The following is a 71,083-nucleotide window of genomic DNA, read 5'->3' on the forward strand; positions in this document are numbered from 1 at the left end:
ACTGAAAAAGATGCATGAGAGGTGGGAGAAGAGGGTGAACAAGTGAACAAGTGAACAAGAAAAGACAGAGAGGTGGGTTTTCTTTGAAGGAACCCTGTCTCATCCTCCAAACAGAGTCCTGTTGAGATAGCAGACAACAGACACACGTTTGGATAGGGAGGGTTTGCCTCTCTGCTCTCATTTAGACTGATTTGATTTAGCTCCACAGGATCTAATTAAGCTCAGACCCAAACCTCTTTGGATTTTCAGCAGTCATATTGTGAATGTCAGGCTTTGAGAAATGGCCACGAGCAATCAAACCTGCGTATGTGTGTTTTTATGAACACACATCACAGTGATATAATAATAGCTGTCGATGGATATATGGCAATAAAAACTGACAATTGTTATGCATGAGGGATCGTATAAATTTTAATGACAACAAATGCAATGCAATGTAGTAAAAATAACAACCAAAACAGTAACAATAATGGCTCCAGCAAGTTAACTTGCACAGAAAAAAGTGAAAAGTGGAGTGAAAAAAAAAAAATCACTGCCTGAGGTTCATCCCATGGTGATTGTCACAGTGCCTCCCTTTTCCTCTAATTAGCTGTAGATGCTTTGCTTGAATTCAGTGTATAATCCCCTGGATGAAGTGCAGTCAGCATCTTTTCTTTTCCTAAAAGCACGAGAGGTGCAGTATCATCAACTCCATCTTCGCTCCAACACTGCCTCTGGATGATTTAATAAGGTTAAAAGACTAGTCAGCAATTACCCCCTGCTCAGTGAAGGAAAACTCTGAAACACAATTGCATTACAGCTGTAGATAAATGCCAGGCCCCACATCCACAAAGAAAGTGGCTATCTCCACCTTTTGCAATCCAGGCACAAATGAGCTTTTTAGTTAGAAAAGTACTGATGAGTTGTTTCACTTTTGATTCTCTGTGTTTGTGTCTCTATAATGCACAATCAGAGTGCTCAGGGTGAGACAGTCCAGAGAGTGTCATAGAGTGACATTTATTGCTTCTGCTGTGGGGAAGCAGGTAAGCAGAGCACACCATCTACAAAGTAGTCCCCTTTGACACCACCACTCCACAAATCAGGGCTGAAGGGCAGGCCAGAGTGGGGGCACTGACACAGAGGTCCTTTAGAGTTCCAGCATGCCCCAGGAATGTGGTAGAGCAAAGGCAGCTGCGGCAGAACAACCAGACATCTGGGATTTGTCTGGCACCATGTTTGATTTTACTGTCCTCACCATACGACAACTCAAAGGAAGAGATACGTCTGGTCAGCGCCTGTCCCACTACACAAACTTGCTTCCCAGTGATGAAAGTTTTTAACTGGGTTATCCACTTTACAGCGAGAGGCTTGAAAACTGCTCGTGGGGGGTATGAGCTCCAGTGAAATTAGTCCTCCTTGTTGCACTTATTAGATAATACTTCCTGTATTAGTAGGGCAGCAGTGATAGCAGGCAGATTTACAGCTCTCTGTGGCAGGCAGCTCACTTTAACATGAGCTGTGTTAACTCTGGTCATTAAACAGAGGATGTCATCACTCCACGCCACCGCTGCATGTTAGATGTCACACACATCCTCCATAGGCCAGCCTCTGTCCACTTCCATCCACAACATCCTCTAAATCTGTCATTGCCACCTGGACATTTGACCACACCGCCCTGCCACAGCTTTGTACATACATGTTTAGTGAGACACGCAGGTGTTTTTGTGTGCATGAGTGGTGCGCAGAGTCTTACACACACCCAGTGACCCACTTGCTGTGTGTGTGGACGGATGTGTGGGACAGCGGCCGGCCCATCCACACGGGGTGAGGTGGAGGCGTGACGCTCATTACGGACCCAACTCTGTACACAGGCCAGATAAGCAGAACAGGACAAGATAAGGACGTGTGGCTGGCTGCAGCAAAGTGCAGCCAGATATTCTGATGCCACCACCAGATGAAACACCATCCAGTCCTTCTCTAAACATTTACTCTATTGTTCATCCACGAATGCATTATTTTTTTTTTTTTATCCTTGCAGAGTAAGCAACTAGAAAGTTGCTGAATTAGCAGGCTTTGCTAGGAATATTTTACTGTGATAAAAAAAATTAAAAAGACAATTTCATTTAAATGTACAAAATTAAGTATTTTGCATATGATGGTGATGTTAGTAGGGAGCATTCTGAAGTTTGGGGCGGATCTTTAGATTAGATGGGTTTCAACCTCATGCTTAAGGCTCCCTCCAAAGTTGTTTCTAAGCATTGCATGCAATGTGTTTTTCAGAAATATCATATGCTTTAACTTAAATCACAGTTTGATCAAACAAGGAACATTTCAGTAATGAAAGGGTCTGATTTTCCTTAAGTTTTGCCAATTAAATTTGCATTTAATAAAACCTGCATTAAAAAAAAATTAGGTCCCTTAAATGTAAAGATTCTTTTAGCTAATACAATTATTATTATAATGTGTGATGAAATAAAGGTATCACATTTTACCAAACATAAATTTTTCAAAATATATTTGAATATTATGCATTCTTAACTGAGTTTGTATATTATTGTCCAGCTCATGTTACTGTAAATATTGCATGACCAAAATGGACTTCTATAAAGTCTAAAAATGTGTTGAAATGCATTGATAATAATCATTTCTCTAACTGGATAAAAGACCGTGGAGGATTTGCCTGGGTTGACTTGCAAAATGACCCGTGCCAGCACTTGCTATTATACTACATTAGTCATCGACTCCTGGGACCGTGCAGACCTTATGGTTATTCTTCTTTAAGTGGAGTATCATCTAATTCAAAACATTCATAAATGTGTGTATCTGGCTGCCGGTGCCAGCTTCTGTTTACATGTCTGTGTACCACTTGTGAAGTGTATATGCGAGTATGTGCACTGCTGTGTGTGTTTTGTGTGCCACACTGTATTGTGAACCAATATTCAATCACCATGTGTGAAGGTCATAATTCAGTTGCTTCACAGTGATGCAGATACTATTTACTGTACCCAAAGTGGTGCCATTAGACATCATGTCTGTTGAAAATTAGCCATTCCCTCTCATCCAATACACTGCACCTCTCATCATCAACAGCACAATCATTCTCGGTGATAGTAAAGCACAGGGGAGGAAAGAGGAGTCGGCCCTCCAAGATGGATGTGTGTTATTGTTTGTGGGATGACAGTGTGTTTCAATCAGGTCCTCTGAGCTCTAATCCCAGGTAGAGCTCTTAAAGTTGCTGAGTCAGTTACTGCTTCATCGATCCATCACAGTGGGTTAGTAGTGGGCAGGTGTACTCCCCAGCTCCCAGGAGACCGAGGAAACACCTGCCCTGCACTGCTCGGGACTTCATCATCCCGCCATTCCTTTGTCTTGTTCTGCTGGGAGCTCAACGTCGGGCCACAGAAAACTGTGAAAGCAGCACTTTTGTGGTCGTTTGTTGCCCGTACACAAGAATTAGGGGAAAGGAGATATGGTTTTCCCTTGCCTCCCGCACCTGTCCCCTCCTTTATTTCTCACCCAGGGAGAAGGGGCATGCACTAAATGGACCGCACACAACTGCCTTGGAGCTGCACAGATCACAGCCAGCTTATACCATTTAAACAGAGAGAAGTCACGCAGGGTAGTGCAGAAGGAGACACTACCCACATCTTCATTTTATTATACAGTCCCTGAGTTATCAAAATGAATACTCTTTTCCAGTAGCTATAGAGGACAATGAATTTGGAAGTGCATTGAGAGAAAGCATAGTGGTTATTATTACATCTGAGAGAAGTGCGCCAGCGAGGGGTGAGAGTCTATGTTTCTCCTGCCGCAGGCAGTCAATTAGTGCCAGAGGGAAACACAGCACTCCTCTGTTGCTCTCTGCTAAGGAGCTGTAAATAAAGGTTTTTATTGCACCACACTATCTATGCCTCTTCTCTGGACATCAATAGGCCAATGCAATGGACTGTTTCCTAGCATAATCACTTTCTTACTTCTTTTTTTTTTCACTAAAAGGGATAGGGCTGACCAACTCAAAAACTCTCACATTCTTGGATCAATCTGTATTTTCTGTCCTGGTCTTTACAGAAATGTTTTGAATCCTATCACTCCATTCTTCATTTAAACAGGACTGGCAAAGTCAAAAGTCTTTTTATTGAAAACCTAAGATTTAAAAAGCCTTTGTTAGACCTGTCTGACAGTATCAATGCAGAGTATAATGGTCCCAATGTATCAAACTAGAGCAGTCAGGTAGTATAAAAAAGTGAATTTAGTGTAGACTACTCATGTTCATGGATACATGAAATGTATTTCAACCCTTAAATGGTTCAAGCAAAACATATAGCTGGGGTTAGATTCAATCTTCATTCCTGTAGAAAATGTTTTTCAGCAGTAGTTGTAAAAATCCTAAACTGAAATAAGGTGATTTGTGTAATACAAAACAACAGAGAAATCACATACCTCCATAACTCATCCTATTTTTATACCAAGACATCACAGGGTATCTTTTCACTCTGAACGACATCAATTTTAACCATTTATTATTTGTACTGGTGTCATAAGTTCTGTGGCGTTCATGTGCAGAAAAATACTGTGTGGGCTATTTATGTTTTTGCAGACAGTACTCACTAATTCAGGATGTCACTTCCTGAAACGTTTGTTGTAATAAATTATCTACTAACAGATGTTGTCTTTATGACCTAAAGAGCCATTTATACATGAATAAATATATACTGTCTGAATGTTAAATCCTCTCCTAATAATATTGCTACATATTTATATTCTCCCAGAACATTAGTTGAGGGCTTATAAGGTTATTATTTGTTTTCAAGGCAAATTTATGCCTTATGATGGATCTAATTCAGTGAAGTGTCTTCTTTAATCTTCTACAGCAAAGGCACACACATTTCAGTGACAGAAAGAACCAAAATCCAAGGCCACAGTAACCAACTTTAGCTCCTGTAAATTGAATGCTGATTCTATTTATATTTGGTGTGATTTACACCCAGTTTCCTCCATGCAAGTGAACAGGAAACAGATGCTAGGAATTGTTCTGTTCCTGAATTCCTTAGAGAGAGATTCTAGTCAACACCAACATGTGAGATTGGCTTTGTACTTGCATGCAAAAAGGTAGTAGACGGTGACTAAATTGACTCCCTGGTTTCCCTGCTCTGAATGTCCATTTCCTCACAGTTTCCACTTGCGTACGTCCGTCTGCCCAAACCCAGGTTATGGCAGGCAGGCTTCCCTAATGGAGCCATGGAGCCAAGTCTACGCTTTCTCAGGACAAGGTCAACCGTAATGCCTCAGGCACCAACAGCAGTGGGAGGTAGCATTTGCGGAGAACATTAAGTTCATAACAAAATTTCAGTGATAAATGATAAGACTTGTGCAGCTATTAAAAAAAAAGAAAGCAAGAAAGAAAAAAGAAGCAAATCCATTTGCAATATCTTATCCCCTGTAAATGTGCTAAAAGATAGTGAGCAGTGCTCTAAATGAATCATTTTGCTACAGTCTCCCTAAAGTATGCTTTTGCTATGCAACAGCTAATAGGTGAATAATAAAAATGTGTTCTCCATAATTGCATTAATTATGCAAACAAATAGAAACAAACAACAATAATTAAGGTGTTAAGATTATTGCAGATGATCAAGCACCCAGACATGTGACACAAGGGGAAAATAGTAATTTAGCATCGAGGAATATTGTTTGACATTTACAAGGTGAGATGATTTGAAAATAAAAGGCTCTTCTTTTCATGGACCATGGCGCCATCTAGAGGACGCTGAAAAAAAAAACTCAGGCACAACGTGACCATCATTTGAGAGGTTTTAATCTTGGTGGGTCTATTTGCTATGTGAACATTCAGATAGGCAAAGGTGGGTTCACTGAGTCCTAGTAAAAGTCACTTTCATATTTCTCAGGCTCCGCGTGTGTGTGTGTGTGTGTGTGTGTGTGTGTGCGTGCAGGCACACGGGTGTGATGAATTGTGTGGAGCATTATAATATGGTGCCACTTACTGTTGGATCACATCCCATATGACAGAAATAAGAACACAATCAGTGCAGATTTCCCGTTGATATGATCAAATTAAAATGAGACAAAGGTCAGCTGTACAGTTTAATAATGCATACAATAAGTGAGCGTGTGTGTGTGCACAACGTGCGCTCCCATATTCTCTGCCACCTGATGAGAATGAAGGGGAAAAGGTGACAGTCGTGTCATCCCTCACCTCACATATGATTTGAAACCACTGGCCCCTCCCTCACCCGAGATTTACTGTACATTAAATTTTTGCTGACGTGGTTCTCCTCGGCCGCTCCTTAGATATATGGCAAACCATAATTTGGAGGTGTAAAATGGGTATAAAACCTGTATTAATTATTTAATTGTGGTTCTACAGTAAGTGCTGTCTTTTAGCCCAGACGAGGATGTCATCCCCCTCTATTTCAGTGGGTCATTATATCACTCATTTGTCAGAAAGTAAATTACAATCAAGGCCAGGATTGTACAGTTACATGGTAAATCAGGGAAAACCAAGACTGTTTTATTGGTGTCATTAACTAATAATTTTATTCATTTTTTACTTTATTTGATGTAAATTAGATGCTAATTGCATTTAAATCTAATTTCTCTTGCAGCGCATTGATGGCCCGGCCTATAGCTGCATTAAAGACCACAAACTGCAGTGATAAAACAAAAGCTGGAGATTTTTTTTTCACCTTGTTTCTTGAAATGACACGAAAGTGAAAAGCAGCCACCACGACCACATCCACTGGAAATGTCCATGAAGGATAGCAGCGTGTGGGACTTGTGATATATCTTTGTGTCGCAGGGCAGTTAGGTACAAAGACTGAGGGGTGTGATCAACAACCAAACAAACACACTGTCCTGGAGTGAGGGCGAGGAAGTGTACACAGAGCATCCATCACACCACATGTGAGCAGCTGATACTGGTCTGTTTAGTCTCACTAACCCACTACACTCAGCTAATCCCCTACTTGCAGATCTCAGATGTAGTTTTCAAATTTATCAGCCGTGCAGCAGCAGTTGTGTGTTCAGTGCGGTCGGCAAAGACATAACAAAGCTTAACAAGTAACACAAAAAAGCAGCTGTTTTTCTAACTAACAAGCTTCATTCTATCTGCTTGAAGTGGTGAACAGCACAGACCCTGATGGAAGCCACAGCTCGAATTAATAGGAGAGAACCTTTCATTAATTAACACCAGCTTATCTGTTATATAATGTCAAAATGACTATTGTGATCCCTTATCAATGAGACATGAAAGCCTCAGTGATAAGACTTTTATTGTTGCATCCGGTCAAGCTAATTTTATCTGTTGTTGGGTAGTTTTTCTTACTCAAGCCTCAATATTTTACAAGCTCATCATATTGCATATTAATAAGAAATGATTATAATACAATAGTAGTGTAATATGGCATTAAATTAAAGTAAAAATATGTCCAAAATGTACAGAATCTCAGTATGTGGTAGTTTCAGTATATTTAAGAGACTGACGTGAATTTGACAAATTCTCCACTTAGTGAAGAACTAATTATAGTCCATAAGTATATTTTAATATTGAAATATACTATACAGTGATAGCATTAACTATAATAGAAATATGTGATTAAAATATAAGTGATATCAGTAACAAAGCTCTAATGTCATGTGATTTAAGAAATATCAATATCTTAATCCAGCAAGTACAGAAAACAAAAGAAAAGAAAGATTCTGATGTGTGCTGCATTGTAACTCTTGCTTGCTCCAATTCAAACAGGAAAAGATAAATAAAAACTTTAAAAAGCATGGCATTTGGACAGTGTTATAGACCATCTGCTCTACTTCAACAGTCGTGGATGGTGCAGGATTCACAGTCGTCTTGCTAAACAGGCATCTGCTGCAAACAGAAAATGTATTTAACCTTTATTGTCAGCAGCACCATTACCACACTGAAACTGTCCAACGGGGCCCAGTTGTCACAGCAATTTTTATATGTTCACACACACACACACAGCAAGAACTTTTTAATAGAGCTGTCAGCAAAGACATGAGGCAACTTTTATGTGGCTCCAAAAAAGCAGGATCACTGTCACGAATTCTGACACTCTGTACATATTTAATACATCCCATACATTTTTCTCAAACATTAAGAAGAAAAGCAAAACATCTACTGATCTACTGTCTTGAAGCATACATAGGCCAGTAACTGCAGTAGGATAAAAGAAGCAAAACGTGGACTGGCTCTTGAATTTGAACTATGGACCGCTCATAAATACTCATCATTAACAGTGTCAGTAAAGCATTACCCTTTTTTATTGGGGCTGTATTTTCCTCACATACTACAGTAAAGTTAATGACAGACATTGTCTAAACCATAAAACCGTCATATATTTGGAGATGCTGATCAGCTTCAGCAAGGCTTAGTAGCATCTGGCTCGTAGATCATACTTACCCAATCAAGTGTCCTCATCACAGAGATCAAACTTGAACTGAAAACAGATTTATGTCTCGTTTCCACACTTGCAATTGAAGATAAATTGATTGTTTTCATGCAGACATTTCTGCAAATTCTTTAAAAGTATACTATTAAAAAAAATGAAAATTAGAACATTGTAAACATAAGTGCTGTTAAAAAATACTAAAATATCTTATAAAACAGTCCGTAGACTACTGAATATGTATTTCTGGTACATTTATTAGATTAACTAGGTATTAACTAGTTATTGCATCCATTGCATGGTCACTTTTTCAGGTCGTTAAAGTATGCTGTGCTTGTTGTGTAAACAAATTTAGGTTGGGTTTACTGTAATGCAGATTTACTGCCTCTTGTCTGCTTACTGAAATTAGCTCACTTGTTATACTGTATATGATAATAATGTCAATTCTAGGCATTTTTTGATGCAAACACAATACAAATGTTATATTGTAAGGAGTCTGGTTTGAGGTCCTGACACGTGAGTTTTATTTATTTATTTATTGGCTTGTTTTGTACATAAAGTACCCTTTAGTGATATTACACAAAACTATTTATAGCCTATATCACATGAGCACTTGTTTCACTGAGATTAATCAAAGGCAAACCTATACTGGGAGTCCAGTAGGTAAATAAAGACACTAGTCAAAGATATGTCCTACAGACTAGGATTCATTAGCATCACAACCATGAAACATGGAGTACAGAGGGCTTGATGGATGGATAGATGGATAGATGGATGGATAGACGGATGGATGGATGGATGAATAGTTAGCCAGCAGATGGCGCAAAGAAACACTGTTGCAGGAAATGAGAGAGCAGGAATAGACAAAGGTAATGAGGTAATTTTAATCAGATAATATATATAAATCTTTGTATAAACACGTGTATACATGAGTCATGGACGCTATAGTGAGTGTAATTTAAATTCTGATGATTATCATCCACGATGGACTGACGACCAGCAGCAGCCACACCGATTGGGTCACGTGATCTGTTCAGACCTGCGTCCCTGGGCATCTGCAAAATGGAGGTGAGGTTCTGACAAATGTTGCTAATAAAATACGACTGTGCGTAAAATCCAGGGAGACTGGAGTTACTCTGTAACACATATATGTGACATTGCTCAGAGAGCGCGCTGACATGTATCGTAACATGCGGCTTCTTTGTTGCTTTAACGCTGCTCTCTGTAACTAGTACTGTAGCTAAGCTAATGGTGGTCAAACTAGGCTGAGCGTACTGCTCCCCGGCGCTAGAGCTGGTGAGCACCCGGCTGTGTTGGGGTTAGCTGTTACATGAAAAGCTCTCTGGAGTTTTTAAAACAAGGACAGTCATTAGAGCAGGTGTGTTTTGCTTATTTATTTATTTTAGTTTTTGCTAGCGTTCCTGCGTCTTTCTTAAAGCGAGCTAACGCTAGCTGCCATAGCTAATGCAGCTCAGGTTAATTCAGTCTCTATTGTGGATTTCGGACACATTCGTGCAACCTGTCATATAATATAATTTAGTACGTCTTTTTTGTTGTTGTTTTTTTATGTGCTGTTTATGAACTGAGTGTGTCGCTATCGAGTTAATGTCACGGCCTATTATTAAGGGTTGACACTACAGCAGCATCGACGATTTTTTTTCTCACTAATAAATGTCCAAATAAAGCAGTTAATTTAATTTTTTTCCAAATTTAATATTTTAATATACTTTTTTTTTTTTTTGTCTAAATCTGTGCTAATTTGAATAATATTTTGCACCGGAACATAATTTGGGGCATTAGTTAAAAATATATATTACATTTTGTTAGTAAATTAGGTTTAAAAGTTTTAAGTAGTGGGCCTTGGCGCCACATTTTAACAAGCATATTTATAGAAATAAATTGTTCCCAGACATGATGCCTGAACATGCATCTCTGTTTAAAAAAAAAACAAAACTGTAGTACATAGCTGTATGTAAGTGCTGACGTTAAAATTTCAGTCTGAGTATGAAAAAACTACCTGTTTTGAGAAAGTGGCACATAAAGATATTGTTTGTAGAATGTCATATATTCTATCTGACATTTAGGTTAAAAAAAACAATATCATACCCCAAGTAATTACATAAGTCTATGTAGTTGTTTATATGTATTTCAATTTTCCCGGTATGTTGCATTTAATTATGTCTGCTATAATTATTAGCATAAATGTCCAAAAGACAAAATGTTACAAAAGAAAAACAGAAATATGTTTTTGGATGTTTTCTGTCCACTGTTCTAAAAGGGGACATGTTATGGAAGCAAAAAAAAGTGCATGAAACACTGTTTTTGTTTGTAATGTCTCATCTTAAGACTATTAGTGTAATGTAACAGATACTTATGTGTAGTGTCATTTCACAGCTGCAGAAAAATGGTAATGTTCGGTTTGTACCACTGGTTCTCTGATGCCTTGTTAATAGCTGCGGTGGTGTGTTTGCTTTGTTTTTATAGGACCGTGGCGCTAAAGAGCCCGAACAGCTCAGAAAGCTGTTCATTGGAGGTCTGAGCTTTGAAACTACGGAGGAGAGTTTACGGGCCCATTTTGAACAATGGGGTACCCTTACAGATTGTGTGGTTAGTATTTTTATCATAATCGGTGGAAAAATAGTTTTAAGTAACAATGACAATATGTGAACCTAATTACGCAGCACTTGAACCTTACATGTTACGCTTGTTTTGTGTCTAGGTAATGAGGGATCCCAACAGCAAGCGGTCAAGAGGGTTTGGCTTTGTAACATACTCTTCTGTGAGGGAAGTCGATGAGGCAATGAAAGCGAGACCTCATAAAGTAGATGGCCGAGTTGTTGAGCCTAAGAGGGCCGTGTCCAGAGAGGTAAAATGAAGAAAGAAATGAATAATCCCAGACCAGAGTGCAGTTATGTTATTGTTTGGTGTGTATTTACTGATGCACTGTGTTTAAGGATTCCAATAAACCGGGTGCCCATCTGACAGTGAAGAAGATCTTTGTTGGTGGCATCAAAGAAGATACTGAGGAGTACCACATTCGGGAGTATTTTGAGAAATATGGAAAGATCGAATGCATTGACATCATGGAGGAACGTTCCACAGGGAAGAAGAGAGGATTCTGCTTTGTCACCTTTGATGACCATGACACTGTAGACAAAATTGTTGGTATGGGGTCTTTCAGGTTTCAGAGTTAACCAGACTGTTTGTAAACAGAAAGCAATACATGATAGTGTTTTTTTTTTTTTTTTCTTTTTCCATTTTTCTTAAAGCCCAGAAATTCCACACAATCAACTTCCACAATTGTGAGGTCAGAAAAGCTCTTTCAAAACAGGAAATGAGTGCCATATCCAATAACAGGGGTAAGCACTACAATCAAAGATTACAATTAGACTTACTAATGTGCCATGTGCCTCATGCAGCTGATGCCATAAAAATCTTTAAAATTATATATCTCTCTGTATATAGGCAGGAGCGGCGGATCAGGAAATTTTATGGGCAGAGGTGGGAATTTTGGAGGCAGTGGCAACTTTGGCAGAGGTGGGTAGTTTGCACGTCAAAATAACTTCTGGCCTTCAGTGCACCAGTGTAATTTGAATTTAAGATCAAAGTTTATTTGTGTGGATAGCTATGTAAAAATGTGGCATATATTTATGTATTCACAACGAAATTGGCTGAAATAAAATCCAAAGTGAGTCCTTTAATTGTTTTCCTCTTAAGTTCCAGTCCCTTTTTTAGTGAAAACCATCAGCAGACTGTCACTGAGGTCACTGTATGTGAAAAGGGGAACGGTTGTAATTAATTCTGTTATCAGATAATAGGAGTCTAAATAACATTTGGATCCTTAAAATGTGTGTGATTTTTAGTTGTAATTCCTGGTTTTGTGATTTTTGAGACTATTCATGGAATTGCATGTCAGGTGATCAGCTGATGTATTATTATAGTGTTAAGAGAGTGACAGAATTTTTTTTTTTTCTAACAATAATTTTGTCTGTCTTGTTTTTGGTTTTTTTAGGTGGCTATGGTGGAGGAAGGGGCGGATATGGTGATGATTTTGACAATGGTGAGCCGTTTTTGAAAAAGTTTGCCTTTTAATGAATGTAAACTATAACAAGTGCACTGATTTGGAGGTCATAAGCCACTTCTGTGGTTGTGTAATTGGTTCAAAGTTCGTGCTCACTTACACAACTGTAGTGTGTCTTTAGAAGACTCTTTATAACAGTGTTATGAAAAGATAACATTCAATGGTCACTTTCTTTTTTCTTTTCTTTATTTATTTTTATAATAATAGGTCCTGGAGGAAATTATGGGGGCGGGCCAGGCTATGGAGGTGGCCGAGGGGGATATGGAGGTGGGGGTCCAGGGTATGGCAACCAGGGTGGAGGATTTGGTGGCAACTGTGATGGAGGTTATGGAGGTAATGGTGGAGGTAAAAGTTTTATTGACTGCAGAATTGTCACTGAATGAATTGACTGTGAAATGTAAATAGGAAACATGCAGTGTAAGACAACTGAACTCAAGCCTTGCCTTAAAATTGACCTACATCTTCAGGATATGGAGGTGGTGGAAATTACAATGACTTTGGAAACTATGGTGGACAGCAGTCCAGTTATGGGCCAATGAAGGGAAACAGCTTTGGAGGCAGAAACTCAGGTGGACCATATGGTGGTAAGTTTTACTCTGCAGTTCCTGGTGTTACAGTCAGCCTTCATGTCTGATTATGGACTTGAGTAACATCATTTCTCATGTGTCATAACAATGAGATTATGTGGCTGCAGGTGGCTACGGCTCTGGTGGCGGCAGCGGCAGCTACGGCTCACGGCGATATTAATTATTTAATGTTTTGGTAAGTGGCATTCAGCTTCACACCACCCTCTTAGCACAGTACAGAGTGAGCCCATAAAAAGTGCAGAATAACTATTTGTTCTATCCTGTATCCATTCAACAGGCTTCAGTTCTTAGCAGGAGAGGCGAGGAGGTGAGCAAAGGAATTGTCAGGAAAGCTGCAGGTTACTTTGAGGCAGTCATCTGAAAGCATTAGAGGAACACACAAGTCAGAAATTACTGCAGCTTAATCGGAGAAGTTTATGGAAGAAGGACTGTATACAAGACATGAGTGCAGATGATACCCTACCCTAATTGTGATAGATGTTTCCCTACTGAGCAATTTTTCCTTCTGTGCGTCTGAAGTGTGTGTATTGTGCCTATGGTATCAGGGATAAAGAGTAAAGTGTTTTTGCTTTTTCTTTTTTTTTATCTCAAGTCAGTTCTAAATATCTTTATTTTTCATTTTTTATATGGGTTAGTTTTCTGCTGGCCAATTAATCTTTGTCTTTTAACCTGGTTTTTGTCATATAGCATAATAATATTAGGTCCTTAGATAAGATAGAATTACACATTTATTCTAAAGTTATTATGATTTTTCGATTGCAAGTGTCAAGTGTATATTGATTTTGTATGTAAAGCACAGTGTGTAAATCCTAGTACCAGTGTGGATTACGAAGCAATCTGGATTAGAGTTAAGGGAATCCCTCACTCCTCTTGTTCACAGCAAACCGAATTATAGATTGTTCGGATATTTTGATTAGTTGAAAAAGACCGAATAAAATTGTGTAGTAAATTAACATGAGGTTCAGTGCATCTTTGGTTCAGAAAAAGATTAAATGAGTTATTAATTTATAGAGGTGGGAATCACCAGACACCTCACAATATGATATTATCACAATACTTCACCCATGATACAATATTAGTAAGATTTTTAGCATTTTGCAAAATATTATCACCTTTTTCAGCTTCAAATAATCTTCAAAGTTAAACTTTGTCCATATATATGTTTATCCAATAAGATAAAGTTAATCTCACTTCAGTTATTTTTTTGCTACAAAATGAGATTGTCAGGCATCCCAACACTGGCCATAAAACCTGCCATGAAGGTTGTCATAAGACAGAATCTGTCTGCTATCAGTCTGTGATTGAATTGGGGTCAAATTGGCAATTTCATGCAATCTGTTTCTGATAATACAGCAGTTAACTGCGATAAATTAAAAATTACATATCTGTTGCTGTCTACATAGACAGAAATTCATATTTAACAGAAATTCACATTTAACTATTACACTTGCACTCAGCAAACTTCCTGTTCTATAGGAATATAAACAGAATACAACCAGCTGGTAGGCAGTTGAGTAGAGTCCCCTTGAGTTGTGCTCATTGACAAAAACTCATTCAGACTGATGGCAACTTGTTGGCAGTCTGTCTGCATTTATAAATTAGCAGTTGTTTTCAATCGACAATCTCTGAGAGTGATTGCAGTCAGAACAAGTCAGACTGCAACTGTTTGCAGAAAGGTTGCCTCCTACCAGGCAACCTGTGCAATCTCCTTGCAATCAAGAGTGGTCGTGAGTGGGCAACATCCTCTAGCCCTGGGGAACCATTTAGTCACCGCAAGTTGCAATCGGTTGCAGAATGTGAAAAAAAAATCAATACAATCACCAGGCAGCCACCAATTTTTGTTGCTCCAAGGAGGTTGCTGTCCTATTTTTACACGTGTGATTGAGCCATTAGCTTGCTCTGAATTAGGAGGTAGCTTCATCAAGCTTTTTTCAGGGTTTTAATGGTTTTTTTTGGTTGAGCCGATTTAATGCAAGCTTGCTCGGCAAATGTTATCTCAGGATGGTGGTGCAGATGAGCCCTCTTGTTTATATTATTTCCAGAGTATTTTAATTTAATGTCGATATTTGGTCTCCCTTGATACATTACCATGCAAAATAGCAGAATACAACGCTGTATTGATTTTTTTTTTTCTTTTTCTTTCCCCACCCTTATTAATTTAAATGTTGCCTTCTTATTGTGACTGAAGTGTAGCAAATCAGATGGTCCAGAATTTTCTCACCTGGTGGAGTATTATTTTGGAGCTCTGTGAAGTGAAAATAGTGTATACTGTTGCATTCATTTACTTGGACCAGAGTCAATATAAAGGGAGTTTTGGGTAGTCCTAGGGAAGGGCCCATACACCACTTACGCAAGTAGGATAACAGCTACAAGCATCAGCATTTTGGGCTTCAGCATCACTAGTATGGAAGATTTGCAGATGACTGTAAGACAGGACGACTTCAGCCCCAGCACAGTGGACCAGTCAGCATTTTGAGAGAGAAGGGAGAAGGCAGCATCAAGCACAACGCCCATGGAGGAAGCTTGCAGTTTCGTGCCTGATAGTGAGCATCTATCTTTCTTTGAAGACTAGCTAAACTCTCCAGCAGCCGGTGCTAGTGAAGAAAGACTAGGACACACTGGAGATCCTGTTGAGTCAGAGATACCACAGTTTTACCCGCAAATACTAGATCTCAGACATTAAGAAGAAAAGGGAGTGAGTATTTCACAAAGCTGACTTGAGAAGATGGAACAGGTAAGAGTAACCATTTTGCTTGATTTACAGATGTGGAAAGAGGCATTCTCTTCTTGCTGAAAATCTGTAAAGACCTGATAACATGGAAGGTTCTGGATGGGTAAGATGTTTTTTTTTTTTTTTTAAATATTATCCCAGGCTGCTCATGTTTTAATCTGATGCTGATTACACAAGGCGCAAAACAAAAGGGTGTTTTAAGATAAAAAAAAGCAGGTTGTATTTGTCTACTTCGAGCAGAATCACCATGTCTCCTTCACCTACTGCTCAGAATACTATGAACGTTAATGCTCTTCATGCTTATCAGCTTGTTTTTTTTAAAGTTCAAATGAATTGGATGGTGAGTGAACACTTGCCAAAGCAAAGATTATCATGCAGTCCAAAAAAGGAAGAGGAAAAACAAAGTCGCTTAATTTTCCTGGACATTTTTTTTTTTATAAGTTACTTTCAGCTGCGGCCTTATTCACGAGGAGTCACTATGGCAGGTAGCTCTGCAAATGTGGCAGATTTTGATTTTTACACCCGATCCACTTTCTGACATAACCCCCAAGGGATTTGTGTCTCCTCCCAGGATCGAACCAGGTGAATGTATAAACCACTACATTACAGAGCTGCTATTTTTAGTTGCTATTGCAATAGGTGCAAAAAGAATTGAGTCAGAAAAGCAACAATTATAAAAATGGATATCCGTTCATGCAGTATTCAAATATGACTTATTAAGTAAGCACTTTTAACTCAAGGTGTCTTTATCACGGCTACAGCTGTTTACTGTATGAAGCAGACTTGTGTGGATTTTTCTTTTTTTTAAGTCTGGCAATAAAAACTTTAGTTAGCAGGTTTTCTTTAAAAAAAGGGGGGGGGGGGGGGGCAAAACTAACAGAACTCCAGGAATGTCACAGAAGTATCTTTAAGAAGAGATGTAACCAATTGCTGGTGTAAGGGAAGTTAAATAAACATCATCAACAGGGGTCAGAGGCATTAATAACATTAAATATGAGTATTCTCAAATATTAGTGTAATGCATAAAAGCATAGATGAATTTTACAGTGCAGTCAATAAGTCAGGGGACTTTTATAAAGTTTCCCTAAATATAGCAAATCCTCCTACAGCACATGTAAACTGTCGTATTCGGCACTGACGAATGATTTGTCATCAAGTGTATAAAAATAACGTTAACATTTTGAAATGTTTTTAATCTATTTTTGTTCTACGTTTATCCATGTTTTGTTTTTTTAAATGATATTTTACCTTTGGTCATATTTCATCTAGATGGACAAAGTTTAGATGATAAATGCTTAGATTTCACATCCTGTAGGTCTAAAGTACTCAGTATAAAAAAAAACCCAGCAGTGCCTGCTGTTACCCTCTCCTTTCAGGATATTATCTTTGCAGAGGAATGTAAGATAAGTGACTTCATGTCAGGAGAACTTGCTTAGTAATGGTACACCAGCAAACCATTTTGTTTTCTAAACAGAGTATGTATTTGTGTGACTTGTGTTTTCAAATAAAAGCTTTTTCCATGAGATGAGTGTTTTCTTTAAACTGTTTCCTTAAATGTTATCAGCCAGTTTTATTAATATTAATTTGATTAATATATACCAGTTTTTTTTTTCTCTGCTCACCAGTTCCGTTTGCCATTTGCAGAGAACAGGTTTGACGATCAAAGGTAGAGTTGGTGTGTGAAAGTGCACGGAGGGGGCATATTGATTGCAGAGAGCTTTGCCTATGAATACGCTTCCCCGGTTTGAGCATTGTGGGCTTGTCATTCATGGTTCGCACTGAGCATACTCTACCATAGCTCGACAATTGTGCCCTTTGTTGTGCGTCATAAAGAATGCCGTGGGTGTGAGTCCTTTGCCAGGAGTTTCATAGAATTAAAAGCTTTAGGTTACTGTACAAACAAGCTTGTGAAAGCGTTTTCATGCAATGACATCCTTGTTTCATTACAAGATTCGATGCTTGTTTTGTTTAGCAAAGCCTTCATGTCAAGAACTGTCTTAAACATGTGGCAGGTTATGCAATAGTTCCTTAAACTATATATCCATCTGGCACCAATCTGTTGTGGGCTGTGGCTGCACCGTGGCATGCAATATTCTGTTTTCAGTCAGCAGGAGACTACGTAGCTCTATGAATAGTTTATTTAAGCACAAAAATCAGAATTAAAAAAAATGGGCAGCAAATCATATGGATAAAGTTATAAAATAAGTAACAATGATTGAAACAATCATTAGCATACAGAAATATAATATATACAATATATATATGTACACATACAGTAACATTTTTATCAATCTCAAAGGGAAGTGCTAGATATTTACAAACTACTGGTTAAAGAATCTGTGAGGGTATCGGAGTACAAAAGAAGTAAAATATCAAAAATATTACAACATTCAAGAGAAGCAAAAACTATACAATAGTTCTGCTGGGCTATTAACGCTTAAAGCTGAGTAACTACAAAGTTATTGCATAGTATGCTATGATAATGCAGTACCATATTACAAAGAAGATAAGTGGCTGTCTTCACGTTTAAAAGTCTTTTTAATGCGGGGAACAAGAAAGATGCTGCCGTCAGTTGACTGCTGAAGGGAGTAATCTGATGGGGAGTAGGAGTTTCCCTTCTCGTCTCTCAACATGCCAAACACCTCCAGGTACAAGCTGTTGAGCTGCCGCTTCATTTCCTTAAGGTTTGTGATGTTCTCGCTCTTCTCACTCAGCAGACGCTCTTTCTCTTCCTTCAGGGAGTCCAGATCACTCTCCAGACCCACTATGTTCTCCATTTTGCGTTTACGACAGTTCTGGGCGGCCACCTTGTTCTTGCCGCGGCGGCGTATGTCGCGTACCAGGGCCAGCTGGGCCTCGTTCAGTTGGTGTTTTGACATCAACTCATTAAAATCGTCAACAGGCAGATTGATAATCATGTCAACAGTAAAGGGGATTTTGAGGGCCTTGGCCCTCTGCTCGTCTCTGGAGAGACGCACATCAGAGCGTTTCTTCAGTTTGTCTTTGGTGAAGGGGGCGTTCTTGTGGCCGCTGTCTTCTGCTGGGTCCACCTCGTGTTGTTTGGGATTCTTCTCCTGGTCTTTTGGCTGCCCCATTGGTACACATACAGAAATTGCAGACTGTACATCATCTGGTTGGAAATTTAATGAAAACATCTCAGAGTAGTCAGATTCTGCACTCCCAGGGCTGTGGTCCATCTCTTCCATATCTGAGTCACTACATCTAAAGGACTCGCTTCCATATGCAGATTTTGAAGGTGAACATGAATTTGGGCTTGCATTTGTAGAAATCCCTGAATCTGAGTCTGGCTGTTCTGTTGTTACATTATGCTTGCCTCTGTCAAAGGCATCTCCAGGTGAGAGGGTGTACAGATCCATGGGAGTGAAGGGAGCCTCGTTTGGGATGTCGGACATGGCAGCACTTTCATTTCCATCAAGCCCATGTTGATCACTGCTTTCTTCCAGTATGGTGTTTTGGTAAAATATGCCACAGAAACTTTCTGCACCAAGGCTGCCATTTAGCTGAGGAGTTTCCGCCTTCATCTGGCTGAGAGCATCAGCTGGAGCCACAGCGGGAACGGAGACATCCAACGTATTCATGAACTCTGCAGGACCAACATTTAAATTGTCTGCTTTCCCATCTGTGAGATTGGTCATGGGGTAAAAAGAGTAGTTTGAATTCTGTATTTCAGGGCTGTTTGGAAGGGGATAAGTTGTGGTGTCCAGTGTGTCCTCCATTTGCATGTTCAGGCATTGCTACAAGAGAAAAAAAAGTCGTTAGAATAAATAAAATCAAAATATTTTCAAGTACAGTATAAAAAAGGTCAAAATTTATGTTGTACTGGTATTAAAATGTCAAAATTCAAATTCTACAAAAAAGAACCTACTTATCATACATTGAAAATTGAATTACTATTAGTATGACTGTGGTACAGTATTGAAACTAAGATAAATATAAGTTTGCTGTATTCAGTTTTTTCATGCTTAATCTGTTATCTTCACTAAACGGGTTTTCAGTTGGTACAGTCTGTTACAGCTTACGGGTATTTCACTGAGACGTGCTGGCAGAGCAGGTTTTAGCACAAGATTGCTGACTGATTAACAAACTGAACCAGGTGTCCTGGCTGCTGAAATGATGCAACTTCTTGTTGCTGTAAATTAAACACACTACCTTGTCTTCATGAAGCAGCTTTCAAGAATTTGAACATAGTTCCACACAACCTTTATTTCTACAGGTTTTTTTTTTTGGTCTTATCACCAACTAGCCAGAATAATTGCTGCAATTCTATTTTATGGCTACAACTGCAGCCCAGTTCACTCACTGATAGGTCAAGGTGACTAATAGAGCACTGCTCCACCCACCAGCTAATGCAAATATGAGGTGCATTGAAACCGAGCTGATAAAGCAGCTAATGAAAGTGATTTCACCTTTCTGCTAGTAAGCAAAGGTTTTAAGACACACCTCATCTGAACAAGATATCTTTGGTTCTGCAGGATGAAGTAAATGGCTATTAATCATATAAATTGCATTGCACCTTGAGCAATCATGTCTCCAGTGCTTTAAAAGGTCCATACAATGAAACCTAATCACAGTGGAATAAGCAGTGTGTACCCTATTCTTGGAGCAAGCAACAAGTGTTTGTCTTCTACTGCCAGGCTCCTGTCATTTATTTATTCTTTTTGTATTTGTTCCACCACCCACCCCGCCATGCCAGTGAGATTGTAGAGTCTGTTTGTCACACCTGCAGCTCAGGAAGGGACAAAAGTTCCATCCAGGCCTCCTCCAAATCTGGAGACATTCTCTGTGATGGTGGCAGCTGACCTGGGGAGAGGGTGGCAGGTGATGGAGCTGGCTGCTCGGGGGACATCATCATGTTGCTGCCGATGGCTGCTGAAACAGCAGGTGTGTCGAGGCAAACTGAAGTGTTCTGGGAGACAAAAACAGACATGACAGTTTGTATACGGCTAAAAGTGGTCCCAATATTCACACTGTTAATTTGTGCTAATTTCTGGTCGATGCTGTTACCTCAGTTTCTTCTACAGGAAACGTCTCTGCCAGCAGCTGCAGACATTCATCGAATGACATGGCGTCACCGGTCTCTGTGAAACTGGCATTCTGCAACAGAAGTCAAAATACTTCCTTTTACTTTTTACCATCTAGCATTCTTTATGGCACCATTTTTAAAAGCAGCACATGATTGTGTATTTATAGTGCTCAGGTTCCTGCAGAGCAGTTTCTGGAGCTGACTACACTGATGCAAAACTGAAGTCCCACCTGTGTTGCTGTAATTACACAGGATGAGGTGGTAACCTAGCTACAGCACAGAAAGAGCGTGTGAAATGAGGTGGGAGTGGTTTGCCTTTGACATGAGTAATCATGGCATGTGTATGTACCTGTGTAACCTCTAGAGGAGTGATGCCGGACTGCAATGGGGCTCGAGGTATGTACTCTCCCGTCTCCTCGTCTAGCTGTAGCTGCGCCAGCAGGGCCTTCTCCTTCTCCTGGAGCAAATGCAGCTTCTTCTCTTCCTCCAGCTCCCGCTGCCTCTGCAGCTCATGCTCTTTCTGACGGTGGTTGTAGTCAAACACTTCACGCCTGGCACCAAGATCAATGTCCTGCTTCCAAAGTATGTCGATCAGGTCCATGTCCTGGAAAGATAGCCGCAGATCGGTTAAAAGAGTTGTGATCAGCCATGCTGTCCTGCAAAGGAGACTATTACAAGCACCGAAGCAAAGAACGTCCCTGCTGCGAAGCGTGACTGTTGCACCTGCCACACCCTGTCCCTCAGTATCACCAACAACAACACAGGCACTAATGTCAAGGGGGAGAAACTGCATGAATAATAAACGTATTTCTCTCCTTCCTCTGTTGCCACCACACACCAGGAAAAGACATGTATCCTCATTTGATACTCTTCCCAATGAAGGGAAGTAGTCATTGCTTATCCAGTTACACAGAAGTGTGAATTTGCTTGCCGTATTCAAACTCACACACAGTCATGTATACTTTACACTTTAGGTTCAAATTTAAATAATTCAAAATTAGATTAGAAGCTAACACATTTTAGACCAATTAGAAAATGTGGACATTAAAGGTATGCGTTTAGGTGGTTTTAGTGTGCAGCTTTGTGGTAGTTGGCGATAATGATGCAATATATAAGCAAAGCAAGTAAAATTGCAACTGAAATGCGTCAATTATGATTACGATCACACAGTGAATCTACGTGAGCAGCCTACACAAGTGGCCAACGCTGTTGCCAGCATTTACACCTGTGTGGGCTGCATCGATGGCAACGTGTAGTTACATTTCTTGGGAGGTGCACATCAGATTACAGTATAGGCTATGGCGCAGGGTTTCAGAGAGGTTTACGGTTACAACGTACCTTTCTATGTACTCATACTTTATTTCCTCAATTTCTTCCCTGCTACGTCTTCAAGTAAACAATTACAAGTACTACTAAATGATCTTAACACAACACTTTACTATAATCTCGTCCTACATGTATTTACGCATTAGGCTGAGGGCGTGATGACAATTTAGTACCATTTCCTGTAGATTTCCCCTAACTGTCCAAATGTTATTTACCTTTTTAAACAAGAATGTCTAAAGATAAATTATGCTGCACCCTTCTCTGGGCTTTTACCAGAATTTATTTACATAAAGAAAGTGTTTCACAAGGCCCAAGGATGTTACATAAACCCAAGATACTGGTTCACACAAAAACTTCTGAGCATGTGACTTGTTTGTTCCTCCGATTTGGGTATAAACATAACTTATGAGCTTGGGTTTATAATGCAAAAATACAGCCTAGAGGAAGCCAAGAGGGAACTGAGGGAGAATAAAGAATAAAGCAGAACAATGCACAATAAGGAGGATGTGGAACTGTTTAGAAAACCCTGTCAGATCATTTTTTCTTTCACATGCTGTTTTTTTTTTTTTTTTTTAATAAAAACAGGATGAGTCACAAGCCTCCACAAACTAATAATAATGGCATACCTATAAATATTTGAAGTCATTGTTGACACCATTTTCCTGAGTACAGCTGTGGTGGCGCACAAGAAACAAACAAACCCACTAACCCTCTTTCCCTCTTTGCCTCTGTGTTGCATCAGAAGCATGACCACTAAAGGATTACACATTACTAAGGCTGCCTACTGTAAATCATGCTCACCGATTGGAAGGTGAGCACACAACCAGACATTATGGCTAGTGCAAGAATGAGGAAGTCCCTTAAAATGTCTGTGTGGGATGTCTTAACTCACTGCTTGAGGTCACTGATGTTTTCTGACCAAAAAAAAAATTTTTGGTCTGTTGGTTACACCTAATGCACTCATGAGACAAGTCACACAAGTCCCCTGGAAACAACAACAACTACAAGGCCAAAAAAAATGTCTTCAGTCAGTCAATGATTTCAACATAGCTGAATTAGCCTGTGTTGTTATTAAATGCCACAGAACCAAAGTAGATTTATAAACAGCATATTCTGTAGTAATAACAAGTAGGCTCTGTGAATGTGGGCGTGTTCAAGGAATGGTGTCACTATCAATTGTCACAAGACTGATTGGCACCAGAACAAGAAAAAAAAAAAAGGAGAGTTTCCACACCTCTCAGCCAGACAACATGACTATACCAGTCGAACAAGCTTTTAAAATACAGCTAAGGGCTTGAGAACAAGCATCAGAAGCAGATTAAATCTGACAAGCCCAACTAAAATCTGATGGTTCCTCTGCTTGTCCTTTTAGTGTAGGTTGTTCAATTACTTATATACAGCTAAACACAAGGCCCTGAAAAGGGACCCAACACCATTCAGTGGACATCAAACCTGAACAGTGGATGATGAAACACAGCTGCACATGTTCCAAAACAGCCATTTAGGCCCTCATGAGTCAATTTTGTACTTCCACTGACCTCCACTTATGATAGCCTTAACTAAACACTGAAGATGTGAGGCCACTTCACAGGAAAAATCAAGTTCAACCAAGTTCAGTGTTTTCATTCAGCGTGTAAGAATACATCTAGTCTAATTGTTTGTATTGGGGTTTTCTTGTTTGGCAAATGAAATACACAGCAAAGACACGGGCAGCAGGAAAACGCTATCATTCATGTTGGTTATAAAAGCTATCAGATATGGGATCACATGCTTGAAGGAGGGGAGGGAGGGGGGGGGAGGAGGAGATGATGACACAGTTATGAGAAAAGGTTCAAGAGGAACCAGGTTCTGTTTGTCAAACTTATCAGGATCCGTTTTATTCAGGTAATCGATCATAACACTAATCTCTGGCCTTGTTTTAGTAATTGGATTTTCCCTGTCCAAGAAAAGCGTCACAAGTGGATGACTTGCAGAACCGAAAGAGAGTTAACATGTCTAACACTAAGACAGCCTGTCTAGCTCACATTTTACCACAATATCCTCTATACTAAGCCGTAAACACACAAGTACATTAGCTGTAATTTGAAATAATCAATACTTAAAAGTTTACATGAAGTCCAACAGCCGACATAAAAAATGAAGTTGACAGCCAATGTCAGACAGTTTCTAGCGATCACTTTAAAGAAATACTCTTATTTACCTGCTGACCGGAATGCATCACCTCCATTTCCATCATTATGGAGCTCTGACGTGGGGTTAAAAAAAAAAAATTCCTTATGACTGAAAAATTTGTGTGCTATTCCTCAAATGGCAGATGAAAATGGCGAGCGGTCCGGAGGCGATCTAGTCCGTCACAGGAGCTGAGCTACGGGAAATGCTGCTTCCTCCAAACCTAATGAACATTACGGAAATGATGGCCCTGCCCACCGGGCTGCGGCTCCGGGATCGTCCCCCTCTCAGCGGCCTATGAGGGCTGTGTGGGCATGCGCGTGGAGTCCGTTTTAACACCCTGGTTGCCAAATTTTAAAAAAAAAAATTACACAACAGATTTATGTGAAATTTAAATGTTTAATCTGATTCAAATAAACGAATAAATTGTCATATCTAAAACCGTTAATTTATAGTCGATGTTACATAAGACTGCTTATAAGAAACACATGTAGTGTGTACCTTTTCTAGTTTAACTCCGTCATGATCACAACCAGTTTGTTTGGTGCATACCCCCCTCTGCTGGTGACCGTGACAGCCGTGGAGCTGGAGGCCCTGGGGCCCTGATGTTCCTTGTGCAACTGGGCAGATAAACAGAACACCCAGTTTCAAGTAAAAATCCCGCATTTCACGTTTTACTTTGAAGTTCAGAGCTATTTATAGCTAAATACCTGTCTGTGGGGAAAGTCACTGTGCAGAATGACCTCTGTTAGTTTATATGCTTGTTGGGGGTACAAGAGGCACCCTGGGTGTTGGGATCTATTAAACTTTTTATATTTACTGGGTGTTGTGATTGGAAAAAATCTTCATCTGTCAAGTAGTGAATCATTACGGGCATTAAATAAACATTCTAACAACTAAATTATTTCCTGGTGCATTATTTTTTAAATAAAATTATAAAACGTGTGTGCAAAGAATCTCAAAGGTAGACTTGAAATTCCTATGTGTTTAGATTACACAGTGAAACATAAATGTGAGAATTACGGGCTATGATACAGTAACAACAAAATAAAATAAACTATTCTTCAAAGCAGATATATAAATAAAGTTACTGTAAGGTGTAGGGTGTAAAAGGGTGTACAATTTACATTAATACTGTATTACTTAGACAAAAGCTGCACATTAACTGAAATATTGCACATTTAAGTACATTTTGTAAGGAAGTAATTGACTTTTTACAGCATTTATTTTACACTTAGTAAATGTATGCAGTGAATTTAATGCACTTTCTGCTGTTTAGCGCTTATTCTTTATGATAGATAGATAGATAGATAGATAGATAGATAGATAGATAGATAGATAGATAGATAGATAGATAGATAGATAGATAGATAGATAGATAGATAGATAGATAGATAGATAGATAGATAGATAGATAGATAGATAGATAGATTATGTAAAAACAATTCTATACAACTATATTGATAATAATATGGTAAAACACAGGGATATTGGATCATTCTGGGATATAGGCCACTTTCACTTTTGCTGGTACGAACTTAAATGTGTTTGTTGGCGTTGCTGTAACTTGTAATAACGTTTTAAATAAACTGTGGAACCTCTTGCACTTATTAATGTGCCGTCTGAATACTTCTTTCACTACATGTGCTGTAGATTATTAACATTAATAACAACATTAAACACCGAATCCAACTTGACCAAGTAGAACATTGAACAGCTAATTACACCCTTTAATAGGTTAATACTGTGAAAGAGGACATTCTCCATAAGCACTACTTCTGATTTTGAGATATTCTGTTGGTAATTCCTCGAACTTTATCCAAAAATTGGAATGTAAATAATTTACAATTATTTTTCCTAAGTAGGTTAAAGAACATAAAGCTTCTTTCAGCATTGGTGGACAGCCCAGATATGTCAGCGAAACTAAATGTTGTTGTAGTTGATCTAAGTTTCACCTATTCAAGAAAATTCAGGGGAATATAAACTAAAGAAAACCATTAGGCCCTATACTTAAGCACATTTGAATCATTCTGACACCTGGGCGTAAGTAAGAAGTCGAAATCGAGATGTCGTAGCTTTTCAGCCCGGGTAATAAGACAGACTTGTTCCCGCTTCTAGCACCCATCTGCGAGGAGTCTCGCACTAAAGTGCAGCTCACTGTGCCACTGCGTGAATTTACACTAAAAAGCCTATTTTTGCCTCTCGTGCGCGCTCCTGAATACGCGTTCACGTTTGGCAGCTCCACGTCGACATTCTTCCAGCTGCATATAGTGAACTGCACAGCACTGGGGGAAGAAAAGGTAAAAGCGGCGGCGGCCACCTTACGATTAGAGCGCTGCAAGTCCGCCGATGGACATCAACCGCACTGAAAACAGGCGTTTGCGCTGCGAATCTATCCGTGGCGTGCAAAGTCCTCGGCCCGCTTTCATCTTTTGCATTTTATGATCTAGACTGTTTTCCCCTCGTGTTGGATTGCAGCTGGTTCCTTGTGTCTACCTATATCAGGTACAGTATGACTTGCAGAGCTTACTTTCTCTTTATCATATTACTTCTTAAAGAAATTGTCAAGATTCACACATGGTGCTGTTTGCTTTGTACATTATTTTGCACTTCTGAAGTTGCTGTCATTTGGTTGCTGATGAAGTGCCAAGTTTCCAACTACATTCAAACTGATAGAACTCAATGCTCCTGGAGCTCAGCTGGCCTTCTGAACTTTCCTCGTTGCTATCATTTCACTCTACATTGTTTAGTAAATGGCTTATTCTCAAGAACCTGTTTAATTCAAAACGTTGTTAAAGATCAACAGGTAGAGTCACTTATACCCTGTCATCTTTGAAGTGAAGTAATCCTAAAAAAAAAAAAAAAAAAAAAAAAAAAGGATTAGAAAAACTGTAAAATCAGTCAGTGTACACTTAAATTGTTACCTTTGTAAGCAACCAGATGGTGAAACCTAAAGAACTAAGTAAATACACAAAAGAATAGTTTTCTAGGACAGTACATTGCAGGATCAACTTTTGCACACACCCAGAAATTATTTAGGTATTTATTCATTTCTGTATTGCTAACAGCATGTAAAAAGACTCCACCTGGCCTGCTATATACCTGTGTGACTCTAGGGAGGACCCACTACACAGCTCAGCTTTCTTTAGGCCCCGTCCTTAAACCATTCAGACCTTAGCAACTTCTTGCTCTGTTATTTTCAGCTCTTTTCTCTGTTATATATTTTTCAGCCGAGTCGGTATAGTGGGGCAGAAAAAAAAAGGATAATACAACATGGCTGTCTTGTCTTCCCTTGCTTTTGTGCCTTGCTGCAGGTTGAAGGAGCACCCAGTCATGAGGAGGATAAGGTTCCACACAAGGACAAACCTATGAGGTGGCACTGTGGCTTTCCAAATAAAGTTCTGTGATACACTCAGACTCTAATTGCCTGCAGTCAGTGCATTACAGAACTTTGTTTTGGAAGTTAATACTTTAACCTTTTGGAAATAAATCCTCGAACATCTGGACATTTTAGTTTATAGAACAGTTCAATGTTTCTGTTGGCAAATGTTTTCTCAATAAAGTTTCTATTTTAAGCAGATTTTCACAGTCTCTTTCTTTTGATAGTTTAATCCTGATTAATTTGTATTCCACAATAATGTTGCTTGTCCTTTTGTGTCAAATCATTACTTAAAAAAAGCAGCCAAGTCGACCGTATGGAAGCACTAGTCCCGCTGCTCAGGTGACTGAGTGGAGGTGAAGCAGAAAGGTAAACAGTTACTCTGTTTTTACAACCACATCAAAAAAAAAAAAAAAAAAAAAAAAAGTGTACACATGAGCAATTTTGACCAGGTAATGGTGCAGCTGTAGTAAAGGTAAATCATTGCAGATGTTCAAGGATTAATTTAAATTTTTAGATTTGTCATCTTACATCTGCCCAGCTAATAACAAGAGAATTTGCAAAATTTGACATTTAAAATTGTACGTTTCCATTTTGGCCCCAGTGTTCACTTTCCTGCATTTGTTTCATTCGCAACTGTGGTTTATGTAGGCTTCAATTGTTACTTTGTAAACTTGATAAACTCTTGAATATTCCAAACAGAAGTCTTACGTCATTTTATCTACCTAACTAACTGCATTTTCCTATCTTAGCTATAGACTGCATAATGAGTCACTGGTCACTGCCATGTAAAAGCTGTCTCAGTCAGTGGGACATATGCAACCAGTCCTCTACAGTCTATGCTAATGTTGCAATGCATGCTGGGAAACGCGTTCAATGGTGCATTCAAACGCCTCTCGTTAGCTCATTTGCAGAATGAATTAGGAGTTTGCCATTAATGTCGATACGTCCAGTTCTTTTAAAGGTTAAACAAAGTGGATAAAATAAAATTTTGATAATGAATCCTACCAAGATAGAAGGCACAAGTGCAAATGTAATGCCTTTTTTTTTTTTTTTTTTTTTTTACTGAACTGACTGATGTGATTATTTTCTTAGGCTCTAAGCTGAAAAAAAGATCCTCAATCTACACTCCAAAACTTGAGGTTAATACTTACATCTGAGAAGCTAGAACCTGTCAGTGTTTAGGATCTGGGAGAATAAATAACCTCAAGATAGCGTAAATGATGTTCTGACGAATGCTTCTATTAATAGACTTACTATATTCAGGTGTAAACCGGCCCAGTGTCTGATAACCATTTAATGTGCCCAAAGTAAAGACATATATTTTATACTGTATTATACTACGTTAGAAAATCCTAATTTTTTCATGCACCGCTTTGGCGCTAAAGAGTGGTATTTCCTACCGGCAGTGAATGTAGACACTTTCCCTGCGCTGACCTCTGACAGCAGCTCACGGAGCTGCTCCCTCCCTGCACCAACACGGAAGCAGCATGGCGTCCAACCGCAGCAGCGGCAGCTCTGACAGGCAACGAATTGCACAGCAAAGACTGAGTGTAATTGCTGGGCATTTACAGAGATCGGTGGAGGGTAACTCGGCCATCCTAGCCGCGGAGTGCAAAGCAGAAGGAGACAAGCTAGATGTCTCCAGCGAGCGGAGGACTGTGCCGAGGAGGAGGTACGAGGCTGTGATGGAGCGGCGGACGAGGGGGGCTTATCCGCTCACTTTTAGATAGTTCTTAAGTCAATTTTAAGTGAATTACCAGCTAAGCGTGAAACCTTTGGGTGGTGTACAGTGGTAGGCAGGTTGCCGTCTCCCCACCAAACATTAATAGCCGTTAGAGATGTAGCTGAAGCGGAGTTTAGTTAGCTTCCAAGCTAACGTTTCTAGGCTACAGAGCAGCCATTCATTTGCTACGGGGTGGGTGCGGCTAAGTGTAGGAGTATTGAAGAGGTCGACTTATTCAAAGTTTGCCAGCTGTAACTTTCCATCTGTCTCAAAGTACATCATTTTATTTGTTATGCGACTGTATCTTAACTCAGTGAGGTCGTTAGTGTTTGATTACTCCACTTGACATCCAGTAACTGTGCATGAGCTGTCTGATTTATTGGGATTTGTAAACAGTTTTACTTTTTGGAATAGACCTGTTAGCAGGTTCGCTCAGATCTGGTCTCTTTCGAGAAGACATCTTAGGTAAAATAGCATGTAGCTAAAGTGCAACAGCAGTCAGAGCAGACAGAGAAACTTCTGTCTCTTCTGTTGCTCTGATTGGTCAGGACAAGTGGTGGCCTGACTTTCAACCTATTAGCAGCCAAGCTCCTTTTTGAGGAGCCCACACCAGAGCACTGACATCTAGTGTCTGTCTCAGATAACAGCAGCTAATGCAATCAGCAAAAGTATGTTCATCTGGCCTTGTGATGTGCATCATGTCCCGTTCAGGCCAATGTGACACTGTGATAATCCCACAGAATATTATGTCTCTTAACCCTGTCTGAGTTGGGGGGAAAGCACAACATAAGAAATTAACTAGACCGTCAGTAGACTGTGGAACAATCTTGTAAGGGAAAGAATCGATTGACAATTTTGTTGCTACAACTACTCTTACTCCATTCAGTCTGTTACTTTGCTGATATTGTTAGTGACTTATTTACAGTGAGGCAATTGATATTGTAAGTTAAAGACACTACGAACAATCCATACTCCCTTATGAGCAGGCTCTTGCTAGCACTGGGGGGGATATCTCGTGGTGAGAGATGGCAAACACCAATACACATAATACAAGAAACACTTAGCAAGTTGCTTAGCCCCCACAGACCAGAAATATACAGCTCTCCACAGCTAGAGGTGCATAAAGATGGTGAAGCACAAACTGTGGCAGATGCCAGACTTTTTCACAGTACTGTATCACCTCTCATTTCTTTATATTTTGATAGGAAAATGGGGAATAGGTTCAACAATTTATTAAAACTTGTGCAAACATAAATGCAAATAAGGCAAAAACAGAGTTTGTACATTCCTAACGGGCTTCAAAGTCAATATTTGGTGTGAGCATCTTTATTCTTCAACACAGTCTGAACTCTTTTAGGCAGTTTTCTTGTAATTTCTTTAAGTAGTCTTCAGGAATAGTTCTCCAGGCTTCTTGAAGGACATTCAAAGCTCTTGCTTGGATGTTGGCTGCCTTTTGTTATGTTCTGTCAAGATGATCTCACACTGCTTCAAATAAAGGTGTGGTGCAGGCTCTGTGGAGGCCAGTCCGTGATTGATAGTGTTCCATTGTGTGTGTATATGTTTTATTATTATTTTTTTTTTAATCCAGGTATGGCTTTACTGCACTGGCAGTGTGTTTTGGATCATTATCATGCTGAAGAATGAAGCACTTCCCAAGCAGATGCTTTCCATATGGTGGATCTAAATTTGGTGGTGCTTTTCTGGGTTTATAGTTCCAATTTGACAGATCCCCAACACCACTAACTGAAATGCAGCCCCAAACCCTGACAGAGCCCCTCCGCTGTGTTGTACAGATGACTGTAGACACGCACTGCTGTACCTCTCTCCTAACTTCTTCCATATATACATACGACAATGTTTTGAACAAAAAAAAAAAAAAGTAAGACCCATTGCCACCAATTTTCAGTTCATTTTTTGTGTCATTTGGCATACCTCTTCCTTTTCTCCCTCTTTTCCTTCCTTAAGAATGGCTTCTTAACAGCCATCCTTCCACTGAGACCATCTCTGATGAGGCCTCAGTGAACAGTATAGGATCACTAGAAGGGCCAGATGTATCCCTCAGGTCTCGTGTCAGGTCTTTGCTGAAATTTCTTTTCCTGTTTCTTAAGTACGTGGCTTTCAGTTATTGTTCATCTCATGTAGTATTTTTTTTTGACCTGCCACTTCTTCTTTTGTCCTCCACTTGCTCAATTTCCTATTTTTTTTTTTTTTTTAAATGACACACTGCACATTATCCTGAGATATGCCAAGTTTTCAGCTAATAGCTCTTTGAGAATCACCTGATTTCATGGCTGTCAAACTGTGTTATCGTTGGCCTTTTTTTCTTAGATTCAACAAACAAAAACAGGAACAAATGATGTTTTTGCAGCAGGCTGCTAGTAACAAAGTGGCTAAAGATACCGTTTAAAATAGGCTCTTTGCTAAATTGCATGTTACATGTAGACACAACACTGGTTCGTGCCTTGAGTTAGGCACTTGAATGATTCATAGGTCAGTGTTAAGTGGATTAACAGACAAGCAAAAGCATTTCTCTGAAATGGTCAAGTATGAGGACCGGACTGAAAATGAGTGAAAAAGCAGCCAATGTTGAAAGAAAAGCTTTGAAAGACCTTCAGAAAGCCTGGAGAACTACTGCTCAAGACCACTTAAAAAAATTACAACACAAGTCTGGCTTCTTCGAAGCAAAATATCACAAAATAAGGGACAAACTCAAGACTTTTGCATAGTTGTGTAAATGACACAAGTTTAATGGCACCTAATAGTGACCTATAAATACATGGAAAGAGGAGAGTAGAGTGGCTCAGTGCATCATGGCAGGACTCCAGCAGCCTGAGCAAATAGCAGCATTAACTGTGAGGTTGTTAGGGTCACCTGATCCAACCCTAACTATAAATTTTTATCAAAAAGAAAATGTCTAAAGCTTTTTTAAAAGTAGAGATGGTGTCTGCCTCCCGAACCCAAACAGAGAGGTGGTTCCACAGGAGAGTGGCTTGATAACCTGAATGCTCTGTCTCCCATTCTGCTTTTGAAGACTGTAGTAAGCCTGAGAACAAAGTGCTCCGTTGAGATAACGTGGGTCTAAGAGTTATTGAAAGATATCATGGGACCTGTTCCTCCAGGGCTTTTTGTGTGATGAGAAGCTTTTTTTTTTCTGTTCTGAAAACCATGTTTAAGCAAGAATCTCTCCAGTCCGACAGCAGGAGTTGACAACATTTTCATGGTGTCATCACAAATGTAGTAATCTTTCCATGAAGGAACTAGGTTTTCCAGGTATTAGAAAGTAGTATAAAGAGCAAAATGTGTGTAGGAAAGGGGTTAAGTGAAGGGCTTTTACTCAGAGAAGTGGGGTTTCAATCAATTGAGAAGCCAAAAATCTGCCTTCATTAATTTTTTAATATTATTTCCAAACCATGGCTTTTTTGGCTTTATTTTTCACGTTATCTAAATGTTTCTAAATCATTTTTCAGTCAAAGCATGCTTTATCCACTTACGACCATCATTTATCACAGACTTTCTTCACTATCTATACTACATATGCCATCGTCTATCCTTAGACCAGGTTTTGATCAGGAAGAAACTCTTGAAAAGAAAACCTTTAAGGGTGGATAAAAGGAAGAAACTTCAGGACATATAATTTCCAGGATGGATACAAATGTAACGCATGTTTGTGTAGAGAGTGAGTGGCACACAGGGAGGACCTCAGCTTATCAAAGTCAGTTCATGAAGACCTGATGTTGTGAAGCAGTGGTTCTCAAACCTCAGAAAACAAAGAAATGTTCGTGCAACGACCCGAGGATTCTTATCAATCATTTAAATTTTTTATTTTAAAAAACCTATACTGTAAAAACGCAGCAGTGCTTATTTTATTCTCATTATTTTCCTGCATATTTTCTTTTTCATTTTCACTCAGCTTACTTCACTTTTGGCAGTGGCCTTGTGCCCCCCACCCTCTCCCCCAGGAGCCCCGCCCCACAGTTTGAGAACCACGACTTGCTAACGGCCTGAAAGAGTTTTGTTTATTTTTTTGTATTTGTAGTATGAAGGTTAGTGGTCTGTACTTACTGACCTTGCCAAACGCAGTGCCCAGTTATCAGTGCATTTTTATTCAGCATGTCTAGCAGCTACTACAGTCTGTCAGTGGTGGTGAGGATTCATTAAAGTATGACTTAGTGTGCCACTCATTTCTGCTGTCACTCATAATTTAGAGTAGACCCCATTTTGGCATGGATTAATCTTAATAATGGCTTTTACTCGGCTGTGGTAGCATGCAATCCCAAGTGACCCATGAGTTATTATTGATCGGTAAATGGTTGTACAGCTGTCTTTCTTCAACAAGTACAGCACACCAACTTTGTACACTACCATCACAAGCTTCTCCTCTACTTAGAAAGCCAGCAGTTGTATTTAAATATATCAGATCAGTAACAGAATAGTGGTCACTGTTGAAATTTACATGTTTGCACAGCGAGCACAGACACTTCCCAGTATGGTTCCTGATTGGATGTCAAAAAAACATGAAGTGTTGTTGGTGTTTGTGCCATATTAGGTAGAGCTTGTTAGTTCAGCACACACATTTAAGCCTAATCCTAAAAAGGAGTATTAAAACTAGCCGTTGATAAGAACGGCTGACTGTCGCCATAAATGTAAAATACTCAAACGGATTAAATGGAGCTCAGGGACTGTCTGCTCGCATCCTCCGTGTATGGACAAGTTGTTTGAATGTGTCGCCTCTGCATTACTAAATGAGCCATGTCTTTGCTAACCTGTGGGTAAAGCATTTCCCTGTGGGTGTGCCTGTATGCAGCCTCCCGTTTTGTAAATTTGCCACCTCATAGCCACCTCAGGTTAATGGAAAAGCTGGGAATGGCTTAATAAAATTAGGGGATATTCTATATGTCTGGCTTTTCAGCTAACACAAAGAGATTGTCAGGAAGGATGCTGAGCCAGTATCCAGCCCAGAGGGACTGCAATGGCAAATTAACCAGGCCACCACACCCAGGGATAATCCTCACATGTATTTTTGTAACTTTGAGTGATGATGTCATTTTGTGCCAAGTTCAAATTGCAAAGTATGAGAGACCTAACCTGTGCCTACGTTTATTTTTCCACAGACAGGAGGTTATGAAATGGAACGGCTGGGGATACAGCGATTCAAAATTCCTCTACAATAAAAAAGGCCAAGCAGAATTTACTGGCAAAAGGTAAAGTATAAGAAAGCACAGCACTCTCACCAACGGATAAGAATAAGCAGTATGTAATTTAGCAAAGTCAGTCAACGCTCGCTCTCATCCACTGCCTCTAATCTGGTGTTAGCCGCCGTGTTGAGCTTTAGCATTCATTCTGTTTGTGTAATTTGAGGCTGGAGCTTTGCATTGATCTTTTTCACAGCCCACTACTTGAACCCAGCCTTTGGAAATCAGTTGCTGTCCCTGTGCTGTGTACTCACAACAATGTAGTGCTACTGCCACCTAGTGTTTGGCATTTAAACTGTTCATTGTCATGTGAGAAGGTCACTGGTTGTGATTTTCAGCCTTCCTAAACTCAGGTGCCCATTAGCAGAAACAACTTATGAATCTCTTAAAAAAAAAAATAATACTGACAATTATGTGTGGTTGTGGCTGCGGAGGAGAGATGGTGTTTGGGGTTCAGCACCCCGATGAGGGCAGCTGCGGGGATTGGGGGGGGGGGGGGGGGGGCAGCATCCCCCTTTCAGCCACTTTTGTTTTATTTTTTAACTTTTAATTGTTGCAGATTCCCAGAAACAAACTATTTCTCAGTCCTACTGAATATCCTTTATCCATGCCTGCCATGACAAGAGCAAAGGTGTAGGTGGGTCTTGTTTTTGCAATCCTCACAGTCAACTGTGGGAGAGGCAGCTGTGCTTGTCAGACAGTCAAAACAAAGAACTGGCACGGTGTGTACGAGCACGTATTTTCAACCAAATTGTTTCCTCCTGTGTAAGCACTTAGCACGTAGCCCTCTGGGCTTTCCACGCCCTTCCGACTGAAATCTACCTGAGTGTTGTATGTCAGCTGAGGCACTTGCTGTGAGAGTTTTGTTTTTTTTTTAAATATAGAGTATGTTTCATGGTCCTTAGACATGAATGGGCCCAATCTATGAAAGGAATGGGGAAGGAAATCTTACCAGCAGCACCATCACTGCTGTTCTGCTTGTCTAATAATTTCACTGGACTCAATCTCATAGTGTATTCTTATTTATCACAGGTCTGGTTTTCCAAATGAATTTGCCCAGTCAAGCATGGAGAAACTTTTTTTTTTTTTTCCCATTTTCAGAGTTTTGCTTCTGCTACAGTAAATCCAATGCAGTTGATTATTTTTAATTGGTTGTCCTTTGGTCTGTCCTTTTTGTCTTTTTTTTTTTTCTTTTCACAATCCAGGTATAGGCTGAGCGGTATGATCATTCCTGGCCTCAGAGATTGGATGGAAAGCACGTTCGGTGCCAGTCTGCAGCATAAAACTACAGCAGCAGTGAGTAACAGCTCATGTTTATTTGTTGCGTCTTTGGTGAATGGGAATGTGCAGAAACCCATAACCACGATGGTTTGTTTTGTTTAAGCCAATTCTGAATAGCAGTGCTGTCCAGCCTCCCGCTCTAAATGAGGCCTTCGTGGAGGAACTAAAGTCCACAGGTATTCCCTTCTCTCATGATGCTGAAGACCGGGTTTTTCGCGCACATGGTAAGGCAGAAAAAAAAAATTGATGCTCTTTTTATTTCTGTGAATTGGAATATGCACAAACTTGCATTTAATTAGCGAAATGCACCTTAATTTGTTATGAAAATATGAAAAATTCTGTGGTGTCATTTCATTCCTGTATTTTTTTTTTTTCCCCCCAGGCCATTGCTTACATGAGATCTTTGCTCTGAGAGAGGGGAAAATTGGCCGTGTTCCAGATTTGGTGGTATGGCCAAGTGAGTGCTGTTGCTGTTCTGCATGTATAATTTTTTTTCTTTCTATCCGTCTGTTTTTCTCCTCCCACATAGCATCACTGATCCCACCTACTGGCTTAGGTGATTTAAAGGGTTAATCTCTGCAGAGGCAGGGATATTAATATGTATGAGTGGAAGCTTAATAAGAAGCGTCAGGGGGAGGACGGTTGACACCCAATACTCCACAGTCTGGCACTGCACAGTACACCCATGAATTATGATTCTGAGATTGGTTTTCTCTTGTTATGGCTGGCACTATTTTATCATGCAAATGAGTGTTGACTGATGGTTGAAAGTTGATTAGCAGCCTCCCAAATGGGAAGCAAATCACCAAGCAACTGTAGGCATATTTTCATCCACGGTCGCACCAAAATTTAACTTTTCCAACCCTGGAAGTGCACTCTCATTTACTAAATGTGTAGTAGATGTTTTGACCTATAATTGGCATTCCTCAGTAGCCTCTCCAAGTGAATTTTAAGTGGATGTTTAGTTTGTGGAGCTGTAATCCTTTGGCCAGCGCTGTGTGTTTAATTGGATGCCCAAATGCACAAGGATGTAAGCATTTCTTACTGCCTCTCAAAGCTCTCGAGGCCAGTCAAGCACATCCATGTAGTTTGGTATTGCTGTTCGTCCCACTCACTCACCGCCCCACTGTGAATGGATATGGGCTCTGTGATTGGTTAAAATACATCTGTATTGATCCAGTATGTCCCACCCAAGAGAGTGTAGCTTCATGCAGTTTGACTCTGCCTGAGGAAAGCCCCAGGCAAATCAAAGGGTACTCTGCCTCTCTGCTGGTCTCCCTGCTCTAATGGCTTAGGCAATATAAATTTTATACATTGTCAGTGGTATGCAGATAGTGTTATGTACCATTATTTATCCCCTTTCAAGTGTGTATATGCTTTTTTAAAAAATGTTATGAACATTTAATATATGAATACTGTAGCAGATTGTAAATTAATTATGAAGGCCTCTAATTTTTTATTTTTTTTAAACGATCCTCTGTGTTTTTGCAGATTGTCACAATGATGTAGTGAAAATTGTGGAGCTCGCATGCAAACACAGCGTTTGTTTGATACCATATGGAGGTGAGCGTTGAAATCAAAGGTGTTCATCTACATAATTAGCATTCACATAAAATTTATATAGGACACTAGTTTATTTGCATTTCATGAGCTTTAACATATAGTTTAATTTTATCCATCAGTTATGTTTTTTTTTTTGTTTTGTTTTTGCCGTGGGAGAGCTCAGTGAAAACCTTATTATTCTTATTATAGATGCTGCTGTTAAAATTAGTGCAGTGGACACTCTGAACTGACTGGATTGTCACCCTTAGCATATGATGTGATTGTAACTTATATACTGTTTTCTCTCAAGATCTCCTGTCAATCACTACTATCGACAATATCATGCTGGTAAAATGGGAGAAATTAATCTTGTGTTTTGTTATTTTTACAGCAGGTTCGTGACAATCATATCAATAAAAGTCAGTCATTCATTACTGCAATGAAATCCTGAAGCATGCAGACGTATCATAAGAAAATATTATATATTGCACCTCAAGGATGAGCTATTCGGATAGACTGTTCCTCCTGTAACATGTCAAAGTGGCTGCTGTGAAAAGGGGTTTATTGCAACAGTGGTTTTTATCTCTTAGGAGGGACTAGTGTCTCTAGTGCCCTCGAGTGCCCCCCAGAGGAAACTCGTTCCATTGTCTCGCTGGATACCTCACAGATGGTACGTAAACACCTGTGCGATCAGCACTAAACACAAGGAAAACTAAAACCAAATCAAATATAGCCAGATGTAGTTTAAGTACGCTTGTTATGAAATCAGAATATTTTTTTTTTGGCTTAGCAGGATTGTAGTAGGAGTACATGTATATTGTTGTCACTCAGTAAATTTTTTTAATCAGCTGAAAACAATTAAGTAATAGTGGGAACTGTGGCCTGTTAGTGTGCACAGAGCCCATGCCACCAATTCAGCTACTGCATTATGAGACTAAAAAATTGAGTATTTCCAGTGTCTGTATTTCCATATACTCCATATTTTGAGTAAGGCAACTGCATCCAGAATTAGTTGTGTGTGTGTGTGTGTGTATAGGGACATAACCCAAGTGATGCACCAGCCATTAATCTTAATAGAGTCCCAAACAAGTCCCCATGAGCATGATAATCTTTTATCGGGTACAATATAAAGTGGTGAAAATTGTCACTGTACAGTAAAGCCCTTTGATCCAGGCTTACCTAGAGGTGATATACAAGCTGTCTGGAAGTTGTCAGCCTACTACTCATTGAGTTTGCTGCCACTGACATCAGTGACCAGTGTTCTGTGTCGAGGTCAGAGGTCAGGTGTCTCCAGTGCAACCACATGAAAGGAGCAATGTGGTAGGAACATAAAGTTTATTACCTCTGGTAACTAATTTATGGCAGATATGAGATGACCTCCTGTCAGCCATGCATCCAGCAGCTCAAATAAGAGGCATAATTTTTGGAATTGGATGTTAACCTTCAGGAAACCGACAGTTGTCTCCCCATCCTCTAGCACTTCTGAACGCATTTATCCTTAGACACGTTGATGAAAAACATACTGTGTTGTAAGCAAACTGTGAAGTGACTGTCTCCATGGGGCTGCTCTTGAGTGCGGTGTTTATGTCTGAGTCTGAGATATTTTAAGTCAACATAACAGATGTAGGCAGAGTTAAGATGACAGACACGTTGATACACAAGGTCTGTCTGAAAGCAGCAGTTTCTCTGTGAAATATAGAATGTATTTATGTTCATGACCTCCTCAGTCATGTTGTTTGTTTGTCACAGAACCGCATTCTGTGGATTGACGAGAAAAATTTAACTGCCCACGTGGAAGCTGGCATTGTTGGTCAGGATCTAGAGAGATTGGTAAGTACAGCTCGCACATCGATTTTCATTCACTGAAAGCACTTGCATTGATGTAAAATGCTGTGCCAACAATCAAGCTGTGTGACTATTCCCTTGGAGGCTGTCTGCGCTCATTCACCTTGGTACTCTTTGCTCAGTAGATCTAACAGGGTGCAGGAAGGAGTTTGAGATAGGAGCAGAGCACTGAAGGGGAGAGATTAGAGTCTGAGACGGTGGTCATGAGCAGATGGCACCATCAAGCTAATTCAGAAAAATGGAGAAGGAGCAGGCATTTGATGTAGAGGAATGCGTGAGCTGCATCTAAAGCAGACTCCACCTCTGCATTTAGACTGGACTGATTTCACAGAGCAGATGGGTCTGCATTATAAACTGCCTTCCAGAGGAATGCTGTGATAAAACAAGGCTTGACTTTACCCCTTTGCGCTTCTGGGGAACGTTGTTGTTGTACTTTAAGATCTTAATTATTATTACTGTTGAATGTTCTGCCTAAAGATGCAATCTTTCAGTGGTACAGCTGCCTTAAGGAGAATGTGTGGGCTCCCAATGACCTACACATTTTCCTCAAAGCCTTAGGGATAGTGCATCTGATAGATAGTTTTCTCAGAAGTACATTGTTATAGCTGCATGGCAAGGAACAAAGCCATTTACAGTGGGGTGTGGGGGTTTTTTGTTGGTTTTTTTTTTTGCATTCTGTGGCTCTGTGGAAGAGGAATGTGCAGCAGTCTTGCCTACATAATTCATACAGTTAAATAAACATGTAAAACTTACTATTATTGTAGTTTTTCTGAAAAAAAATAAGCTTGTGTGAGCTGGAAGTATCAGGTTTACAGGCATTATTTTACACATGACAGCAGAGCTGCCGTCAAACTAAAGAGAAATCAGTGTGTTATTTATTCAGTCTTTCCACTTAGTTTATTTTAGGCCATTATAAAAACCTCTGATGCCATAAAGCCACAGTTTTTACATTGCGGTATAACTAGAGCAGTGAAATGCAGCAGCAGAGGTGCAATTATATTTTCCCTTTGCTTGCTCATTCTCTTTGCTTGTTATTAAAACATTCTCGTGGGTTTACAACATCAGTGTTTACCACACATTTCTGGCTCCCTTTTAAGTTAAAAACAAACATGTTGTTTATTTATTTATTTATTTTTTTATCGCAGCTTAATGAGAGCGGCTACTGTACAGGGCATGAGCCTGACTCCATGGAGTTCAGCTCCCTGGGGGGCTGGGTAGCAACCAGAGCGTCAGGCATGAAGAAGAACATCTATGGCAACATTGAGGACCTGGTGAGTACCTGCTTGTGTTTGTTCTTTGCACTAAAGAGGGCACAAGGGAATGTTACTGCATAGTAATTACAAAGAAAATTATTAGCTTAAGTTTTGTGGACTTCCCCTGGTTATGAAATGTATGCATGTCCAAATATTTGTCAAGATCTCTAAGTGTGTGCAGGTATACTACTGTCTGTTTTGTGTTTCTGAAACTGTTGTATTGCTGTGTTCTGACTGAATAGGTTGTCCACATAAAGATGGTTACCCCACGAGGTGTGATTGAAAAGAGTTGTCAGGGACCGCGCATGTCCACAGGGCCTGACATTCACCACTTCATCTTGGGCTCAGAAGGTTGGATAACTTTCTTATGTGATCCTGGTTTAGAAGTGCACATGGATGTGTGCGCAGTTGTGTAAATGTGTGTGTGTTACTGTGGGTTTGTGTGCATGTGTGTAAAACCTCTGATAAAACAGTAACATCGGGACAGTTCTCATGCGCTGCGCTTCTTACACATTAACTAGCATTAGTGGAAATTTGATCTGGATCGGTGTTAGTTAGGAACCAGCAAGTGTCCTCTGCACCCCATCTGCACTGTCCTGTCCTTGTGAGTGCCCACAGAGAATACTGCCATATGTCAGGCTTCCCCTGCATAATGAGGAGGTTCAGAGACTCTTGGCATCACTATGTTAAACAGCTGTGGATACAAACTTTTTATTTGCCCTACAAAGCTCAGCAATCTGCTCCCCGACTGGGCTGGAATTGGTGCAGAAGTCTCTATTTCAGAAGTCTCAGTGAAATCGATCTCAGCAACAGTATCATATCGACAAACAGGGTTTGGAATTTTGAAGGTTTGAAGTTGTGTTCTGACTGTGCAGGTTAACTGTTACACTATATAAAGCACTTTGTTATAATCAGCCTGTTTAAATTGGTTCTTATATATGGATATTTTCACATTAAGCTAGCCACATTTATTTTTATGATTCAGTCACCACACAGTTAAGAGATCTTCTCAAAAGAATTTTGTTTAGCCTGAAATATGTTTGGCATGAGTTCTAAACACTTTACAATAATGGAATTATTTAGTGTCCTTCGTCCTCATAGGTTGAATATGGTACTGTGTTGCCAGTACATTTGGAGACTATAGGGCACTACAGACAGCCTGTCTACCTGCAGAAAATTGTTTGCTGCCAGATGGAGGCAGTGTCCAAAGTATGTCGTATAACTGGTCTGTGGGCTGTTCTTGCTTGTGTTGGTCCTTCAACCAGCCACACAGCAAAGTTATAACATACAAAGAGCTGAAGTGAAACCAAGTGTTAAAAACATTGAAAAGTGTCCACTGCAGCCGCTGTCTTATTCTTTTCATGCTGTATTTTTTTTTATCTATCATTGATATTTTGTCACGCTCCCATTCCTGATGAACTTTGGAATGGGAGAAGCATGTCTCTCGCTTCCCTGTTCCAGCCCACTTATCAACCAATCAGCATTCAACCGACGCATAGCTGAGCAATGCGCTGTTCGGTTTTTTTGAGGACACAAGAGCATGTTTGCGTAGGTTGAAAACCCCTCTCCATAGGCTCTCTGTTGGCAAATTCCTACGCAAACAGACACAAGTACCAAAAACCAAGCATCACTTTTCCAAAAGGTACATTTTAGGAGTCACAGTAACAGGGAACACATTGCATATGTGTCATATCAAGATTTTTTTTAATTGAAACTTCCCCTCTTGGTAAATATATGGGCTTTTTCAAGTTTCTAAATTGTTGATGTGAGTGGATTAAAAATCTCCAGCTTGAACTGATTATTATGCGGTGTGACTGATGCTAGTGCATTATAAAAAAAAAACATGACAATGAATCATAACCTAACAAGTTATTTTTTCTAATGCAACCAATTGGAGCCTGACTGTTTTACTGGTGGGCTAGTATTATCAGCTAATAATTTGCCGATCATTTGCTGATCGATTGGTATCGGTGTTTATACCAGCCGATTAATGAAAGTTAAAATCATAAAGAAGAGATGGGAGAAACACCCTTCAGCCATGTTATGAGTGTTTGTGTTGCATAGTTTGTCCACTAGAGGGCACTCTGCAGCTTCTCTGCAATGTGTTTGGAACTCCACAAACACAACAACCAGCTGATCCGAGCAGAGTGTAAACAAGTAAATAAATAACTGCACATAAGACATGTTGGGGAAATCTGTTTATGTTTCCACTTGTAATACATAGCTAGATATTGCTTACTCACTTATATTAACTTAGATGGTACAAAATTGTTAAACAATTTAGTCTAATATCAGAGTAGCCACTTGTAACACAATTTTTCTAATGTGTCATATCTTCAAAACGTGCGCTTTGTGAAGGAGCTGTTTTACAATTAAGGAGACTGAAATTAAAGATGAGCTTGTTGCTGGCCTCGTTACACTGAGTGGAGATAGGACAGGACCACACCTCAGTGGCAGTGCGTGTTCTTCTGGGAGGCCTAACTCTTTTTGCTAAGAGGTCATACCAGCACACGGTCTCATTAAAATTATCTACCTCCTCCCCCGAAGAACCCCATCCTGGAGTCTGACAGTAGGCCACAACAACAGCAACAGCAAAGCGCCACACTAAAACCCTCAGCTATGCTTTGCATGTTAAGTGGAACGCATCCATTTCATTAGAAATTACTGCGAAACCTCAAGCTTCTTATTCTCTGCGCAACAATGGATCTGTGTGTCTCTCTCTGACCTTGAAGTAACCTGAATGCAAAGCAGTTACAGCCAGTGTAAACAATGATTGGAATGATCAATGATAATCCCTTTCTCTTTTAAATTCCCCTCAACCATGCGGAAAATATAATGTGAAACCAACTAATGCTAATCTAATGTAGAGAGTTAAATGATTTGGTCAATGGCTTTTTTGGTAGAAATATTTGCTGTTAAAAAGACTCTTCATTGTGAATATTCCCTTTCCACAAATACGAATCTTTTAAGATGAGGTTAGAGAGTTCCAGTAAAATTAGCTTAAGCCGCACTCCAACATTTCATTGCATGCATGCGTGTCTCAAGAGTTTTTCCAACATTGCTGCTGTTATTGCCTTCATTTAGCCCTCACTCTGGCTCCTCTTATAGTCTTTCTTTCTCCCCTTTTCCGTATCCCCACCCCACTCTCATTAAGTGGCTTCTCCTGTGGCGGGGGGGGGGGGCTTTCTTGGGTGAGGCCCAGTGCAGTTACGTTTTCCACTGTGCCACTAGGGAGCAGCATGTGGCATGCAGTGTCACATTAGAGGCCTCATTAACAACCATAACAGGCTGATGAAGCCTCCTGATGGACTGTGGCTCTGTTCATGGGGGATACATTTATAAATGAATGTGATCTATAATGATACAGAGCACACAGGGTGGGAGCAAGCAATTTGGATCACAGCAATAAAATTCACAAACTAGCTCTAATAGCTGTTGTTCATTGTTAAGTATGTGAAGACAGGGTGAAAATGGTGAAAAAAGGAAAATCTTGTTTAGTCAAGTCTTTTTCCGAAAAGTCAAAATTGTGTCCACATATTGTGAAACCACAAGAAAGTGCTTGGATTTAGTTTAATTCTGTTATTATGTGATATATTTGAAGCAAGCAGTGTGAGCATTTCAGAAGCAGCAGCTAGTGGTTCAAAGCTTCCAGGGTCATAAGGTCAGCCAAAGGTTTCCTTGTACCTGTGTAGGTGTTGCTGTTGCCGGCCCTGCTGCCTTTGAAATACCCTTGCTTTGCTTTCTCGTCTTTTTAAGCTGATAAATCTGTTATCCCCCAGTGTGTGGTAGAAAACCAGATCTGCTAAGTGAAATGTGAGACAAAGGTCACCAGAACAACCCTTGGGACATGTACCAGAGCCCTGTAAAACAGTCTTGAGTTCCGCTCAAAGCGGGTTAGGTCATATAAACTGTGGGAACTGACATACTCCTAAAATCTCTCTCTGATTTTCCACAGGAACCCTGGGTGTGGTTACTGAGGTTACAATGAAGATTCGTCCCATGCCAGAGTACCAAAAATACGGCTCCGTGGTGTTCCCTAATTTCGAGATGGGAGTTGCCTGTCTTCGAGAGGTTGCCAGACAGGTAACACTCTTAATCTCCCCTTTAACATGTTGTGTTCTGCTGCTGCTTAACTCCATGTCTCAACATGAGATTGAGGCTAGAAAGGTGCTGTGTTTGAGGTATGTACAAGATTAGCCCTTTCGGGTCTTCGTTGTACCTTGTGTAAAACGAACCTGCCAGAAGAAAGTAGGGGAAAAATTGATTTATAGGCTAACTTGCAAAGGCATCTGATCTCATCAGACCTCATTTGGCCTAAAGTGCTGTCTCACAGTCTGTATACTGTACATTCAGGACAAATAACCACAAGCTATAAAGTCAAAGCTCTTTATTGTTGTTCATTTGACTAATTTGGGCCAACTTCTTTTCCCCTCAGAGGTGTGCTCCAGCTTCCATACGACTCATGGATAATGAACAATTTAAATTTGGTAAGTTTTGTTTGGACCTCACATTTAAGCCCAGCCCAGTATGGCTTTCATTTAAGCCACAAATTCATGACGGTGGCTGTTCACTTTACAAGTAGGACTTAATTTGGCCTGAGTTTTTTTGTTCATTTTTGTTTTTCTAGGCCCCAATAAAACCTTTGGCTTTGATCACAGGGCTTTGCAACATGAGGCACATGACAGGCTTTAGGCGTTTCTTTAGTTACCTCCACAAGGTGGTTATATTTTTAGTAGCGCATACGTCTGTGTGCCTGTAAACATGATAGCTCGAAAAGTTTTGAATGAATTCTGATAAAACTTTGTAGGGGTGTAGAGTGGGGTCATGTTAATAGTCCATTAAATTTGGCTTACACCCACCAAGGTCTTCAAGGTCAACTTAATGATTTATTGGTCAAAAACTGGCAAAAAGCCTTAGAACTCTTCAAAACTGTGCTTAAAATTCTACGGCCTTTGTTTGTATTGGGAACATTTAGGAAATGATGGTGCAATATGGGGATTCTAAATATCACATTATAGTTTGCATCCAAATATATCACATTTGACCTCTGAGCTCACTTTTACATTTCACGTCTGCCTTTCTTTCAAGTTGACCTCAAAGTGTGTTCAATCTTTAAAGAAAGTATTCTCAAGACAGAGAATAAGCTGCCTAGTTATTTAGAAATATATTGTAGTATAATATTATATAATAAGCTCAAGTTTTCCATGTGCAGTTATTTACAAATTAATACACATTATCCATTACCCACTCCTGTAAACAGCTGTCATGCTACCTTTATCTAATTGTTGCTGCACTACAAACTTGTTAAAGTACACAAAGAAAAATAACAAAGAAAACAAAATGAATATATACACAATATGATTCCCTGCTAAGAGAATGAGCTGCCTTGGCGGAGGTTTGCACTCTGAGTGCTTCGTCTGTAGTTTTGTTCCTCATATTTTATTTTGGTTGATTTTCACTTTAACCATAAATGGAAGTTGTGCAGCAGGCAATGATGTCACACCCCTCCACGGCACTGAATCGTTAAATTGATTATTATTTTTCCAACCAAATATCTGTGCGCACACACACACACACACACACACACACACACACACACACACACACACTTTGAAGCGAGATGAAAAATAAACATGACCAGAATTAAGCCGTTATTACTTGAAGTTTTACGATGTTGTTTCTTAGGGTCTAGTGGAATGCATCTGGCATTCCCAGAGATCTCTGTAAAGTTCCCAGTCTCATGGGATCTCATTACCTTCCCTGTATTTCCACTTTTCACAGAGTAGGCACTTTTTAGCGTTACTCGGGGAAGACAAAGTGACCAGGATTTTTTTTTTTACTTTTTTTTTTTCCTCGCTTTCCACTAAAAACTAAAACTCGTGGCACTATAATACATTCATAGACTTAATAGTAACTTGTTCTTACTTTTTAATCTTGCTTACTGTTGTGAGAGTTCATGTATAAACAGATTCTTTTTACTGCATAAACAATTTAGCACTACCTGCATTGATACATATGCTGAAAAATGAGAGTGCTGTATAAAGGAGCAGCATGTGTCAATTACCAAAAAACAGCCAAGGCACAGATGAAAATTTTGTCCGTTGTAGGAGCAATTTTCTCTCTCTCTGGATTTTGAGTATTTAATTAACGAGTATGATGGCTGTGAGAGACCTTAAGACCCACAATCAAATTTTGGAATGGAAACAATTAGGACACTAAGTGATGAAGAGACTTGCGCATAGGGGGAAATAAATGAACTGTTAAGTCTCGGCGACATCACCCATGACTTCCCTGCTGTGATTGATAACCATCCCATTGGCCCCAGCCCCTCATTTTCGCTTGTCCACAGGCGCTTTTGTGAGTCCGATCAGGAATAAATCAAAAAGGGTGGGTGAGGAAGACGGATATCACTGTGTCAACCCCACTTCCCTTTGGAAACTCTCTGATTTATAGTCGCTGTCGCTCGCAGCCACTGGCCAGTTGTAAAGTTATTCAAATGTTACCATTTATTTCTTCTTCTTCTGTTTGTAATACCAAATATATTGGAATGGCTTGCCCTGTCAGAACACTGGAAGATGCAAGCGAAGGCAGAGAGCTTGCCTAATGTGTGGGAAATGATATTTTTTTGAGGCCTACTTTTAACTAAATAAATTAAGCTGACTTTTATCTGATATTTAACAGGCCATGCCCTGAAACCTCAAGTATCTTCAATTTTCACTTCCTTTTTGGACGGATTGAAGAAATTTTACATCACCAAGGTAAAAATAACCAGGAGTGAACACTGTACATTTTCTTGCTGTGGGTGTTTTCCCTGAAAAATCAGTCTACCTCTTTAATTCTCAGTTCAAAGGGTTTGACCCCAACCGCTTGTGTGTGGCCACCCTGCTGTTTGAGGGAGACCGAGAGAAGGTCCTGCAGCATGAAAAGCAGGTTTATGACATTGCTGCAAAATTCGGGTGAGTAGTGGAACGCCCCATTTCCTGTTTCCATGTCTCTTATCTTCTGCATCTCTGTACTGCAGGATAATTTAAAGATCCTGACAGAAATGTGCCATATGGGTGAGACTTTATACACAATGCAGCGCTGCCTTGTGCGCTGCTTTCACTAGACGTTATAGTAGCAGTGATAAGAATAGAAAAGCACAGTTACACTCTTAAGATTTGTTTTTCCACTCAGTAGCGTGGATTGATGGATCACCTCTGGATGTCCTCCTGCCAGGCTAGCTTTAATGTTAAAGGAGGTGTGAGGTGGGCAGAGATAGTAGGGCACGGCTCCCCTTAGGACAGCACAGGGCCACAAGACACAGCTGGGGAGTGCTTGGCTGTTGTGATTGATCATGAAACACAACAGTGAGGACTTTGGTGGAAATCTGTTATCTGCCAGATAGACAGGGAACCTCCTTCATCCGGAGCCTGTTTTGAAACCTCACAAAAGAACAGTATCATATATGGGTGCATCCTGTATTATATTGTGTTCATCTGCAATCTATTTAGTTTTTATGAAAATAATTATTTTTGCATTATTATTGAACTACATTGAATTGTAACAACATTGACAAAAGTTAGATTTTTGGAAACCATATGTGAACATATGTGTGGAAATCTGATGTAAACAGATATTTTCTGTTACTTCAGTCACATAAGAAAGTGAAACATAAAACCTCTGTCGTGAATTAGTCAAATCCCAAAACTTGTCATACTACACGCAAAGGTGGCGCTGCAGTTATCTAGTTTAGATTTTTGCAGTTATTTCATAAAAGACTTGGCCTGGATTCAAAATCCTTTTACTATTTTAAATCCTCCCAAAACTGGGCCAAGATCATCTTCGTACTTTGCTGTTCATGAGTTGTTAAGAAAACTTTAATGTTCAAAGACTAATTTTTTTTAATATATATATATCAAAACAAGTAATTTTTTTTTTTTTTTTTAAAAAGCAAAAACTTATGAATGGATAAAGATTTCAACCTGTGAAAAGTTTCATCTGAAAACTAATTGCATGGATTTGTACAAGATTTGGATTGTGTCATCATGGGCCACGACACAGAATGCATACACTCTATTTGCTATTCATTAATTAAAGTGGTTGCGGCTTATTATGATGCATTTGTAGAGATTTCCCATTCATATGAAATGTCAATAGATACGTCTCAAGTGTTTGTTGGATTCTTGATATGTTTGAGCTGGTGTTCAGTTACGACAAACAATAAGAAATTCAGTGTTTTACTGTAACTGGTACCATTTCCGAGGCGTCCTCTGTTTTGCCAAATGTTTGATCAAGCTTAAAAGTATTTGTTGATAATACATGCCATATGTGATATTCATTTATTGATAATGCAATTATCTTAACTCAGTGACCAAGTCTTACTTGACACCAATTTAGCATTTCATGTTTGCATGTTTTCGTGATCTTACTGAGGTCCATAACAGTTCAAACACTTGCAGTCTACATGAGTTTTTTTTATCCCCCCTGAAATTCAATAAAAATTTTAAACGATGAGATTCATTTAGTGTACGTCACACAAATGTAGGTCAGGTTTGCATTTAACCAAGTAAGGGATCAACAAAAAGCTATATGGAAATGGTGATAAGAATGTGTTCACTCTGTTTTTAATGTATCTGTACTGCTCTTGTGATAGAAAACAGTTGAGCCATGTGAAACATGTCAGGCACATGCAACATACTCTTAATAATTCCATTATTTCCAATAAATGGCGATCAGCCATCAGCTCAAGTGCCAATGATGGATTACTTAGGTGTTGTGAGGAATGTTTCCTCCAGTGATGGGAAACAGGGAGAAGGGTGAAAATCAATATAGTGATTTTCTAATGAGCTTGGCCTGATTAGTTTGGATGGTAGATGAAAATGTGATTACCCACCGCAGGTGATAGATGTGTGGCTGACCTATGGTGATACACGGAGCATAGCGTCATTGATCTGTACATTGTTGCACTGACAGGCTCCAAAACAGCGGTTGCGAGGGGGAGCAACCGGAGCAACAAAGCTAAAGAAAAGATCTGTTAAATATTAACCCTGGTGTCTCCTTGCAGGGGCCTGGCAGCTGGAGAGGACAATGGGCAAAGGGGCTACATGTTGACCTTCGTCATCGCTTACCTCCGGGTGGGTCACTCTTCTGGCTTTTTCTTTGCCTGAACTGATGGGCAGGTGGGGCGGGCAGGGAGGTTGCAATTTGACAGCAGATAGGATAGTGAGCAGCAATGAAAGGCAGCAGAATATGACCTCAGGAGGTCTTTGATTTGATCTGGTCACAGTTGTTGTCAAGGCATTGAACAGCGGTGGAAGAGCACAGTAAATGCAGACAGAATTACAATAGGAAGTTGACTTGGGTCATTCCTGTTAGAGGACTTTCTGATAATCATCAGTAAGAAGGGTGTTTAAATACACGTACGCATGCTTTCTGCTGTCATTTTTTTCAGTCTCAGAATTCAAAAGTGCTTTCTCAGTGGCTCTATATTCTAATGGTTTACACATTTGCCTCACAAGCAAAAGATTCCTGGTTTAATCCCGGGAGAAGTTACAGATCCTTTTGGGTTCCGTCAGGAAGGGCATCCAGTGTTGTTTTTTAAATCTTCCAAACCAAACATACAGCACTACCTGCTGTGGTGTCCCCTTTTGAATAAGAGAGCAGACGAAAATAACTCCTATTCAAAAAATGTGCTTTCTGTAATGCAGGTTGGGAATTGTCCCATCCAAATTTCTCCTTGAGAAAGCAGAGGTCTTGGCGATGTAGATACTTAATCAAGTTTTTAATAGGCTTTTTTACACGAACACAAGTGCAGGACAAAAATCTCGGACAGTGAAAATGCAGAACTGAAAATAGTACAGTGTGCGACAAAAACTTGATATAGTTACGCACATCCAACTATATATTCATATAACTGAAAGTCCTCAGTTTTGTCTCCACAGCTACTCACCTTCAGCCCAAAACCAGTAATACAAGCAGCATCTTGTATTACTAGCTATTTATTTAGTTTTTCTTTAGATTCTGGATTTATTGGAGCAGTTTGCTCTGTTGAATGTAAGCCAGCAGTAAAACTAGCTTATCATAAAAAAAAAAAAAAACAGTAGTAATGTCTTGAAATTGCTTGTTTTTTCTGCCCAACTGTCTAAAGCCATAAATATCCAGCGTTCAGCAACTGGATTTGTTTCTTTTTTTTCTCTTTCAAGACTGATTCGAGCAGTAAATCACGGTTAGGCCTTTATAAAATATTTGTTAATTAACTTTATGTTGATTGACACTGTTTCAGATTCAACTCGTAAAACTAAGAACCGGTGGTTTCAAAATAAGGTCATGAGCTTGGAGGATTTCTGCATATGCTTGCTTTATCAGGTTACTACAGTGCACATAAAACATGCTGAATCACATTAACATACCAGCCTGCTTATATATGTGCATTATATTCCAACCAGGACCTAGGATTCGACTACTATGTGATTGGGGAGTCCTTTGAAACCTCGATGCCTTGGGACAGGTAAATACATTGATTTACTCGCCTCCCACAGATTCTGCCCTGAGAGTCTGCTGCCTTTATCCTGATCCTGGTTTTTCCCCCTCCTTTCTTTCCTTTTCTCTTTGCCTGTGTCTTTCACATTCACCTTCATGCCTGCCTTCTCCCCCTCATTAAATGACCCAGCGTTGGTGGAGCTTTTCCTCCTTAGCATATAAACTTACTATTACTGACACACACACACACACTCATACACACACACTCATACGCACATAGAGGACAAAGGTCTGTGACAGGGTTTTGAATATGTGCTATGAGACACAGACTCATCTCACATGCATGTAGTGTGATCTTCATTTTCTACACGTTTTCATTGTCCTGTTTTCTCACACAACAAACAGGAGCACATGCAGCTCCTTGTTGTGTAATATGCCTGATGGGAGAGACCAAGAGATCAGGCAGTGAGGCGAGCATATGTGCCTGGCTCATTACCCAGCCGGCTCCCCATCCTCCACACTCCACGCACGACTGCAGATCCTTAGGACTGGCGGCCATTTCCACACCAGTGGGAATCTCTCTCACAATGGGTCTTCATGTTAGTCAGTCTGGTCTCTACCTCCTGCCTGGTCTCTTGCCTTTCTTTGAGTTTTTTTTTTTCTTTTATTGGGTTGTTATTTATATTTTTTCAGTTTGTGTGTTTTTAAAAATGCATCTCTGTCATGTTTTAAATACACAAATATCAAATTGGACAAAAACATTGACCTTAGTTTAGACTGGTTTAGACCTTAGTTCTTTAAAGCTTTAATTAATTTTTTTTTTCTCAGGGTTTTGGACATCTGCAGAAACGTAAAGGCACGCATTGTTCGAGAGTGTAAAGAGAAAGGAGTTCAGTTCCCACCATTATCCACATGCAGGTAATATTTAAAAACAAGAGTTATTATTTCGATTAAACCTGAGCACACTCTGACCCAGAGTGTATTCTTGTGCAGAAACAACACCTACAGTATATATTTCATGTTGTTCCTCATATGAAAAGACCACAGTAATTTGCTGTGCTCCAGTTTGTCCAAAGCCTATTAAAAATAGAACTGTTTAAAAACAGGTCACACGTGCGTAAGGTCATAATTTTAAGGAGCCAAAGTAACTTATTAAACAAGCAGGATGCTGTAGGTTTTAGCAGTTATTGTTCTACCCGCATGACAGAATATGTGGTAAAGACTGAAAATAAACTACAGTTCAGATTTTTATAATATCAGTCAGTGCAGCAGTTTAGGCCATTTATGCTATGTTATCACCACATTAATACTTTAAATGCTGTCCATACAGAAGTAATCAAGACTATTCCCCCAATTAAATATTTAAATTAAGTTAGTCTTAATCAGAAACTGTCTCATAAAAAAGAAAAAAGAATCAGACCGTCAGTTCTTACTTTTAGTGCTTGACAACAATTGATATTCAATCTTAAAGCTACATTTCAAGCATAACCTTGGAAGTACTGAGGTGCATACCAAGTCTGACCCCTGTTGAGTTTGCAAGAGCCGCAGAGACAATGCAGTCGGACATTGTGACAGACAGACGGCGAGCTGGTTGAGGAGCACCAGGCTGCTGCTCACAGATTGCGGACAGATTAGGCCTCAGCCTGATTATGCTACAGCCATTCATTTCCCGGCTGCAGTCTGTCACATGATTGATTTGTCCATTTAACCTCTAGAACAGTGAGTGTGCCAGGTGATGGGCCATGTCAAATGAACAAGGGCCCAGCACCCTGCTCCTCCAGAGGGAGCAAGGCCAGAGAGAGAGCACGCAAACTGGAGAAGTAGCGTTTTATTCACAATGCAAAGGTTATTACACATTATTTTAGAAAAGCTGCATTCGGCAGTGTGGGAAAATCAAACATGCACTACGATGTCAGTTGAATCATCCCGCCTGCATCATACCTGCGGTGGAAGTGTGGCTCAATTGATTCAGTAAAAGGATTTGCTAGCCATTTAATATCTGATAATGTTATGTTATTAAAGGCAACAGTGCTTCCACGCTGCCTCCGCTTTCTGCTAACCATGAAAGGAATTGAGGTCAGAGGTTCACTGGGGAAAACCAAACCTCCCACTGCACTTTGTCTTCCAATTCCAATAGGACGGAATCATTTATTGTATGTAAAATGGAGCAACTTGTCCAAAAAAATTATTCTTCAGACATATGTAAATTAGATTTTCGGGGGAACAGCAGAAAGGGAAACATTAAGGAGGTTCTTCTGCTCATTTGAACGAGTTTCCTGTTTGTGCAGGGTGACTCAGACATATGATGCTGGTGCCTGTGTCTACTTTTACTTTGCCTTCAACTACAGAGGACTCAGTGATCCAGTACACGTGTATGAACAAGTGGAGGTGGGTTCAGTTTTATTTTTCTCAACATCACGAAACAAACTATTAAACAAATGAGTCCTAATTGCATTTAATGTGGTACCATGTTGACTCTCCAACAACCAACAGAACAAATGTCAGAATATGGCATTACATAATATATAAAGTGAGTGTTTTTTTTCTTCTTTTCTCTCTCTCTCTTCACAGCATGCAGCTAGAGAGGAGATCCTTGCCAATGGAGGGAGCCTGTCACATCACCATGGAGGTACCCAGAGCTGAGAATTTTCTGCTTAAAATATAGAGGCTGTTTTCTCAAACTGCAGAATGCAGTTGCACATAAATCACAAAAGGCACAGTGATGTCATATTTGGACCTTCTTTTAGGCTGCAATTGAAAGAGTTTTGTACTGAATCGCGATGACAGCATGGTGAGCCTACCCTGCAGCCCTTCCATGCTGGCAAGCTGGCAGCCAGTCGTGCTGTAAATGTGCATTTGGTCGTGGATCTTTCATCGCTTCCTTCACATTTCCAAAATCTGTTCCTGCCACTCAGATGAATGACTCTGACTCGGCTATTTGTTCATTTCAGCAGTGACCAAATGAAACGTGAGCAGGGGAGGGCGGCAAAACAACTCTCCTGGCCCCATCAGGGCTAACCGAAACGGCTGCCTTATCTATATTGCCATCCGCCTCGCTGTTTTCATACATCACTTGAGGCTATTCATCACACCTGTCAAAAACAGTATGCAGTGAATCAGCTGCGATATTAAATCACAATTTTTCCTGAAGGCGGGGACGGGTTCAAAATTAAAAGATTGCTAATAAAAAGGAGGCAGCGGGCCGGGGTAAATGATGCCGCCGTTATCGCCGGCTGTATACTGACCTCCAAACGGTGGCCCGGCCACCCCGAGCGGCACAGGGAGGTGATCGGGGGGGGGGGGGGGTGAGGAGGGGATATTGATGCAGCTCCTGCGTACGAGGCCCATTCTGTAATTGTGATTAATAACAGTGGGGCTCGCTATCTGGGTGCAGACAGGACGGTTTGTCTGCCCACAATCAGCGCTTGACAAATGGAACTAGTTTCTCTGGGTTTTGTGTATCAAACAAAACAGATGTAGTCAAGGATGGTGAGGTGGGAGGCCAGTGGAGAAAATATACATTTTTTTGCGGCCCTGTATTTACAGCAGGTCAGTGTTGTGCTGCGTTGGTGTACGAAAGGGAATCTCTGCGTGTGGATCGCTCTGACCCCTTTCTCTGCAGGACCTAATATTCAGCCAACAGCTCTGTGTGTTGACTGCTCTCCAGGACAAAAACATTTTTAACCTAAAGGAGTCAGATTTCCAAAACTGGCTTTAAAAACATGTTAAATGTTTAAATATTAACCAGTTCTTAAAGAGAGAATACTGGGAGAAATGTCCTCTTTAACTAGGTCACTAGTGTTGCAGCGGTGAAGAGTTGTTGAACATCCATCACTAGGAGAATCATCCATCTATCAACCCTGCACCGCAGCTTCTCACCTAATACTCCAGCTTGGTCATATCACAGGATTGCAGGGCCACTGCCTTACCCTGTCTGTCATGTCCTGACCCCCATTTGTTAGAGAAACCCCATGAGAGCGGGAGCAGGGTGTAGAAGGGGGTGAGGCTCATCCCAGCTTCTTCTCTGAAGGAAGGCCACTGCAGGGTGCCCAGCATCTTCACCTCACCTTGTGGCTTTTGCGGAGCTTCTCTCTCACCTACTCTGCTCACTGGAGTACCACTCAGGTCACTGCTCTGAGGAGATAAAAAGAATGACCTGATTTAGTGAAGTTCCCCATTTGCCATTCGCCCTGAACTTCCCCAGGCTTTTCCACATGGGAGAAATGTCAGTTCTTTGATTTTTTTTTTTTTTTTTTGGTGGGGGGGGGGGTTCTAAAATAGCTACCTGCACTTCTTTGCATGTCTCAGCTGCACACACCAAGCCTGCTGAGATTGATTGCAATAGCAAGCAAAAAAGAGAGAATATGACAAGATAGATGTGTAAATTATCACAGTGATGGAGGCAATGATGCAGTCCCAGCACCTTCTGTTTTCACTCCTATTCCTGAGAGGAGGGAGGGATGGAGGTGGAACAAGGGGAAAGAAGTGGGGAGGTGGTGGTAGAGAGCATGGTACTTTCTTAGTTACTGGGCAGCAGCTGATTGGTCCCCTTGTCACCATCTGGAGATTTGTGTGGTATCAGAGTCCCTAGTGACCCTGCTGTCTGCCCTGTTTTGTCAGGAGACGGGCCTCGCTAGCCTCATGGCTGATCCCCATCTGGGTTTCCTGGCTGGATTCTGATAACATAGTGCTGCAGTGTGTCAGGGTGGCCCCTTTCTCTCATCATACCCTGGGAACACGGGGCTCTTTTCCTACTGGTCCAGAGAGAATCGTGCAGAGTGGGAAAGGAAGGCATGCAAACACTCCCCTTTTTCTTTTTCTTTTTTTTTCTTCGGCCTTTAAATCTTATCTCAAGTGATTGCACTGCTGGTTTCAAGTGTTTACCCAGAGAGAAGCACCTGTTCTGAGCTGCTCTGTTCTCAAATCTATCTTTTTGAGTTTATATAGATTATAGATATCGGGTAGGGTTTTTTTTTTTTTTATAAAGTGGCATGATCTCAAAAGTTAAAATTTACCTACTTCTTATTGCTAATATTTCTGTTGCTTTCTGAACTGTTACTAAAGGATGACTTTTGTGTCGGTCATTTCGTTTTGTTTTTTTTTTCCTCTACGAAAGAAGCCGCTTTCCTTTTCAGTCTTTTTAGTTATAATTATCAGAGTCTGATAATGACTTTTTTAAACTGATTTTTGCAGGTGTTAAAGCTAAAGCAGTTACCAAAATGATCGTTATCGTCACCATTATTATCTCGCGTAGATCAGTGTGTTACTCTAAAGAATTGTGAAAGATGCTTGTCAGTTTCCCAAATCCCACATTATCCCAAAAATATACATTACACTGATGGACAGCAGAGAAACGCTGAAACCCTCACGCTCCCCTTTCTGTGACTACTTCTTTACACCACTTAATGTAGAATTATGAAAACACCAAAATGTCAGTCGTGTCCATCCCCAGTAGCGCCACTCTCATCTTCCTTTTATTGCCAAATATTTAAAAAAAAAAAACTGCTTTAACTTAGTAAAATTTGCTGTTAAATTTTCCCAGTTTAAAAAGTTGCTGGCTCCAATCTCTAGGACCTTGTCAGGTCCAAATGCTGTGGAGTATGTCGGACTGGACAGCTGGCAAAGTAATGGGCACCCTCACTGGGCTTCATGCCGAAGGCAGTCTCACTCCTCAGGTTGGGGGTTTGGACGAAGACGAGGAGAGACCGTGAGGAGCGGCTGAAAGCCAAAGTCCCGCTGACAGAGGGCCATTGTGTTGGTGCTCCACAGTTGGCTATGGCACCCTAATGATGATCAGGCCAGTGTCGGGGCACAGAGCGACGTGCAAGACAACGAAGCACAACACCCTCGCAGGTCAGCTGGAGGAGTGCGCTCGTTGGCACAATGAGACAGAAACACACACAGAAAACGCCCCTGTGACTCTGGAGGGAGGGAATTGGAGGGGAGTGGTGGCTCAAAAAGTGAGGGAGCCGGGGACGGCCTGCTCCAGCCGCCAGCCGGCCCCTCCTCTGGGAACACACAGAGCCTAATGAGTTTGATAGTCTGCTGAGCTCCATAAATCATGCCATGCAAAACATTTCTCCTCTCTGAATAAAAGCATTTATCACCCTCTGTTTATTCACTCACTCTCACAAGATTGATTGGCTCCCAGCAGCCTGCTGAGCAATCAGCCGTGCCGATTCCTCTATTTCTCCCCCTCGGTCGTCTTCCTTGGTTTATTTATTTATTTCTCTTCTCTGTCATTCAGTGGGGAAACTTCGGAAGGAGTGGATGAGAGAGACCGTCTCCGATGTCGGCATGGGGATGCTTAAGTCTGTCAAGGACTACGTGGACCCAAATAACATCTTTGGCAACAGAAACCTCCTCTAATTTAACACTTCTGTCCATCTTTAGTTAACCTTTTTCTAAAAGCATATTGTGCATTTTGCATCAATAGATACTAAATGTGAATTTAAAATGGACACAGATCTTTGTCTTCTCCATCAAATGTGTCATTCAGTGCCATTTAATGATTCACCCAAACCTTTTCTCGCTTTCAGTTTATGTTGCACTTAATCTGCTGTAACAATCATTCTAATCTATGTTGAGGCTCATTTTTACTTTCATCCTCCTGTGATGCAAAAAAAAATCTTTTTTTTTCTTTTTTTTTTTTGTCACATTTGCTTTTGTTTAACTGCTAAAAATCCTTGCCAACATAGCAGAAACAGTTTGTCTTCATGTTCCTCTCATGTTTGTGTCTGTGTGTCTGAAGCTCTGTGCCTTTCTAAAGCTTTTGTCTGCCTTCCCCTCTCCTATTACACACGTGTGTACAGTGAAGTCCCTTTGTGAAGGAAAACAGACTTGGACATGAAGGTTGTCAGTGTCTCCTGTTCATCTTTTCATGCCCTCCTGCCTTCTGTTGCACTGACCAGTTGCCATAAGAGACTAGTTTCTGGTGTGCGTGCGTGTGTGCGTGCCACTGGTGATGACCTTTTTCAAGTTAAATGAGATCTACTATGCTCATATCTAGCTCCACCTTTCTATTCTTGGATTCTACTAGTGGTAGAGTAGCTCTGCACGGTTCACAGGTCACAATAATCCTTATTTATCTTATACTGGGCCTTTGTGTAGCCCCTCAGTTCATCTCAGCCGGCTCTCTTCTGATTGGCTGCCACACACAAGCAGGTGGGTGGAGTTGCTGTTATGACAACATAACCACAATAACCCAGCCATAAGAGAAAATGAGGAAAAAAACATAATGGGTCTTCTTGAGTCCTCCTCCTGCACCATCAAAAGTTCCCCACCTGTAGACGAACTGTATGATTACAAAGACTGATATTATTTCCTTTGTGTTTAGTTTTTTGCACTGATAGCATTAACCTCACATAGTTTTGTTACTGAAAAAGTGAAGTGGGGGCGGAGGGGGGATCAAATAAAAAGCCATTTCAATCATTTGAAGTGTAGGGCCTCTGGATTCTGGTGCTCACGTTGTACCAAAGACTCAACTCATCAGATCATACTGTACACATGTTTGATGTCATGACAACTTACTGCAAAGTTTAACTGTATTTTTTAATTAGCATATGCAAAGATAACCATCTTAAGAGCTCTAAAATGTACATATGTTTGATTTATTACATGTGCTAAAAATTTCTATTAAATGCTTAAACACTTTTTTTTTTTTTTCCTGCCATGTGATTGTATAATTTGTGTTTTTTCCCCCCCAAATTATTCAGCTTGTCAAACAGTTGAATAGGGTATTGTGTAAAAGGTTTTTGGAACAGATACTGTAATGTACCACACTTTGATACTTGACTTGGCATTCATGTTGAAGTAAGGTTCATCTTTCCATTGTAAACTGTGTATGATATTTTCCAGGACCCGCGTGTGCTTTTAGGTCAAAAGAATCCCCCAAAAGTAAAAAAGGTTTGTCCGGGATCCCCTCGTCTGACCTTCTACCCCTTGTGTCAAAAAAAATGTGCGAGAGCTTTTTGAATGTTATGGCTGTACCCTTTTTTGGTCAATTTTCCACTTCTCTTAACAGCATAGTAACTTCTAAGTATGTTTTGTCAATGCTGTTTGTGCAATAAATTAAAGAAAAAATTTCCCAGTTGTGGATTTACAAAAAAAAAAAAAAAAAAAATTATTTTGTTTTCAACATTGTTGCAAGAGCAGAAAACTTTTTCTCATGCATCATCTTAAATTTAGCTCTTCAGTTGTAGTCTTTATTTATGCCGTCAGGCAGTGTTAGGAAGGTCAACAGGAGCCTGAGAGCAGGTTTTTTTTTTTGTTTGTTTGCTCAGCCTTTACCTGCACCATACAGAGCTCAAGGTAAAACAGCAGAGTTTAACAGAGCCTGTCTTTTGCTTCCTGACAGCCTTTTTTTTCTTCTTCTTCTTCTACACACAGGCTCATTTGGGAGTCATCTTCACCCACACAGCCACCCACACACACTGCTGGCTGACGTCAGCACCATAACCATCAACAGCAATAGAGCTCAGCCTTTAACTGTGAAATACACTGCAGCTTTCACAGTCTAATAGTCTTAATAGCCAGAATTGTGTGAATGGATACATCAGATAGAAGACACGAGGGATCTACAGTATAATTAAGTTTATGACTGACTGTCATATTTCCTGATACTAGATTTATATATTTTGTAGCTAATTGCTATCTTCTCACTAACATATTTATATCTTTGTAACCTGACCGGTCTAATGTGTGTTGGGCAGTTTCCGCTCTGCACAAATCCAAATATTTCTCAATGAAACGCTCTGTCGACTGAATTTCATTGAGATTGTTTGTGTGTGAGGATACATTTGTCCACATGAGGTCAGCACTGCTCTGGGAGAAATCACACACACACAAAAAAAATAAATGGTAGGCAGAGTGCATTGGAGGAGAAAAATGTAAATGCTTCAAATATCTCTGATGGAATATTCAGTACTGTGCAAAAGTCTTTTTTTAATGATTTTCTGTGATAATGGGAAATAGGTGAAACAAATTATTTAAATGTGCAAATTTAAATGCAAATACAGTAATATGGCATGACCAGCTTTATTCTTCAACACAGACCAAACTCTTTCTTTCATTTTTCATTTGTTTATGTAGTCTTCAGGAATAGTTCTCCAGGTTTTTTGAAGGACATTCAAAGAGGTACGGGTTCTGCGGAGGCCAATCCATCACTGATAGTGCTCCATTGTGTGTGTTTTACTATCCAGATAGGCTTTTACTGTATTAGCAGTGTGTTTCGGATTATTGACATGCAAAAAAAAAAAAAAGTGGTTTTCTACATTATAATTTCAGCACTTTTGACAAGATCCCCAGCACCACTGGTTGAGGTGCAGACCCAAACCATGACAAAGACTCCCACCCTTCCACTGAGACCATTTCTGATGAGACTTAACAGTAGAACAGAAGATGGATCAGCTGAAGGGCCAGATGCATCTCTCAGGTCCTGTGTCAGGTCTTTTCTGGATTTCTTAAAGACATGATTTTCAGATACTGTTCATCTGCTGTAAATATTTATTTTAGATCTGCCACTTCTTTGTTGTCCACTTGTCCAGTTTCCTCAACATCTTTAATGACACTGCATACTGTGCTGATATATGCTAGATTTTGGCTAAAACCTCTTTGGGAATCATCTTGTTGGTGCACAAATACAATTTTGTGCCTGTCAAACTGTGTTTTTGTTATTTGGTATGTTTCAGAGATTCAACTAAAGACATGGCAGCAAATTATGTGTTTTTGCTAGTAACACAGTGCCTGAAGATATAATCTAAAGTTGTCTGTTATGTTCATTCCGTGAGTCAGTTTATAAATTAATTGTCCTTACAACCAGCAAAAAATTCCTTAGAACTTGGTCATGTACAAGAACCGGACTGAAAATGAGTGAAAAAGCAGCCAGTGTCCCCCCAAAATTTAAAAAACCTTCAGAACGCCTGGAGAACTATTGCTCAAGACCACTTTAATTAAATTAAAGAGAGTCTGTCTCCTTGGAAGCAAATTATAAACTTACCTAAGACTACGTCATTACAATTAAAAGTCAGCTGATATCGTCTTGAATTATTAATCACTGAAAAGGACCTACAAAGAAGAAAAATTATGTTTGTGACTCTTGTACACTGCTCAAAACAATTAAAGGAACACTTTGAAAACATCAGATTTCAATGGAAAAAAAAATGCTGAATTTCTATATTGATATGGACTGGGCAATGTGTTAGGAACGAAAAGGTGATAGAAATTAAAATTATCAACCTACAGAGGGCTAAATTCATCTGTGTGAAAACCCAAGTGAAAAAATGATGCGGCAGGCTCGTCCGTTTTGATGAAATTTCATTGCAGCAACTCAAAATGGTACTCAGTAGTTTGTATGTCCCCACCTACTTGTATGCATGCCTGGCAATGTTGTGGCATGCTCCTAATAAGATGATTGGATGGTGGCCTGACAATCTCTTCCCAGATCAGTAGCTGGCTGTGTACTCTCGCCACATTTGGCCACGCACTGTCATGCCCCAGGAGGAACCCAGGACCCACTGCACAAGTGTAGGGTCTGACAATGGGTCCAAGATTTCATCTCGATACCTAACAGCAGCTTGACTGCTGTTGCGCGTCCCTCCGTAGATATACCTTCCCAGACCATCACTGACCCACCACCAAATCGTTTATCACGAACAATGTTACACCCAGCATAATGTTCTCTACAGCTTCTCCAGACCCTTTCACGCCTGTCACATGTGCTCAGGGTGAACCTGCCCTCTGTGAAAAGCACAGGGCCAGCAATGATGGACCTTCCAATTCTGGTATTCTATGGCAAATGCCAATCAGGCTCCACAGTGATGGGCAGTGAGCACAGGGCCCACTAGAGGACATCGGGCCCTCAGGCCACCCTCATGAAGTTTGTTTCCAATTGTTTGGTTAGACATTCACACCAGTGGCCTGCTGGAGGTCATTTTGTAGGCCTCTGGCAGTGCTCATCCTGCTCCTCCTTACACATAGGAGCAGATACCTGTCCTGCTTGTGTGATAAGGATCTTTTACAGCCCTGTCCAGTTCTCCTAGAGTAACTTCCTGTTCCATGCTCTTGAGACTGTGTTGGAGACACAGCAAACCTTCTGGCAATGGCATGTAGTGATGTGCCATCCTGGAGGAGTTGGACTACCTGTGCAACCTCTGTAAAGTCCAGATATCACCTCATGCTACCAGTACTGAAACTGACCCTAGCTGAAAGCAAAATTAGTGAAAAAACAGAATAGATGAGGAAGGAAAAATGTCAGAGGCCTCCACCTGTAAAACTATTCCTATTTTGGGGGTTGTCTGATTGTTCCCCTCTAGTGCACCTGTTGTTAATTTCATTAACACCAAAGCAGCTGAAACTGATTAATAACCCCCTCTGCTACTTATCTGACCAGATCAATATCCCAGAGGTTTAATTGACTTGATGCTATACTCTGATTAACAAGTGTTCCTTTAATTATTACCAAATTATGACAGATGATACATTAATGTAGAAACAGCATTCCACTGCATTTTGTTGGGTAGTATATAAAAATTAATCTTTTAAAAGTAGTTAATTAAAGATGTCTTCATTGTATTTCAGTATAAAAAGTATAAAATGGAAAAAAAAAAGAAGAATAAATATCTAAAATATGTACTTGATTATAGCAGATCAGCTTCAAAATGGACCACCACAACGAAGTTTGATGTCAGAGTAAACCAGAGCACATGTAGCAGCAGTTTTTATTTAAACTCTCGACAGAAACATTGCACATTTGTCTTTCCATGCCTTAGGTTTCTTTCAGTTTAGCCTGCCACGAACAAATCCAGAGTCCAAACTGGGAGAGGAAAGAAGAAACACAAAAAGCACGTTACACTGCGGAGAAGATGAGTAGAGTTAGCCATGTCCGGAGACCTAATTGAAAAATAGAACAGTGATATTTATAGGTAAATCACGTAACATGATGCAATAGAATTTAAGTCATGCATTTCCGATGAGATAAAGTGTTTACTGATGAAAATACGAGGTATTTCTTGGCTCACTTGTTTGCTACATCCTTAGCAAGTGGTTGACTTTAATACTGCATAAAGACATGCAATTTAAAAAAAACAAAAAAAAAACAAAACAGTCTGGTTGACTTCAATTTAGCTCTTCAACTAAAATACAGAGCACACAGATCCATGCCACACAATGTGCACAGTCACGTTTTAAACTCCAATTAACAAAAGCTACAACACAATTCATAAGGCAAACCCCCGCCCCAAAATAAAAATTATTATACTTTTGATAATAATTTAAATGATATCAAATTTAAAGCCCAACCAATATGGCAAATGCTGGCCTCTTACAGATACGTAAGTAGAGTGTATTTGTTTTCTGTTATATGCTGATATGATTTATTTAAATGTTTTTTTCAGAACATAATTGGTAAAAAGATGTTTGGGGTAATTTATCACATAGTTTGTCCAGCAGGGCGGCTCCAACGCCATTGTTTAGACAAGTCTCTGGACTGTGCAGCTGCACAAGCAGAGCACACATCTCAGCTAAGCACAAAGTGGTGTGAAGCCAATGCGAAAGTGCCTTGAATAACCAGTAGGGGGGCAAATCCAAATCTCCTCAATGGGTGGGGAAAATCTCAACTTTGCATGAACGAACATCGTCACATATACAGTGATTATTAACATCTATATTAAAAAAAACAAAAACATTTCTTTTAAATCCCAGTCTTTTGATTTTTGTATTCACTATCCCCGTGCGAATGCGATGTTACGTTCTCCGTTTGCATTTTTTTCACATCACAGTCAATGAAGGATTTGAAAACGCGCCACACGCCTGGCCTAGTATTAAATAAATCATACAGTTCAGTTGGTAAATTAAAATCATCATTGGAGGGTGACTTGTCAATCACATGCTGATAGCCAACGAGTGCTCAGTGTCTCTCAGAGCAAGAGGCAGATCTGGTAGATCTGTCAGATCTGCCTCTTGCTCATCATTTCTGCCTAAAACACTCAAGGCTTCAAAACAGGAATTCACTAACTAATGGATGACTCAATGAGGGCTACGTCCATCTTTTATATACAGACTAAGTGTGGAGTCAAGTGGGATTCTCAATATATCAGTGATGGAAATTTTTACTTCCTCATTATTCATATAGGTCCCAAAAAATACAGTAATAAATGAGCTCTAATCTAAATAAATGTATTTGACTACATGTCATGTTATTGTCTTGGGGGTCTGGAGATTTTTTGTGAAAAGCATCATGCAGTTGGTAGCCTTTGTGAACTTTAGAAAAGGCTGAAATTAGATTAAAACATTTCATATTTTAGTAAATACCCTTAACTGCTACAGACAGGTTTGCATAAAGACAATAAACAAGGATAAACAGCCATATTCACTGCTTTCCCATGTTTGTAGTTTTTATGCTAATCTAAGCTCTAATCACCTGCTGGATGAAGCCTTCAATTCAATAACCATGAATGCTAAGGATCTTCCGATCAAACGGATTGGCTATTAGCAAAAAAAAAAAAAGGGCTAGTTGTTAAAATGTCCAACCATGGCTTTTGATATTAAATAATATTTTATTTTAGGTAATGTGATATCAGAACAGCTTCATCAAGGCACATTGTGTGTGTGTGTGTGTGTGTGTGTGCCCAGCATTTATAAAACTGGGCAAAATATATTTCTGTTTATGGGGGGTCAAGACATTAACTGCAGTCATTGGTTTTTATGGCAAAAAATACACCATGGTTCAACATGGATTTCCATATTATCTAAGAGCCTCAGCAAGGAGGCCATGCATTTTTCATTAGGATCCTAAAACAAGGCACAGGAAGAGAGGGAGCAGGAATTCAATTTGCATTGCAAGCATTGTCACAGGTCCTTTTTGTTCCTACACCCCTTTAGGCCTTTAGAAATTCTACACCCACATTACAATCAAAACCAATCCTTATTCTTTTCAATAACTTAATAGCCTATTTACAGATTTACAAAATAAATAAATAAATCTTTTACTCTGGACAGAAAAGTGAGCAGTAAGGGGGTGCCAAAAGCAAAACAAACCACAGCAAAGACAAACATTCCTCTCCTATTTTCTCCATGCCTTTGCTGAAAATCTGTACACCGCCATGAAACAGTTGGTGTTAGCTCACTGGCTGACATGTTGACACAGTGGTTTGAGTTTCCTTTCTCACGTGGTGTCATCAGCTGATTTGTGGCTGCTCCGACAAGCTTGCCAAACACAGCTCTGTCACCCTTCAGCACGGGGAATCTGAAGGCAGCAGAAAAACCTCTATGATAGTGCCACACTCAAGTCTGAAGCTCATCTCTAGTAGCAAAAAAGCGATCAGGAGCAGAGCCCAAGAATCTCTGCATGCACTGCACTTCCTCTTTTGCAGGCTGCATTTAGGAGGAAATAAGCCTGGGAAATCAGCTCAGAAGCTCAGCAGCAGAAACTAACTAGTTGCTTTAGATGGTGATCCGTCAGCACTGCCGCTGCAGCAGGGTGTGCTGCCAGTTTTGGCCACGGTGCAGCCACTGGTTTCTGTGCTGTCACCACTGCAGGGGCTCGCGGGTGCAGAAACACTCTGGCCACGTTGTCTCTTCCTGTTCAGTTCCTCCCAGTTGGCCCTGTTAGCTTTGATCATGTCAAGCATCGGGTGAAGTTTAGGATTCAACTTGACCAGAGTCTAGAGAGAAAGATGGGGAAAAAAATGAATTAGCACTTACAGTAGGTTACATGTGTTTGCAACTGCAAGATAATGCTAAAAACAAAATAATGCCAGTTTTTGGGGTTAAAGGGTTAAATACAATACATAAAAGACAAACCACTAGTTAAAAAAAAAAAAAAGAGTTCTTTCAGTATACAGGGAAAGTTCTTAGTTTGGTCCTGATTCAAAGATTTGGACAAATTAAAAAAAAAAAAGAACAAGCACTTGACCCAGCCAGTAATTTTCTGTCACTTATGTGGATTCAGGTGACAGGGGCAGCAGTCTAAGCAGAGAAACTCAGACCTCTCTCTCCCCCCACCCCCCTCCTTCAACTCATCTGGGGAAACCCCAAGGCATTCCCAATCTCTCCAGCATGTCCTGGGTCTGCCCCCAGGGACTCCTCTCCTCAGAGGCATCCAGCAGGCATCCTGGTCAGATGCCTGAAACACCATCAACTGGATCCTTTCGACGTGGACGAGTAGCAGCTCTACTCTCAGGCCCTCCTGAATGACCAAGCTCCCCACCTCTAAGGCAGAGCCCAGCCACTCTTCCAAGGAAACGCATTTCCTAAATCTCAAAAAGTAGAATCAGATATACTGGTGTACTGTTGCTAGCTTCCAATATTGTTTTGATACAGAATAACATTTTTATTCTGTTTGTGTTTTACAAAACCAATGCTTTGGATGCATTTGCAGTCTTTTATTTTGCACAACAGCCAGAACATTTTTTTTTTTCATCCAGATAGTTAAAATAGTATATTTGTTTAAACTGGCTCAGGCTGGGGCTAGAGAAGCTGCACATTATTCATTAAATGCATTATATGGGCAAACAAATGAAACAATAGAGAGGGAACACCTGACTACAATAACAGCAACACACAGCCAGTTCATAGCTGCAGTCCATTAAATGGCTGGTTTCTAAAGATTAGAAGCACATGTATGACTGAGATTAGTTGCCTTTGTCATTTTTCTGCACTGAGCTGCTTGTGGCAATGTAGTCAGAGCTGTCACCCACTGTTTAATAAATTACCTGCAAGACAGGACTCTATTTTTCTAACATTGTCTACTGAGTGTCCAGGGCAGTCAGCCAGTATAATTAGTTATTATTTCATTAATCTCTTTTTGATGCAGAACTGTAACAATTGGATATATCTCCAACTCACAAAGCAAGATTGGTTTTTTTTACATTTATATGGGAGTCATATGGGAAGAATTTGTAAAAACTGCTAAATAGTGTTTAGCCTTAATACTGTACGCTGACACAGGGGTTTATTCTAAGCAAGGGAAGCGGGGGAAATATTAACTAAGTGAGCTTTAAATGAAGGTGGCCAATTTGAGATGCATTTACGAACAAAGGCTGCATTCTCTATATCAACATTTAACACATTAGTGTAGGTGGTTGAGTAGAAAACAGCTCTGTGGAGTGGCCAAGTCCAGACACTGTTTACTTTATTAGAAAACAGCCGTGTGCCCACTTTTAATCATGAAGTATTCATAATATATTAAATGTATTTGCTGTGTGCTGCTGAATAAAAAGCAGTTTTCCTGTGATACTGAATAACATTAGAGGACTAGTTTCTGGTTTTGCTCAAATTTTATCTTTATATAATATAATATAATATAATATAATATAATATAATATAATATAATATAATATAATATAATATAATATAATATAATATAATATGGAGCTGAAATGCTGTTATCTGATTATCAAATGATCATTTTTCTTGGTGGCTTCAGCTTCTCAAATGTGATGCAGTTGTTGACTTTGACTGTTAAGGCTCACAATGGGTCTTTGGGGTGTGACTTCAAACAGAAACACAACTGCTCTGCACACAGAAAAGACAAAAAGCCCTTGTGATTTATTTCTATCTGATCAACAAACATATTGATACTTGAGTAAATGAAGCCCGAATTTAACAACTGCCTTTCTCTCTGACATGCAGAATGTGTGGCCACCGACTTCAACGTCTACTTCAAGTGTTATTTCAGCCAAAATGACTCTTTAGGATTTCACCTTTTATTGATGTCATAAAAATCCATGACTAGAAACTGAAACTGAGAGTTTAGAGTGTTTGGAGCCTGGAGGAAGGGTACACCCTGGACAGGTCACCAGCCTGTGTCTGTGCCACACCACTGCACCACCATCAGCAACTGCTGTTACTGTACATGGCAGGATAAATGTATACAGTGTATCACAAAAGTGAGTACACCCCTCACATGTCTGCATACATTTAAGTATATCTTTTCATGGGACAACACTGACAAAATGACACTTTGACACAATGAAAAGTAGTCTGTGTGCAGCTTATATAACAGTCTTCATATAGAGCAACAATTTGTCTTTTAAGATCCTCAGAGAGTTTTTGCCATGAGGTGCCATGTTGGAACTTTCAGTGACCAGTATGAGAGAGTGTGAGAGCTGTACTACAAAATTGAACACACCTGCTCCCTATGCACACCTGAGACCTAGTAACACTAACGAGTCACATGACATTTTGGAGGGGAAATGACAAGCAGTGCTCAATTTGGACATTTACGGGTGTAGTCTCTTAGGGGTGTACTCACTTTTGTGATACACTATATATATATATATATATATATATATATATATATATATATATATATATATATATATATGTACACAAAATGACTTTTAATCACAGTGACTGCATGTACCCCACATAAGGCAATCATTTTTACATTTTCTACAAAACCTGAGTTCAGATTAAATTTGTCTCATCTGCAGTTTAAACGAGGGGGGTTTTCCGGAGAAACACATTATCCCTCTTTCCATGTAGTATAAACCTTCTGTGGCACATCCTCACTGGTCTGCACAGCTTCATTATTCCACTAAGGAAAACTCAGAAGAGAAGAGAGACACTGTCATATGGTGGGGTATGAAGATGGAAGGTTATATAATGGAGGATTAATATTCCAGAAAGTAGCGAGTCACCACCAGGAGAAGGAGATCAGCGAGATCAAGCACGAGATCTCTTCCGCCCACGGATAAAAACCCTGCTGCCTCTGAACTTCCTCTGTTCTCCCCGTTGCAAGTTTAATTGGCAGCAGCATGATCGTGAGCTCCATATCTGCATTCTCCAAACATCAGCTTTTTACATGAGGCAGTGTAGGAGACAAACTCCCCCCCAATTCAGACAACACACACAGCTTTGATGCATTTTATCTACACTTCCCTGACAGTAACAATGGCGTAACCAGAGCCTGGCAAAAATTAGGCTGCTCTAACTTTTGACACTGATCCCGGGTTAATGCGGTAGATGCGCGGATGATCTACGGTTTGTTTTCTTCTCATGATGACTAAGAGTAATGTGTGCAGTATGTGTAGTTTAACAGCAGGAAAAGCAGAGGAAAAGGCCCGGTGCTGTAAAAATGAATGATATGTTTTATCCTTGATTCCTTTAACAACTCTTCTTGTGTCTGACTTTCATGAATTTAACTCCAGCACGTCTCATCTTTTAACAGACCTGATCTCACCAGTAAGTCAGCCTTTTTCCTTCCTCCCACACAGCCGCCGCTGCTGGCAGTGGGAGGGGCAGTGAGTCTCTGTTGATGTCATTCAGAAACACATGCACATACACATTACTATACCAGCAAGGACAGAGTATTGAGTTCCATTAGCTCCCTGAAAGATAACCACTATCTCTAACTCTGATCCTAATATTTGCTCAAGAATTGTCTATAAATGACATCAGGTTTTTGGTTTGTTTTGTTTTTTGGTGTGTCATTCCTTGCTAATTTCATTACTTTACAGTGAACCCCAACGCACACTGTCTTGCTGAGACGCTTCAACCCGACTTACATCACAGCTCCATTCACACACTCGACTACCTCTCGCACTGAGGAAGTGCACACTCACTCTGCTATTCTCAAAAGAGCAGGATGCAACCTTGACGTTGTTCCAGACCTTTCAATAAAAAAAAGCATTTCTTTTTCAGCAAGAAATCTGTTGCTGCATAGAAAGTTGAATAGCTGTTGGTGACAGTTTCATTGCTGGCGTCAGTGGAGGACAATAACGGGCGAAGGACGGTGACTACTGATGTCAGAGGCGGATGTGTGACAAGCGGCACACAATGAAGGCCAGAGAGCGACGGATCTTCAAGCATTACCTCGTACAGCGGAGAGCAGATTCCATCAATCCATTCCAGCTGAAGCCCTGGCAACTCATCCTTCCTGTTTCGGTCAAAAATGGCCTGAAACACAAAAGGCAGAATTTATTTACATCTATATCAGTGCTCACGCTGGAGAAACAAAAGCTACAAGTTAGGCTCACAGTCTCTAAAGTGCTGCTGTTCCTGCTTTTGTTAAAAGAAAATTCTCAATCAGCTCTCAAGACAACTGAGTTTATTTTCTATTCCCCCTCATTCTTCTGCAGCCAGAATTTAAGAGCCTCTGCCGAGGCTGTACTTCAGAGATAGTTACTGGGCTATGACTTAGAAGTTAATATTTAATTTCCAACACCCACACACAGAGCGGTAAAGGTTTGACACAAGCAGCAGACCTGAGGCTACTGAATTAGTTATTTCAGAGAGGAGGCAATGTGGCCGGGCTCGATTACTCAACAGCCATTAATTGCATGCGGAAAAGCTGTCTGTTTTCCCCTTTTAAGGACTTCCAACACATTTCAAGCTCAAAAACTCCTCAGTCAAACAGACAGTGCTCTGTTGCTAATAAAAAAAAAAGGAAAGGAAAATGTATTTTCTAGTAAAGTTACATTACACCAAACTAGCCTGTATTTTGAGCTGAATGAATAAAAAGGTCAGTATTTGCTTTGAATGCAGGGGGGGGGGGGGTGTCTTCTCTTGTTTTTTTAAGAATGACTGTAAATATGTCCACAGTTTCCTTTTGGCACAAGCGAGTGGAGCGGTCAAGCTGACCATGTACTTTTCTCACACTGTGAGACGCAAGCTCTCCACGTTTCCTAAAAAGTCGGTATGCGCAGCAACTGCAGCGAAAATCTATCTTCAGCATCATCAGCTCTTAGAGGTCACAGAGGGGGAAAGAAACTGCAAAAAGGCACAAAACCAAAGCTGGCTCAGTTTACTCACAGAGGGTGTGAGTTTCAGCTCCAATCTCTCTCTGTCGCCTTGCTCAAAGAACTCGCTCGTCACCAGCTCAGCCACCTGAAGAGAGCGAATTCAATAATGTGCTAATTCAGTCAACTAAGTGATTAATCGCCAATTACGCCTCAAGTGACTATATCTATCAGAGAAAAGCAGCAGATTCTCACAATTTCTGAGAAGCAGCTTGTTAAACATTTTGCATGCTTGCTTCAAAATGCTTTAAATGATCATTTGATTATGAAAATAGCTGCTGCTTCTTTTTGTTGCTGATCAGTCATATCAGTTCTACATGAATGGATT

The 71,083-nt window shown here is 40.1% G+C and overlaps 4 protein-coding genes across 6 annotated transcripts in view; 2 read left to right on the plus strand and 2 right to left on the minus strand.

Moving 5' to 3' along the window:
* The first annotated feature begins 9,396 nt into the window (after positions 1-9,396).
* Positions 9,397-17,321, plus strand: hnrnpa3 (heterogeneous nuclear ribonucleoprotein A3). 3 transcript variants are annotated; one of them, XM_030757980.1, is made up of 11 exons: positions 9,397-9,467; positions 10,884-11,006; positions 11,119-11,265; positions 11,354-11,564; positions 11,669-11,758; positions 11,865-11,936; positions 12,412-12,459; positions 12,688-12,825; positions 12,948-13,064; positions 13,175-13,242; positions 13,345-14,020. In XM_030757980.1, exons 1-10 carry the CDS (start codon positions 9,462-9,464, stop codon positions 13,225-13,227), a joined length of 1,005 nt encoding a protein of 334 aa, XP_030613840.1. In that variant the 5' UTR covers positions 9,397-9,461; the 3' UTR covers positions 13,228-13,242; positions 13,345-14,020. The 3 variants fall into 3 exon arrangements, with proteins under 3 accessions (XP_030613840.1, XP_030613841.1, XP_030613842.1); XM_030757981.1 differs by lacking the exon at positions 13,345-14,020 and adding an exon at positions 15,832-17,321 and having other exon boundaries at positions 9,403-9,467; XM_030757982.1 differs by having other exon boundaries at positions 9,403-9,467; positions 12,688-12,813.
* An 820-nt stretch (positions 17,322-18,141) lies between these two features.
* On the minus strand, positions 18,142-24,613 carry nfe2l2a (nfe2 like bZIP transcription factor 2a). Its single transcript, XM_030757615.1, has 5 exons — positions 24,369-24,613; positions 21,192-21,446; positions 20,824-20,913; positions 20,540-20,725; positions 18,142-19,553 (listed from the first exon to the last, which is right to left on the minus strand). Exons 1-5 carry the CDS (start codon positions 24,402-24,404, stop codon positions 18,294-18,296), a joined length of 1,827 nt encoding a protein of 608 aa, XP_030613475.1. The 5' UTR covers positions 24,405-24,613; the 3' UTR covers positions 18,142-18,293.
* A 4,528-nt stretch (positions 24,614-29,141) lies between these two features.
* agps (alkylglycerone phosphate synthase) lies at positions 29,142-59,100 on the plus strand. Its single transcript, XM_030757614.1, has 20 exons — positions 29,142-29,391; positions 34,554-34,643; positions 35,840-35,930; positions 36,019-36,139; positions 36,298-36,372; positions 37,407-37,478; positions 38,048-38,127; positions 39,207-39,287; positions 40,448-40,573; positions 40,798-40,906; positions 44,511-44,638; positions 44,991-45,042; positions 47,237-47,313; positions 47,399-47,511; positions 49,602-49,671; positions 50,983-51,044; positions 51,845-51,934; positions 53,305-53,404; positions 53,588-53,645; positions 57,264-59,100. Exons 1-20 carry the CDS (start codon positions 29,207-29,209, stop codon positions 57,383-57,385), a joined length of 1,902 nt encoding a protein of 633 aa, XP_030613474.1. The 5' UTR covers positions 29,142-29,206; the 3' UTR covers positions 57,386-59,100.
* A 4,924-nt stretch (positions 59,101-64,024) lies between these two features.
* Positions 64,025-71,083, minus strand: part of pde11a (phosphodiesterase 11a) — a 44,312-nt gene continuing 37,253 nt past the window's right edge. Inside the window, exons 18-20 of the mRNA XM_030758710.1 lie at positions 70,769-70,843; positions 69,830-69,913; positions 64,025-65,676 (exon numbers count right to left, since the gene is read on the minus strand). Of these exons, the coding sequence (XP_030614570.1) occupies positions 65,443-65,676; positions 69,830-69,913; positions 70,769-70,843 (393 nt within the window). The 3' untranslated portion in view covers positions 64,025-65,442. The remainder of the gene's footprint in view (positions 65,677-69,829; positions 69,914-70,768; positions 70,844-71,083) is intronic.

The sequence above is a fragment of the Archocentrus centrarchus genome, chromosome 21, assembly GCF_007364275.1.
Source record: "Archocentrus centrarchus isolate MPI-CPG fArcCen1 chromosome 21, fArcCen1, whole genome shotgun sequence".
Lineage (NCBI taxonomy): Eukaryota > Metazoa > Chordata > Actinopteri > Cichliformes > Cichlidae > Archocentrus > Archocentrus centrarchus.

Coding starts and splice junctions, on each gene's coding strand:
- hnrnpa3 (XM_030757980.1), top strand. Junction 11,007..11,118: donor GTACCCTTACAGATTGTGTG/GTTAGTATTTTT, acceptor TTTTGTGTCTAG/GTAATGAGGGATCCCAACAG. Junction 11,759..11,864: donor TGCCATATCCAATAACAGGG/GTAAGCACTACA, acceptor CTCTGTATATAG/GCAGGAGCGGCGGATCAGGA.
- nfe2l2a (XM_030757615.1), bottom strand. CDS start 24,404: ATGATGGAAATGGAGGTGATGCATTCCGGTCAGCAG. Junction 20,914..21,191: donor CTCCTCTAGAGGTTACACAG/GTACATACACAT, acceptor CTTCTGTTGCAG/AATGCCAGTTTCACAGAGAC. Junction 19,554..20,539: donor TGTCCCTTCCTGAGCTGCAG/GTGTGACAAACA, acceptor TTTCTCTTGTAG/CAATGCCTGAACATGCAAAT.
- agps (XM_030757614.1), top strand. CDS start 29,207: ATGGCGTCCAACCGCAGCAGCGGCAGCTCTGACAGGCAACGAATTGCA. Junction 45,043..47,236: donor TAATGAACAATTTAAATTTG/GTAAGTTTTGTT, acceptor GATATTTAACAG/GCCATGCCCTGAAACCTCAA. Junction 53,646..57,263: donor CCTGTCACATCACCATGGAG/GTACCCAGAGCT, acceptor TCTGTCATTCAG/TGGGGAAACTTCGGAAGGAG.